The sequence below is a fragment of the Hippoglossus stenolepis genome, chromosome 2 (assembly GCF_022539355.2).
Source record: "Hippoglossus stenolepis isolate QCI-W04-F060 chromosome 2, HSTE1.2, whole genome shotgun sequence".
NCBI classification, from domain to species: Eukaryota; Metazoa; Chordata; class Actinopteri; order Pleuronectiformes; family Pleuronectidae; genus Hippoglossus; species Hippoglossus stenolepis.
In genome coordinates this window covers 17,180,134-17,248,107 of record NC_061484.1, presented here as the reverse complement: position 1 = coordinate 17,248,107, position 67,974 = coordinate 17,180,134, and the positions used below count along the sequence as shown (strand labels likewise).

The 67,974-nt window shown below is 41.6% G+C and overlaps 8 protein-coding genes across 13 annotated transcripts in view; 5 read left to right on the top strand and 3 right to left on the bottom strand.

The window, feature by feature from the left end:
- The window catches only part of n4bp2 (NEDD4 binding protein 2), a 12,618-nt gene extending 6,350 nt beyond the window's left edge, over positions 1-6,268 (bottom strand). Inside the window, exons 1-7 of the mRNA XM_035173915.2 lie at positions 5,774-6,268; positions 3,497-4,532; positions 2,970-3,097; positions 2,672-2,760; positions 2,296-2,372; positions 2,078-2,218; positions 1-1,816 (exon numbers count right to left, since the gene is read on the bottom strand). The exon at positions 1-1,816 is cut by the window's left edge and continues 808 nt beyond it. Of these exons, the coding sequence (XP_035029806.2) occupies positions 1-1,816; positions 2,078-2,218; positions 2,296-2,372; positions 2,672-2,760; positions 2,970-3,097; positions 3,497-4,532; positions 5,774-6,035 (3,549 nt within the window). The 5' untranslated portion in view covers positions 6,036-6,268. The remainder of the gene's footprint in view (positions 1,817-2,077; positions 2,219-2,295; positions 2,373-2,671; positions 2,761-2,969; positions 3,098-3,496; positions 4,533-5,773) is intronic.
- Positions 6,269-7,929: 1,661 nt separating this feature from the next.
- pds5a (PDS5 cohesin associated factor A) lies at positions 7,930-27,899 on the top strand. Of its 5 annotated transcripts, none has more exons than XM_035173928.1 (34): positions 7,930-8,069; positions 9,007-9,159; positions 14,655-14,858; positions 15,190-15,276; positions 15,674-15,771; positions 15,893-16,019; positions 16,770-16,850; positions 17,006-17,146; positions 17,462-17,577; positions 17,934-18,028; positions 18,182-18,327; positions 18,708-18,859; positions 19,305-19,418; positions 19,859-19,940; positions 20,033-20,081; positions 20,179-20,318; positions 20,933-21,048; positions 21,529-21,634; positions 21,840-22,000; positions 22,263-22,386; positions 22,521-22,679; positions 22,762-22,830; positions 23,025-23,161; positions 23,349-23,472; positions 23,613-23,817; positions 24,217-24,331; positions 24,490-24,622; positions 24,820-24,939; positions 25,351-25,413; positions 25,546-25,697; positions 25,786-25,867; positions 25,970-26,229; positions 26,397-26,694; positions 26,955-27,899. In XM_035173928.1, the coding sequence occupies exons 2-34, from the start codon at positions 9,046-9,048 to the stop codon at positions 26,991-26,993; spliced, it is 4,209 nt and encodes a 1,402-aa protein (XP_035029819.1). In that variant the 5' UTR covers positions 7,930-8,069; positions 9,007-9,045; the 3' UTR covers positions 26,994-27,899. The 5 variants fall into 5 exon arrangements, with proteins under 5 accessions (XP_035029819.1, XP_047198841.1, XP_035029828.1 ...); XM_035173937.2 differs by lacking the exon at positions 7,930-8,069 and adding an exon at positions 8,102-8,306; XM_035173945.2 differs by lacking the exon at positions 7,930-8,069 and adding an exon at positions 8,102-8,401.
- Positions 27,900-28,187: 288 nt separating this feature from the next.
- Positions 28,188-34,185, bottom strand: ube2kb (ubiquitin-conjugating enzyme E2Kb (UBC1 homolog, yeast)). 2 transcript variants are annotated; one of them, XM_035173980.2, is made up of 7 exons: positions 33,708-34,185; positions 32,796-32,889; positions 32,633-32,691; positions 31,382-31,464; positions 31,179-31,278; positions 30,798-30,926; positions 28,188-30,369 (listed from the first exon to the last, which is right to left on the bottom strand). In XM_035173980.2, exons 1-7 carry the CDS (start codon positions 33,768-33,770, stop codon positions 30,295-30,297), a joined length of 603 nt encoding a protein of 200 aa, XP_035029871.1. In that variant the 5' UTR covers positions 33,771-34,185; the 3' UTR covers positions 28,188-30,294. The 2 variants fall into 2 exon arrangements, with proteins under 2 accessions (XP_035029871.1, XP_035029878.1); XM_035173987.2 differs by lacking the exons at positions 32,633-32,691; positions 32,796-32,889; positions 33,708-34,185 and having other exon boundaries at positions 31,179-31,273.
- A 2,226-nt stretch (positions 34,186-36,411) lies between these two features.
- On the top strand, positions 36,412-42,683 carry smim14 (small integral membrane protein 14). Its single transcript, XM_035174001.2, has 5 exons — positions 36,412-36,755; positions 38,495-38,590; positions 39,405-39,453; positions 39,542-39,699; positions 39,895-42,683. The coding sequence occupies exons 2-5, from the start codon at positions 38,516-38,518 to the stop codon at positions 39,931-39,933; spliced, it is 321 nt and encodes a 106-aa protein (XP_035029892.1). The 5' UTR covers positions 36,412-36,755; positions 38,495-38,515; the 3' UTR covers positions 39,934-42,683.
- Positions 42,684-43,590: 907 nt separating this feature from the next.
- Positions 43,591-49,453, top strand: map9 (microtubule-associated protein 9). Its single transcript, XM_035172232.2, has 13 exons — positions 43,591-43,937; positions 44,052-44,148; positions 44,896-45,417; positions 45,495-45,688; positions 45,789-45,897; positions 46,000-46,067; positions 46,174-46,247; positions 46,352-46,514; positions 47,102-47,188; positions 47,299-47,460; positions 47,547-47,692; positions 48,397-48,532; positions 48,766-49,453. Exons 1-13 carry the CDS (start codon positions 43,866-43,868, stop codon positions 48,883-48,885), a joined length of 1,950 nt encoding a protein of 649 aa, XP_035028123.1. The 5' UTR covers positions 43,591-43,865; the 3' UTR covers positions 48,886-49,453.
- Positions 49,454-50,649: 1,196 nt separating this feature from the next.
- Positions 50,650-56,288, top strand: ugdh (UDP-glucose 6-dehydrogenase). The gene is made up of 12 exons (XM_035172244.2): positions 50,650-50,858; positions 52,229-52,390; positions 52,860-52,961; positions 53,060-53,260; positions 53,335-53,532; positions 53,963-54,110; positions 54,228-54,322; positions 54,404-54,534; positions 54,754-54,893; positions 55,278-55,369; positions 55,471-55,581; positions 55,695-56,288. Exons 2-12 carry the CDS (start codon positions 52,229-52,231, stop codon positions 55,803-55,805), a joined length of 1,491 nt encoding a protein of 496 aa, XP_035028135.1. The 5' UTR covers positions 50,650-50,858; the 3' UTR covers positions 55,806-56,288.
- A 718-nt stretch (positions 56,289-57,006) lies between these two features.
- Positions 57,007-63,304, bottom strand: lias (lipoic acid synthetase). The gene is made up of 12 exons (XM_035172256.2): positions 63,181-63,304; positions 62,505-62,697; positions 62,087-62,262; positions 61,232-61,325; positions 60,667-60,747; positions 60,213-60,369; positions 59,815-59,872; positions 59,603-59,731; positions 58,786-58,931; positions 58,628-58,698; positions 58,427-58,538; positions 57,007-57,807 (listed from the first exon to the last, which is right to left on the bottom strand). The coding sequence occupies exons 2-12, from the start codon at positions 62,586-62,588 to the stop codon at positions 57,746-57,748; spliced, it is 1,170 nt and encodes a 389-aa protein (XP_035028147.1). The 5' UTR covers positions 62,589-62,697; positions 63,181-63,304; the 3' UTR covers positions 57,007-57,745.
- A 447-nt stretch (positions 63,305-63,751) lies between these two features.
- Positions 63,752-67,471, top strand: rpl9 (ribosomal protein L9). Its single transcript, XM_035172269.1, has 7 exons — positions 63,752-63,912; positions 64,007-64,122; positions 64,788-64,883; positions 64,994-65,126; positions 65,445-65,525; positions 66,348-66,477; positions 67,313-67,471. Exons 1-6 carry the CDS (start codon positions 63,867-63,869, stop codon positions 66,452-66,454), a joined length of 579 nt encoding a protein of 192 aa, XP_035028160.1. The 5' UTR covers positions 63,752-63,866; the 3' UTR covers positions 66,455-66,477; positions 67,313-67,471.
- The last annotated feature ends 503 nt before the right edge of the window (positions 67,472-67,974 follow it).

Below are 67,974 nucleotides of genomic sequence, written 5' to 3'. Positions count from 1 at the left end.
TCCTCCGAGCTCCTTCTCCTCCACTTGTGTGCCTTTCTCGTGCGCCACACGGTAGAGTACCTCTTCCTGGCCGAAGGGGTGAGCTGCAATGGCTGCAGAAGCTGCAGGGGACTGCTCCGGCACAAAGCGAGAAGAGTCGCCATACAGGACTTTGAAGTCACTGGAGTGGCTGCATGCGGCGAGGATTGCATCGTCAGGGCTGTCTTGATGATTGAGACGCCACAGAACGGCAAAGTCCTGAGGTTCAGATTGAGTGAAGCAGCTCGTGTCTACCGGAGACACAGGGGGAGAAGGCGGCTGCGCGTGTGCCTCAGATTTGGACTCAGTGAAGGGGTCAACGTTTGGTTTAAGGTTAAGGCTTGAATCACAGTTGGGATTAAAGCTAGGTTTGACATCTGTGTTTATAATACTCGGACTACTGTGTATAATTTGAGCTGTGGTATTGGGGGACTCAGGAGAATTCAACGAAGATCCAGGACAGTTTTGAGTGAAGGTGAGGGCGAGCTTGCACTGCTTCCCCGATCTGCGACCCGGACGCTGCTTCCTCTCCTGACTGCCTCCGCTGAAAGTAGTGCCTTCTGCTTCCACAGAGCCCTCGCACATCAGACTCTGACACACCTCGCTAATATGGCTGCCATCAGCTTCAGTTCCAGTCTCTCTACCATCCCCTGTACTGCTGTTAGTGTCCATATCTCCAGGCTCTGTAACAACATCACCTTCAGTATTGTGGCTTCCTACTTCATCCTGGCATACACTCATCTCTGCAGTTTTGGGGATAACTAGTGAATCAGCAGTGACAGCTGAGGGAGGATGTGTACTGTCCGAACCTTGTTTACTCCCTCCTGCTGAACTACTTGCATCCTTTTCAGGTTCAAGTTCCTCCCTTTTATCAATGTTGGATTTCCTGACCCTAGAAGAGTCAGCTGCCTTCCAGGCTAACACACAGTCCGGCAGTTCACCTCTAGTGTTCATGTTTTCCTCCCTTTCTTCTCTGCCACCTGCCTCCGCTTCTTTCAGTAGTTCCTCTTCGGAGCTCAAAGAAAGGGAGGAAGAATGGGTAGAGCTGATCTGAATGGCCCCTACACCTGTCTGCAGAAGATCAAGAACCTTCTGAAACTCTGTTATATCAGGCCCAGGTTGAACTTTTATTTCATTTTCATCAACCTCTTGAGGCACACTTTCATCTTCTCTCCTATTTCTTTCTTTATGCCTCCTCATCTGTCGCTGGTCAAGGGATCCTTCAGAAGGCCAGTCGCCTACAAAATCCGGCATTTTAGGCATTCCCTTCTCTTCCTCATCCTTCACAATATCAACTCCTCCTGCCTCCTCTTCCTTTGCCTCACTCTCTGATTGGTTGGTATCTTTCACCAGATCTGCAGGCTCCAACCTGTCAAACTCAGACCTCCTGCTCGGCCTTTCTCGCCGCACCCTCTGTCCAATAGACGGAGAGAAAGCCACAGGTATTTCATCCCTTCTGTGATCTTCATTCATCACTGATTCCACAATACAGTCCGGGATTCTCTGATCTGCTATTGAATTATTTAGCAGTGACTGAGCATCCAGCTCAGAATCTAATTCCCCCAAATCCAAGTCATCGGCCATTTTGGGGTTTTCTGTAGGTCTTCCAGCAGGCTGGAAATTAAGGGACTCTGTAGATTGGTGGGTGCTATCTCCTAGTTTTCCCCCGTCGCTAGAACGACCAATAGATGACACATCGGGGAGAGAGGCACACAGCTGGGAGCGGGATTTCTTAAACCCCTCAGTTAATCCAGGTTCCCCGACCAGATTAGGACAAGGTGTTTCAGAGGAGACCGGCCTAGAGAAAAAAAAGAGGTAAGAATGGTACAACTGCAATAATCGATGAGGTGTGCAATATACTGGTCTGTGGTTGACAATCAACAGAAATAAATCACTGTATTGGAACAGATTCATATTATGCAGGATACATCATCACTTGATATTTTAGATGAGCATTGTTCATTATATATACACACAAGGTTTTTACATTAACACACTTGAATATAAATGAGTTAAAAATATATTTGTATCAATACAAACATTTATACATGAAACTCACTGTGAGCTTTTGTTCTCCAGACGGAGGCGCTCTTTCCACTCAGGCATGTGTGAGCCCATAATAGAGCGGACCGTAACGAAGCGCTCATATCCGTTGAGCATGCGGCGGATTGTTTCCACTGACACATTATGTGTAGTGCGTCTGGAGACAAAAAGTCTGGATTAAATCTTTGTCAACAAAAAAAACTTTAGTTGATGTTTTAGACCAAAAACTCTCACCTCTCCAGTTCTCTGGGCTTGCTCTTCCACCAAGTGTCCGGCTCTCGGAACAGCACTTTATATCCATGTTTCAGCGCCTAGGACAAATATGTGAAGATATGTGAACTGTGTCCAGAAACATTTCTCAAAAGAAAGGTTATCAAGATGTTCACATTGTAGACGTTATAAATATAACTTTCAAATTGTAAAGTACATTCAAATTAAAGAGGCTGTGTTTTTTCATTACAGGGTTGATGTCGGTCTGAGCAAATCCTAAACCATTTACAGTGTCATGCATTAGCTGGATTAGCTCTTCTCCAGAACTATTTATGCAACAGCAGAATGAATCACATGAGATTTGCTCCTGCGCTGGTGTGTTACTGACGAGCAAACTGACCTGAATCACGTAGGGTCGCATCTCCCAGCCCTGCATGTTGGTATTGTCGATGATGATGGGGTTAGTGCCCCTCTCAAACGCTTCCTTGGCTGTGGGATAACATTTCCATAAGAGACAACCCATGAGAAACAAAACATTTGTTGTGTTGGTAGAAGTGTGGTCAATCGGATTGCATTCATCGGGAAACAACAGCAATCAATTACAGAGATTTAAAAAATCTTTAGAGGTCACATAGGAGTGTTGACTTGCTACTGCTGCATAGCTTCTTATCAAATCTGTGTGTGTGTGTGTTATTTACCTCGTTTGTGATTCCACTCATGGGCCTCCCCAAGAGCAGTGGGGTCAAAGATATATTGACCTCCAAGGCGGGTGAAATAGTCATCAGTGCGGAATATAGCTCCACCAGGGTTATGCTCTAACAAGGCACTGCAAAGAGAATGAGATGTACACACACACCAAGAGTTTGAAACACAGGGTGTGATTGTTGCTTTACTATAAATCGATGACAACGATAATATGATTGTGTAAGGAAGCCATTCTTTTAGAAAAATGGAAAATGTTGACTCTTTTTGAAGATGCACTGATTAGTTTTCTCTAAGACTTTGCAGGAGTCTGTTGTAGGCAAATGAAAAAACAAAAGAAGTCACTGACAACATGTTGTCAAGCCAGGTGATTATATTTCAGTAAGGTGTTGTCTCTTGTCATGTGGGCAAGTCTCCACTCTGTGAGCTGTGGCTGTGATACCTCTGCAAACTGTCTTTTAAAAGAACTCACATTACTCGTGAGCACAGCGTAGTGTCATTAAGAGAATCCCAACATTCTAACCTTGCCAAAGTTGACTTGCCAGATCCTGGAGCACCACGAAGCATCACGAGCACCTTCCCTTCCAAACGAAGCCGACTGTGCTGGGCAGGGAGCGGTGGAGCACTAGGCAGGGCCCAGGACTTTGGAATAGTTGCTGAAGGTTTGAGAGGTGCTTGACTGACAGGAGCATGACTCAGCCACGGAGAGGCCTGCCTAGTTTGGCTGGGCCAGGTGGAGGAGGTTTGAGCCACAGGAGTAATGAAGGTTGGTCCCTGGTTTCTATGAATATGGGGAGAAAACACCGGTGCCCCCAGGTTCCAAGGTGACGACATGTAGCTGAGGGGCTCCCGATTCAACGTGTTCACCTTAGATCTTGCTCCTCCAACTATCAGATCAGAGGGAGGGATCCCTGCCCCCTCTGACGGACCGTGTGACGCCTCTTTTTTATACACCTGGAAAGCCGATGGACGTCCTGAAGCTGCCAGGTCTAAAGGAGGCTTCAGCTTGTCCGCAGGTGTTTCTGTCAACAGATGTTTGAAATCCACCACTGTTGCTGACTGCTGCCTCTGCATGGTCTCGTCATCCCAAGAGCTGAGCTCGTCGAGTGGCGAGGAAGCAGACATGTGCTCCTCCAATCCTCCCACTGCGCAGGGCTGCTCGGCAGAGGGTCCTCTGGATCTAGACTTCAGGCTGGACTGAAGCAGCTCAGGGAGGGGCTGCTGTGGGAACGGTGGCGGAGGGAACGAGGAAAGAGGTGCATAAGTGGATAAATACTGGCTGCTTTCATGCTCGTCAATAAAATCTTGCTTTGCAGTCAGTGTCTCTAGCTCCTGATCCACTAGTAAGTCCAGCTCCTCAGTCAGGAGGTTGTCTGAGGGAGGAGGGTAAGGCTGCTGTGATGGTTTGGAGAAGTCCGGGCCTGGTCGAGGTTCAGGAAAGGGTTGGGGTCTGAGCAGGGCTGCAGCAGTGCGCTCAAAGCCAGAGACAGGAGAAGGAATAGGGGCTGCACCTTCAGCAGCCACAGAGAGCTCCAAGAGGGAGTCCATCGCATGTTCAACTAGAACACAAACGTCCAGAAAAGAGAGTTTAAGAGTCAATTTTACTGTTATCATCCTTTACAACTTGTGATCCATGCTTGATTTTAATGCACTTGATAGGAATTTACATTGGTCCTCTCCTCCGACAGAACAAATGGTTAAAAATAAACTATATCAAACTAAGACTTTTGTGCAGTAGTATAACATCCCCTATACAGTGTGTAGGAGCTGCTACCATAAGGCAGGCCGTATAGGGGGCCATCCTCGCAGATCACTTGTCCCGACCAGCATTGCACTGCTGAATCCGCTTGGAAAGGAAGCCACCAGAAGCTCAGAGTGTGATAATGCACCTATTCCATAATGTATAGTTTTTTTAATGTTATGTGTACTGGTCTGTGATTGAGTACATTCTTTATGGTGGTGGATGGTGTTGTGTATCATTGTTGTCTTCTTATCTCCTGTTTGTCTGGCACATACAGAATTTCTGAAAGGCCTATTGACCTCTATCTATCTCTAAAGCAAACCACTGTGACGTCTTTAAGGACATTGAATGATGATATCACGCAGCTCTAACTAAGTGTCAGAGCTGCTTCACTATCACCTTTGCTCAATAACATGGTAATCTTTGAAGTAAAGCGGCCTGATGGTGTCATGCAGGCTCTTTAGAGTATTTTAGTCCTTCGTTTTGAGTAGTTCTTTAGCGCAGTTTTGTGAACTCCTGGTACTGTAGCTGTTCAGGAAGGTCTGCACCTTGTTTAAAGGTTTGCTGTTGTTGTGACCCCCCCCAAGCTCAGAGTAAACATCAGGTCAGTCCCCAGTGGAGACAGCTTAGGACTGGTATCCGGAAAAGGGCTTGAACTGATAATGATTTGATGAATACTGTTTGCAGTTTTTCCCTAACTTGAGACGTTTAAATTTAAAAATCCAACATGCACAAACGACAACACACTTATTGGAGCAGCATGGATTGTTGTTTACGTAGCTCCTCTACACAGACACAACAGGTGGAAGAGGGTACAGTTCAAAACGACTGTCAGTAATGTCAACAACACACACGGGACCTTTACTGTGCAGGAACCTCACGTGCTGAGACACGGCACACGGCTAACGGGCTAACAGGCTACCTAGCTAACTGCTTAGCCAAGTTAAACCCAACTAGCATTACCACATTTCAAACGGCAGGTCTGCACATCCTGGTTTGGCGTGTGTGCGTGTGTGCGTGTGTGCGTGTGTGTGTGTGTGTGTGTGTGTTTGCGGCTACCTTTGAAGTCACACTCGGACAGCACGATGTAGATCACTTCTGGGTCCAGGTACGAAAACATCTCCTGCATGTTTTTAACGATCTCCTCCTTGATGTCGGAGCCTGACAGCGAGTCGCCGGTCGAGAAGTTGTTCGCCATGGTGCCGTCGTATCCCAGAGGGAGTCGTGAATAACCCGCGTTGCTGTGGCCGAGGCTCCCCCCCTCCGACGGCCCTCCGGGGACTCTGGCCGGGCTCTGGCCGTTTTTCTTTCTCCGAGGCATTCCGGGCCCGAGCTGCCGCTGCCGGGTGCTGACATTAGAGGCTAACGCGGAGCTAACCAAGTAGCCGAGGAGCTACGAGTGAGTGGCCCGGAGCTGATAACGTGCTCCTGAAGAGTCGGTTGAGCGATCAGCTGAAGGACATGATTTGTAACAGCACTCCAAGTGGTGGCGACACGAGATGTCCCCCACACACACACACACAGCCGAACACCGGCGATCAACACAGAGCTTTCACAATAAAACAACACGGCCTTCCTGACCAGTGTCTGAGCTGCTGGTGAGCTCAACAAATGTGGTTTTCACTCAAACATGTGTTGTTGCTTTATTTGTCGAGTTGGACACTAGACGGTTGTTTATGAGCTCCATGTCCTGGTTGTACAAACATGAGAGAGTATCAGGGCAAGGCTTAATGAAATAGATTTAAGATCTAACTGAACTTCATGACACATGAAAAAAAAAGTAAAAGTGTTAAGAATTAATGACATTTTTAGATTAAAGTCAAACCTTTAAAAATGCTAGTAACCAACGTTGATGCATATGACTGCTTTCACAAATTGCGAATACTTCAGGATTCGTTTTCAGTTAGTTTATACAACACTGTGTGGTAATCAGGCTGCATTTCTGCTAACTGAAATAACTGGCAATGGACAAATGCAAGTTGATCAATGGTTGCACCATACGCTCCAAGTAAGTCGTGTTCTGGCAGCTCACATAGCTGTCAGTCACTCCTCCGACTTGATTTGATGGATCAGGGGATTTCAAATTTAGTCATGAAATGCAGACTGAAAATAAATCTTCCTCCTCTCAATTTCTTATTTTGTTGGGCCCTAATATTCGTCTGTGCAAACATAATTTTAAAAAAAATCGCTGTCTATCAGCCCAGAAGCAACAAATGTCCAGATCTGATGGACTGTTTCACAAAATAAATAAAAAAACACAACTGGGAAATGTCAAATAAACAACTGAACCACAAAAATGATCACTGCCAAGATATTTATAGTAGTATTACAGGTTATAATAATAAATTAGATAAGATAAGACTTTATCAATCCTGAAGGGAATTATTGTGCCAGATTGCTCCAAGATTGCAGGATCAAACAATTCTAAAAATATAGGTGAAGATACAAATTAAAATGATATTGTAAACGATATAAAAATATAAAGTGTGTACTGAGTAATGCAGAAGCAGTGCCTAATAGTGGATAATAATAGAAATGAGAATAAAATAAGCAAGTTGCATGAGACAGAGACAATAATACTAAACTAAAGGACTATGGAATATGGGATATTGCACATGTCGTTGAATATTGTACATGATCTTGAAATAATATGATGAAAAAACCGTAACATTACACATATTGCACATAATGTTGCACATGAATGGTGATATTGCACATGAAAAAGAACAACAGAATAGCATTGTCCTTCTATTGTATATGCTGTTGGTGTTATATGTGGACTGTATATGTATAGATGGACTGCACTTTAACTCTGGTTTAACTCTCTTAACTGTGTAATATTCACTCTGTCTGTGCAGTACAATGGTTCATGTGCAATCCTTTCACTGTACATATTCTCACACCGCACATATTTTTCTTGTTTTTACACACTAAACCTTTAAGTATGGCCTGTTACTTATTGTTACTTACTGATGCCTTTTCTTTTTTTTTACTCTTGCTGCTGTAATATTGCAATTATCCCCATTGTGGGACTAATAAAGGATGATATTTTTGTATCTTATCTTCTGTGCAAAATGTTCCTCTATGCACGGGCCGCAAAGTTGGCCACTATGGGAGATAATTTAAGAATAAATTCCTCGGTGAGCTGGAGAAACTAAACGATGAAGGGCAACAGTGAAGGGGCTGTTTGTTCCTCCCGCCATGAACGCGGTGGTGCAGTACTCCTAAGAGACCGAGGGGGGCGCCCTGCACCAGGTCTTCACTCAGACAGCACTGACTGAACGGACAGAGCTTTGTGCCGAAAACTAAAGCCAACCTGTGTCAGACTAATGAATTAACACGGCCCACTTCAGAGGTAAATACTGCCGACGGGACGCCGGGGGAACGTGTCGGGCGGGTTCGGCTGCACTTGTGTGTCTGGAAACCGACTAATTCCTGCATTTGCTGCGGTGTTGTAAAAAGCCTCCGTGGGGGCAAGTTGGTGGTGAGAGGAGGGTTCAGGGCGACGGTAGCAGCAGCAGCAGCCCTTCTCCGCCTGGGAACTAGCGGCGGCGCGGAGCGATGCGTCGAAGTTGAGAAAAGACCGTAACAAGTAAATAAGCGTCGTTTTGAAACTTTACAAAGTAGTTGCGTGGGTCGACCAGCTCGGGAGCTGACCACGAGCACAGCGGCGCGAGGCAGCGATCGGTAGATACTTCACTTCCTCTGTGATTGTGTGTAGCTGGAGATGTGATGGGTACCAGAGTAGTTTGAGGCCTAGGCTAAGCGGAGTGGGCTAGCACGGTTAGCTCGCACGGCTAACGTGCATTAGCCGCTCGCCGCTAACACGACTTCCTTCCCGCAAAATGTTAGCCGTTAGCCAACAATGTTTGCACTGCAACCAGCTAGCTTGTCTGATAACCCGTGTGACAGTAGACGCACAGCAGCGGGTTCAAAGTGGGTTTACAACAACTGAGCAGTTTAGAGGCACGGACGGTTAGCGAAATGACAGCGGAGCTCGTTCCTGGGGCCACACGGCGTTGGATTCGAGACATTTGCGGAAAATATGGAGCTGATGTTTAGCTGGGGGATTTTTAGCATATAAGCTAATAATATGTACAGTGTTGGTTTAATGGAGGCTTTCTGTTTGGGAAGTTTTCCGGATCAGGATGTCGTTGAATGTTGACTCGCGGTTTTGACCATTTTAGTGGGTAAACACTGGTGATTGGTAAATGACAATGGTGCTTAAAACGAGGTTTTTGGGTAAGTGCGGGTAGCATGGTTGTGTTGAACTTTTGTTTTCCGACCCATAGAGGCCAGTAGAAGACCGTGTGGATTGTAGATCAACAAGCATGGAGTTCCCGCAACAGCAGAAACCGGCGGGGGACGGAAAGATCACCTACCCTCCTGGAGTAAAAGAGATCACGGATAAAATCAGCAACGATGAGGTGGTCAAGCGATTGAAGGTATGTTGATGCGGTTTCCTGGTCTCACCACACGTCTACTCAAAGCCTGCAAGCCTGGTCTCAGTGTCCAGCCCCTGGCACTGTACCAAACCTCTCTAACTTTGTCAACTACAGGGTATTAAGTAATAAGAGGCCCCAGGCTTTTGGCAGCCTGTTTCCCCATTCCTCTGCTTTCTCTCTGTCTGTACAGCAGCACTCATGATCACCTTATCACTACCACAGTGTTCTGATGTCCTTAAACATGAGCTTGACATGATACAAAACAAGAGATAGTAGCCTCCAGAAGTCGAAGGCTCCAACTTTTCCAGCCCTTAGTCATATTCCCATAAGCCAGGAACAATTGGTCTATCCCAAAATGTGATTACAAATAAGCAAACATTGAACAGTTGAGCTTTTTTTACTCCATGATACAAAAAGGACAGATGGAAGAAAACATGTGCACTCTAGGAATTGATCATATTCGACATTCTGTTGAACTGAAGTAGTCAGAGGACTAAAATCGGTTTAACCGCATGTTCAATGTTAAATTCAAAATACAGATGCGTAACATACAGAATAATAATCACCCAATCCAATGGTCACGGGGGGCCACTGAATGATGTGAATCATATATATTATGACCTACGCAGTCACCAGATCTAAATCCAATTTGAACACCTATAGGAGAGTTTGTTTATTGAAAATTCACAAAAATGTCCCATGAAACTAACTCCAGGTCCAGCTCCCTGAATTCAATCTGCACCAAAGCCACTGTGTTCTTCCTTGGCTGACACACCCACCTAATTTCAATAAAATACACTCCGTACTGTTTGCGGCATCCCCTTGACAAACAAGTGAGTAGGCCAACTTCATCAGCTGATATTTGCTGATTTCAGGTATATTGTTTTTGGCATGTGTTGTTAGATATGCACTGTTAATGAACTCCATTGTTTACAATATTCTCAGCACTGTTTGCTGTACATTTAGCAGAATAACATGACAGCCGAGCAGGCAGAGTCTAGAGGTGTCCTCTCGTTAAGATGCTAACTGGTGTTATCCTTTGTCCTGAGTTTTCCGACCAAAAGTAGACAACTCTTAGTATAAGTGTGCATGAACCCGAGACAAATGGAGGACACATTTTAGATCAGATCTTTCAGACCACAGTGGTCTGTGACGCATGGGGAGACATTGTACACACCTGGTATTAACTTCCGTCCGGAGAGATTCGATCACAAGTGGCATTAAAATGCGCCCTGAATGTGTCTCCTCTGACCGCTTGTGATTAGATCTCACTTTCTCGGTGTGTGTGTGTGTGTGTGTGTGTGTGTGTGTGTGTGTGTGTGTGTGTGTGTGTGTGTGTGTGTGTGTGTGTGTGTGTGTGTGTGTGTGTGTGTGTGTGTGTGTGTGTGTGTGTGTGTGAGTGTGAGTGAGTGACGAGTCTGAATGAATCTCGTGCAGCTGTGAAGAAAGATTTTACCAATATAAGGAAAATATCGATCATTATGTGGTGATCAGTGCTGATATTGTGGTGGTGGTTACAAACAAATCAATGAGAAAAAAGAGAGGAAGTCAGCTGATTAGGAGGTCCTTCATATGTGGCCCCAGGACAGATTCCACAAGAATGTGGAGACATTTGGCCCAGACCACCTCTGAATGTGGTATTGCATGATCAGATCACTATCTGATCTGAGTGCCTTCACACCTGTACTTGAAGCGGTTCACTTGTGATCGGATCACTAAAACCACATGTTGATACAGGGGGTCCATTTAGTGCTGGCAAGACAGTGTGCGATGTGTTCACTGGAAATACTGACACCAAGAGAATGAAGTTCAGAGGGGAACTGTAGAATGAGGTGATAATTCTCTCCAGGTTAATTTCCCATACCTACTGTGCCTTTTAAGTAACATGTGAGGTTGGAATCATTTGACTTTTCAACTAGAAGGGTCCTCTGATAGAGCATTCCCCCTGCTAAGGCTAATGTCCCATCTCGCCATGTCAAAGCAGTCTTTCCAATTACTTATCTAGACAGTGGCGTCCCACCACACCCTCATTTTACCTGCCATAGTTTAATAATGAATACAATATCTCTAACTTTGTCTTTTTCTCCATTGCTGCATTGTATAGATCAGAACAGCGCTATTTGCTGCTTGCTCACTTGCACACTCTTGCTATCTTCCATAAAGTGGTTACTGTCCATGTAGAGCCAGTCAGACCTCATTATTTCAGCTGCGCTGTTACCCACGAGTGCCATGTAACGCAGTTCTCTCTCACACATGAGAACTTGTCTTTCACTCATAAGTCTGTGTACCTGTGTACTTGGAATCTGATGTGCGTGAGAGTGATGTTCATGCATGTCTCGTCCTGTCACTGCTATTGATTGAATTAATTTTGTGGGAAATGCTGCAAAGTAAGACAAAATTCCTGGATCTGCTCTGAAATTGAATGAAAAGGAAAGATCCGGTACCATACCACAGATCTGCCTGTAGTTTTTGCATAATCCTGCTAATTAACAGACTAACAAAACCGAAACTTTCTTGGCAGAGCTTTCAGCAACATTTGATGCTATTCACCCCTCATGACAACTGTAGGAACTTAGTCAACATAAGTCAAAACTTGCCATGTACCTGATAGCCAAATATACCACAGGGATGGGCGGCAGGGTACAATTCTCATAAAAATTGCAGCTTTTGTTCTCCGATAATAAATAATGATAAATCAATTTTTGTAGGTCATTGATAACATTGTCGGAGTGAAACAGGCTGAACCTGAGGGCTCAGTGCAGCACTCAGACAGTCTGCAGCATTCACTCAAGATATCTGGTCGTGTGGGAGGAAATGGTTGTTGGTTTTGAGTTTATCAGCTGATATCAGAGCTGCTTGCCTGAATTGCATCGTTAAATTGTGGTGAACATTTGACTGAACATCTTGCAGACAGTTGAAAACATGTCAGTTATATTTTCAAGCTGAGCTAAAACTGTGTCCAGATAAGTGTCTCCCCTAGGTTGACATCTTATTTGAGGGGGAAGGCAGTGGGTTCAGAGATGCATGCACACTCTGCAGCTCAGCAGGCGCACACACTCGGATCTGTAGTGTTCACTGTCTCCACCGGCTGTGTTGTGACTGTTTCTGTGAAGACCAGCAGAAGTGTGTTTTGTATATGTGTGTAGGAGTGAGTGTGGTGCTCTGCAGTTTGCTGGAGCTGTTGGCCCATCCCCCACCCCAGCTGGCTGCCTGGCTGTTGAGCCAGCTCCACTGCTGTGCTCCAATGTGCAATCTCTCACTCTGAAACACACACACTCTCACTTTTTCGCTCAGGCGTCTTCCACACTAATACGTGTTAGTTTAAAAACAGCATTTTAATACTAAAATAATCTCTGTCCAGCCAAGCGTTTTAGCTGCTAATCAAAAGTATTTACTTCTATATACCAACACCTGATGGATATCACATGTCCATTCTTGTACACTGGGCATGCTCGTGCCAGTGTAAACAGGAAGTAGATTGTTAATCTGCAATCAGTTCCTTAGTTGCAGAAAATACTACAAAGGAGGGACAGCAATGGTGAAAAGTAAGACCAGGGGGGATTTATTTTCTTGGACCCATGACCAGGGGGAACTACTGACAGTAAACATTAGCAATGTTTTACATTCACCGCTAGCAGCTGTGTCCTGAGTGGCCCCAATCAGGATTCAGGAAGTGAATGCGGGTGATTGCATCATCATGAGTCTCCTGGTTCTCATCTTTCTCTTGAAAGAACCAAATTCTGCTTTTCTTTACAGACAAGCTCTTAAGTCACAAGTGACTTATAACTGATGTGGTCTGATTATAATGTGCTCTTTCCTAAACTACAGTGAATATCAGTTTTTGCATCCAACTTCCTGTTTCTTACTGTTTCTTCCCTGTTTCTTCTTTGACCATAACATTCTAATCGCATCCCGATAAACAGTGGATGTAGTACGAAAACTGGACCCAGTGATCTAAGATGGCATCCCATCCATTCTAGAAAAAATTGCTCCCTGGGTACATATGAAAATGTTAGTTACTGCTCCTGTGTTTTTGAGGCCATAGTCTTTATGTCCTTCTTGTTCACTTACATGATTCAAAACAGCCAGGTGATGGACGGGTTTTGATAGGGATATTGATTTTTGGGGAGCATTATGAAAAGACAATATAAACAATACATTTTTCTTCTGTGTGACCAAGATATAAACACAGCAAGTTTTTGTTGTTGGCAATGATCCCTGTAGATCAACCAGGGCTCCAGATGAACTGGTGCACATGACTTTTCCATTTAGGTGCACTAGCACATAATTTAGGTGCACCCACAACTTTTCACTTTACCTTTTGGCATCACAATAATACACCTATTATACCTTTTCTTGACAGTTTAATTATTAATCGATGATGTTGACTCATGAATCTGGATCGTTCCAGTCACTTAAACACTGATGTCCTGGCAGTGCGCGTCTCGTGTTGTGTGTATGTTGGACTTATTTTTCAATGAGTTTAAATAACACATACTCTTAATAATATAAACTCTTAAGCTAAACAAACAAAAACAAAGTAAACTTCAGGACTGTTCAGATCCTAATAACTTGTGATTAATGTTGTTGTTTATTGTTTAAGTGTAAATTCAAAAAATACTCGTTCACGTTGCTGAACTCTCCTCTCTTATCTCTACTACACTGTCCGTTTGTCTGTGTGTGTGTGGGTGTGGGGGTGGGGGTGGCCCGTGGACTGTGTGTGTAAACTCTGCAGATTAGAGGAGAGAGAGAGGCGATTCGTCTTGATCAAATACAGAGACACCAGCTAAATGTTAGGCGCTCCGGTGCGACCAAGGAAAATGTTTAGTCGCACCTCACAGATTTTTGGTTGCATGTGCACTTTGGAGCCCTGTCAACAATATGTAAATATCAGCCAGGTCAATTCATCAGCCTATTGCTAGTTTAAAGTAATGTCATGGTAAAAATGTTTGAGCTTTTTATTTTATTTTTGGGGGGGATATAGTGTCTTAATTGTTATTTTACAAAGCAAATATGATGCTCACAAAACGTAATCATTTGTTTTTTCATTCATTTCTTTTAAAACGACTGGGGCACATGACATGCAATTCCAACTGGGGCCACAATACTACAATCTTCTCAAATGCACTCACTGTTCCTCGAGGTTGATTAAAACAACTACAGCAGCCCAAAAGAACGAGCCGTTGCAGTTCTCGTTATTCAGCCATTCAAGCAGATTCTCTCTGGGTTCAAAAAAATGTTGTTTGCCTCTTTTTGAAGTGGCATTTTCCAGCTCGATCACTACTTTGTAATTTCAGTATTCTATGACAGAGTAGAAGAGAGATGACCCTGTCCAAACCTTCTGCCACAACAGCTTTACGCTAATACTTCTGTGGCAAGCAATTGGCAAAACACTGAGGACACTGGACAACTTCATGTTGTCAAAACCTTTGATTCACTATTCTTATCAAAATGCTTCCCATCTCACCCTCCTTTCTGGTTGCTCTGGTTCGCAGATGGTGGTGAAGACCTACATGGACATGGATCAAGACTCTGAAGAGGAAAAGCAACAGTATCTCAACCTAGCACTCCATCTCGCTTCAGAGTTCTTCCTCAGGAACCCAAACAAAGATGTACGGCTACTGGTGGCCTGCTGTCTGGCTGACATCTTCAGGATCTATGCTCCTGAGGCCCCCTACACCTCCCACGACAAACTCAAGGTTAGAAACTGGGCAAATGTATAGATTCTCAATCAACTTACTCAGCACTAACCCCAAGGAAATACATTTCAAAACCAATCCAAGGTTCACACATGTGCTTATTTCAGCAGTTGAAATTACATTTCATTTAGCTGATGCTTTTTGAAATGTCAACTGTCTAAATATGAAAATAAAGTCCTTGCTGCTGTATTAATATAGGCCACTATGTGCAATATTTCTTTTACTTTATCAATATTAAATGTATTTCATGCTCATTGGTTTATTGAATGCAACTTAGACATATCAGTGATGTAACCTGGGGTCATCAAATTGTTTTCCGGTTTTTCTCCAGGACATCTTCCTTTTCATCACCAGACAACTGAAGGGGCTGGAAGACACCAAGAGCCCTCAGTTCAACAGATACTTCTACCTGCTGGAAGTAAGGCGCTTATTCTGTAGAAAACAGAATAGGGGCTCAAGAACGGATACTACTTTTGAAACAAATAATATGCAACTATTTTGACAATCAAATAATAAATCAAAAATATTTGTCCCCTTTTAAGCAAAAATAATGTAATGCTACATATTCTCAGATGCCAGTTTCTTAAACGGACGGATTTGCTGCTTCATTGTCTTTGTGCCTTATGGTTTGAGATTTTTGTGAAGTTGTCTTTGGCATTTTTGACATTTCATAGACAAAAAAATGTATCAAAATACAATCAGCACATTGGTAATGAAAATAGTACAAGTTGCTGTCCTACTTGTGTAATATGGATTGTGACAACATACTGTTGAATTGATGGCTGATGAAGGAATAACATTTTGTTTTTCTGTAGAACCTGGCATGGGTGAAGTCATACAACATATGTTTTGAACTGGAGGACTGCAATGAGATCTTCATCCAGCTTTTTAAATCACTCTTCACTGTCATCAAGTAAGGCCCTTATGTTCCACCCTAACCTTAACTGTTCGGTGTTTCAATGTTTTCTTAATGTCATCAGGTAACACCCGAGTGCAAAATGTCTGTCACAGTCTCTGTCCTTCTTTCTCCACAGTAACAGCCACAACCAGAAGGTTCAGATGCACATGATGGACCTGATGAGTTCTATCATCATGGAGGGAGACGGAGTCACACAGGAGCTGCTGGATACCATCCTTATTAACCTCATCCCTGCACACAAAGTGAGACACGTACACACACACACATCTTTTTATAACTTTATCATAATATTAATTATTTGTACTTATTTTTCATTGTTTGGTGTAATCGTGATGGTCATATTGGCGTTGTTTGTTTTTTTGCTGAAAAACATAAAATAGCTATTTGTAGTCTCTGATATACTGCAACTCTGGATTAAAGTCTATTAATAAAACTACAATTTTCAGCACTAAACCTCTGTTTATTATTTCTTAATTTACTTTGTGAGACTTGGGCTGAAAATCAACATGTTTGAGATTTCTTAGCATTCATTTTTTATTTTTGCTTTCCATCAATAAACCTCCTGAGCTCAGGACTCTTATGATGCTTAACTTGAATGAATGTCTTTTTTTTCTGTGCAGAAAAATTACAGTCGACATACGTCTGATACCTGTACCATTTTTTGTTAGGAATTAGCCATTTTAATCACAGTAACAACCTCCCCACACGCAAATGTTGCACCACAACAAGATTAGGTGCATCTGAAATGCCAGAAACATCAACACTGAATCTCAAGATGATTGTGATTGGTTTAGAGAAATTCAAACAAACAAGAATGATAATAGGTTCAGACGGATAATTTTCCAGCACTGACACAGGTGCCGTGTAGATTGTCTGGCTGTGCGAGACTATATTCATCACTGAACAAAACCTGGGAAGTTCTGTGAATCTGTTGTGAGTGTTTGGGTACAAGATTGAAGGAGCTAATCAGTGTTTAACTTTACTTGTAACAGAATTTGAACAAGCAAGCATACGACCTTGCCAAGACTCTTCTGAAGCGAACTGTCCAGACCATAGAGACGTGCATCGCAAATGTGAGTAGCATCCTGATGTCTATTTATTTTCCCTCATGTCTCAATTATTCATTCTCAGGTTTACCCTGTGTTGTTGTTTCTCTGAACTTGTCCTCAGACTATGTCAACATAGATTGCTTTCTTTCTAACAGTGTTTATATTTTTTTCTTCCATAGTTCTTCAATCAGGTTTTAGTGATGGGCAAGTCATCAGTCAGTGACCTATCAGAGCACGTCTTTGACCTCATCCAGGAGCTGTTTGCCATCGACCCAATGCTGCTTACCTCTGTCATGCCACAGCTGGAGTTCAAACTTAAGGTATACAACAAACACACAACCCTAAAAATGGTTGTCCGCACATCAGACCAGCAGTTTCCGTTGATGCTTCTTAGGCAATGCATCAACAGAAACGGTGGGTCTGCATTGAAAACCATTGTTTATTTGTTATTTTTTCCATTGTTGACTGATTTTGTTTTGTAATATGAATCGTTTTTAAACCTCCACACTAATGACAGCCGTAGCAGGAGGTAATATGTTTTAAGGTTAGCCATCCGTCCATCCCGTTCTTTTGAAAGCAATATCTAATCAGTTGTAAAATAATTGTGTAAAATAAAATGTGTTCTGTGTTTGCAGAGCAATGACGGCGAGGAGCGTCTGGCTGTTGTACGGTTGCTAGCTAAGTTGTTTGGGGCCAAAGACTCGGAGCTGGCTTCACAGAACAGACCACTGTGGCAGTGCTTCTTAGGACGGTGAGTTACATGTGTGCACACAAACATACACACTCAGATATTAGTTAAGCCGATTTATTTCAACCATGAGAAACATGAGCAACATATCTTGTGACTGAGAGTGAAAAGATATTATACTAAATTGTCATTTGAGGTAACTAGAAGGAACTCTCATAGTCAGCTGACTAACTTAATACTTGAAGTGATGTTGCATATTCAATAAGAGAGCACACAAATGAGGAGTGGCCTTTCTTGTAAAACATTTGCTTAAGTTCTTAAAGAAACTGAATTTGCATGTCATCCATCAGTCACTTCTGCCTTAACCTGCTTCCTCACGACTCAGCTGAATTGTATGTGTAACTGCTTTTTTACTCCAGGTTCAATGACATCCACGTTCCAGTGAGGCTAGAGTGTGTAAAGTTTGCCAGTCACTGCCTCATGAACCACCCAGACCTGGCCAGAGACCTAACAGGTGTGCTCTTACTTAGAGTTTGTGTTCCTGAATCAGTACAAATCACTGAGTGTCTTCTTCACTCTTCTTCTTCTCTGAAATTATGTCCTTACTTTCACATTATCCTCTAGACAATATTGTGGTTACATGTCTTTCTCTTCTTTACCCAATCAGAGTTCTTAAAGGTGCGTTCCCATGACCCAGAGGAAGCCATCCGTCATGATGTCATTGTGACAATCATCAATGCTGGAAAGAAAGACCTCAACTTGGTCAACGACCAGCTGTTGGGCTTTGTACGGGAAAGGACTTTGGACAAGAGGGTGAGACAAATGTGCACTCACTCGTGGTGCATCAGTGCTGCAGATATCATTTTTATTTTTAGAGCCATGTAGGAAATAAATGATTGCCATTTTGGATAGCCGTAGATCAGTTGACTCGAGTTTCTTCATTCTGCTGATCAGCAGTCATGGACCTTGGAGACATTTGAAATACAATGTCGGAGTCCCTAACCACATCTCTCCCACATTAACATGTAGATTCTCATACAGTTTCAATGTATGTGTTTGTCTGAGAGTACGATCAGTGCAGCAATTTCCCTCAACACCAGATTCCTTCCCCCATAAAACAAGAAAATAGATTTTCCTTATCTAAATGTATTCCTGTCCTGACTGATGTGTTTTTTTCCTCTCTTCCTCTACAGTGGCGCGTGCGTAAGGAGGCCATGATGGGCCTCGCTCAGCTTTATAAGAAATACTGTCTACACCACGAGGCCGGGAAGGAGTGTGCTCAGAAGATCAGCTGGATTAAAGACAAGCTGCTGCACATATATTATCAGAACAGCATAGATGACAAGTGAGAACATTCATACTCTACATTTAGACTGAAATAACTTTTAGAGAAGCAGGGACTTTGCATCTGATGTGTAATGCATTTTCTTCTATGAGCAGTCCGTAGGAAAGCTAAGTGTTGCAGTAATATTCGTGATGAAAACATCTTATTCAATCTCGGCCATAAAACTTGTTTTTGAAAGGTCAATTTTACAAATAAAGGGCAACGGTCACTGCGAAGATTTCACTTGAAGAATAAAGGCAGTGGAGTCTTATCAGAACTAAATATGTCTTTATTAATATTTTCTCTCTTGTGTTTTTGTCACAAATTTGGTCTTAAATTGAATTCCTAGTAGAAACAAAATGTCTTAAATTTTACTTGTTTATAGCTGTAGAAACACAAAATGCCAAGTTTATCATTTTGAAGTGATAATAATATTGATTCCTTCCCTTGATGAACATTTCTACAGGTTATTAGTTGAGAAGATCTTTGCCCAGTACATGGTCCCTCACAGCCTGGACACAGAGGAGAAGATGAAGTGTCTCTACTACCTGTACGCCTGCCTGGACACAAATGCTGTCAAGTGAGTAAACCTGCAAAAACACACTTCTTCACATTTTAGATTGCACATACACCTACTGGCCTGTTTATTTTAATGCATATTTGCTATTAACACAGTTTCTATCCCCCAGGCATATAATGATTATTATGTCCATCTGTCTGTAATAGTTTCATTTCTGAAGCACAATTTGGATATTTCTAACTTCACAATTATGTCGATCAGGTTCTGAAGTGGTGCCTTTAGATATTTTTGGTTCCATTAAAAGTTTATTTGAGTTTATTTAATTTAAATTTTTTAAAGTAGAACTCAAAATCCGAACTGGATTTAAATGCAAGCAAGCCCAACCCTGTTTCTACACACAACATGAAAGCAAATGTCACAATACAGAGATATTGATCACTGCTTTTGTTTTGCCACCTCTCACTTGCTTTCTGCTCTTTCTGTTTGTTCTGTTCTCTCAGGGCTCTGAATGAGATGTGGAAGTGTCAGAACATGCTCCGAGGCCTCGTCAAAGAGCTGCTGGACCTTCACAAGCTGCCATTGGTGAGCTCGCACACAAAGCTGTCCGTCTCCTTCATGTCTTTTAAGGCCAATGTATCATCAAACCAATGACTTGTCGCTCTTTCCCCTGACAGTCTGAGGCCAATAACAACGCCATGTTTGGGAAGTTGATGAGTATTGCCAGTAAGTTGGAAACACACCATGATAAACAGAATTTCAAATCATACTGAAAGAGTAATTGTGTGGGCGGCATCCTTATCATTCTGTTCGGTCTTTCCAGAGAACCTGCCGGATGCAGGAAAGGCTCAGGACTTCATGAAGAGGTTCAACCAGGTTCTCGGTGAGGACGAGAAGCTCAGAGTGCAGCTGGAGATGCTCATCAGCCCGACCTGCTCCTGCAAACAGGCTGAGATCTGTGTGGTGAGAAGACACTGAATACTCATCCATCCTAGACTGGCAGACAGACGGACAGTCTTTGTCTCTTTTTATCACAGTTAAAGTTTGATTTTGAGCCTCATTTCTTCCCTGCTACCTCACTACCCCTTTCCATACATACGCACTGAAAATAGTTCCATTTATCTGTATTTTCAAGGTGCAGTCACAGAAAATGGGTTTGTATGGTAGTTGTAGGAAATTAAATCATGATACAACAGGAAAAGTGTCTTTAAAGTACTGCATTTCTTCAAAAATAATTCATGCTTGATCTTGGTTTGCAATAAGAAAGCAAATCATGCAGCGTTTGTTTTTGTTTTTATTCTCATGTTAATCAGCTGTTACACCATTATAATGAACCTGGTGAGATCCCCTCTCATGTTGAAGTTTGTTGATCTTTAACTCGGTACAGCGCAAAGAAACAATAACTGATGTGTCATTCTTTCTGTTGTGTTTGAATTATAGTTGTCAGAATATGAAACCGTAATATGTGAAAGTTCTCAGATGTATTAATACAAACCTTGGTGTAAAAGGGTCTGCAGATATGAGCACAAATCCTTGAATGTTATTTTAAACGGTATTTCTGTTTGTACTGTGTGCAGAGGGAGATCACTCGTAAGCTGACGTTCCCCAAACAGCCCACCAACCCCTTCCTGGAGATGGTCAAGTTCCTGCTGGAGCGAATTGCTCCCGTCCACATCGACTCTGAGGCCATCAGGTCAGAAAACATGTCTTACTCCAGACGACAGTAATATTGATTAAATTTGAAAGGCCCCAAAATTCATAGTAAATCTTGTTCCATTATATACGAGTGTACTTTGGTGCAATACACGAAACAGAGGCAAACCAGCAGTGTTTCCCCATCTCAGTGATAGTGATCTTTATGAACATTGTGTCTGTGTCATTGTGTAACAGCACGAACAGGCTTTTCTCATTCATTGAGACACCTAGTGGGGTTGAGGTGTAACTGCAGGCCTCAGTCAGGGCATACAATTAACCCTTTCTGCTTTATGGAAAAACACCATGACAAAGGAAGAATTTGTACCAAATGACAAATGCTTAAATTGTACAGCATAACAATTTTTTTATTTTTTGTATTTCTTGCTACTATGTTTAGCACTTAGTTTTGTCTGTAAACTCAAAGGTTTTGATGAGTTTAATATAAAGATGGTAAAATATGAACTGTATTTTGTTTCAGTGCTCTGGTGAAGCTGCTGAACAAGTCCACTGAGGGCACAGCTGATGATGACGAGGAGGGTGTTACCCCTGACACAGCCATCCGCTCGGGCCTGGAGCTCCTCAAGGTACACGACACAGACCAAGCACAGAGGTTTCAAGTCTGGGAAAGTTCACCTTCATGTTGCAAATTATTGTGTATGGGAAAGAGCTTTAATGTAAGATAATCACTACTGTTATGGTTAAGGGCTGGATTATATATTTCCCTGATACGTAATCTGATGAATGAATGTGAGAAAGTAATCTATATCGACCTTATTTCATTCCGTCTAGGTCCTGTCATTTACCCACCCCACAGCGTTCCACTCAGCAGAGACCTACGAGTCTCTGCTACAGTGTTTGAAGATGGAGGATGACAAAGTGGCAGAGGCAGCGATACAGATTTTCAGAAACACTGGACAAAAGATCGAGGCGGAGTTACAACAGATAAAATCGTAAGAGAACTATGAAAAGAGAAATTGATATGAAGTGAACATGTGCAAATAATCAATTCAGACTATATGTTGTGCTTGTGTTTAACATTTTTCTCAGGCAGAAGTATATCTACATTAAAATCTCTACCTAGTCAGACTATAAAAGGTTTCTTTTAAACAATTTAAGAGTCCACCTGCGGCAGTACCAGTCCAGATGTTGACTGAATTAAATAAAGAGTCTGCTTTTATCCTTTATCCTTATGATATCTGTTATATCCATCAGGACGCTGATTCCCATCCTGCATCAGAAAGCAAAGCGTGGAACACCTCACCAGGCCAAGCAGGCTGTCCACTGTATCCATGCCATCTTTAACAACAAGGAAGTGCAGCTGGCACAGATTTTTGAGGTAGGAGACCATTTCCTAGCTGAACCTGCATGGGATCCGTCTTGTGTTCCAGACAGATGTTTTTTTGTTTTATCATGTCAGCTTGTATTGTCCTTGTTCAGATGTCCTGACCATGTGTTTTACCTCACCCCCAGCCTCTGTCACGTAGTCTGAACGCAGACGTCCCAGAACAGCTCATCACTCCCCTCGTGTCACTTGGCCACATCTCCATGCTGGCCCCAGATCAGTTTGCTTCACCAATGAAGTCCATTGTGGCTAACTTCATCGTGAAGGACCTGCTCATGAATGACAGAGTATGTGATGATCAACCTATTAACATGTATATTCATTGCACATTTATTGCACATCGTGACTGTCATGCCTTTGTATCTACAGTCGGTGGGAAACAAGAATGGTAAGCTGTGGACCACTGATGAGGAAGTCTCACCTGAAGTTCTAGCTAAGGTAAACAACAAACATCTTTTAATTATTTCATTTAAGTCAAATGTGTGTAATTTGTATACTTCATGATTGCACATCCATGATGTAGTGTTGTGTGGTGGTGATTGTATAAAAAAAAATTTAAAAAAGGAAGATTGATTGTAAAGACGAAGGAGGATCACTTTCTCTTATTATTTCCTTCCTTCCTCTTACCACAGGTGCAGGCCATCAAGCTGCTGGTGCGTTGGTTATTAGGAATGAAGAACAACCAATCCAAGTCGGCAAACTCCACCCTCCGTCTGCTGTCGGCCATGTTGGTCAGCGAGGGAGACCTCACAGAGCAGAAGAAGATCAGGTAGATCAGAGGTCAAAGATCACTGTGCTGAGTCAGAGTCATATGGAAGCTAACAGCTCCTTAGAAAAACAAATTCATTCATTTAAAAAAAACAAAAAAATACTTAGGGAACACCTTTGCAAGTTATAAATGTATTCTGTCTTTCTTTGTTATTCACTTTTGCTTTGTTCTTCCTTCATCTTCACAGTAAATCAGACATGTCTCGCCTGAGGCTGGCCGCAGGTGGAGCCATTATGAAGTTAGCCCAGGAGCTGTGTTACCATGACATCATCACACCTGAACAGTTTCAGCTCTGCGGCCTTGTAATCAATGTCAGTCTCACCTTCACATCCTTATTTCTAGTTTTAATGGGGAAAGAAACATTATCAATAGCCAGTAAACATTTTCTTTACTCTCTTATCCGAGTTGTGTCAATTGAGTTTCACTCCACTGTTTCTTGCTCTGTGTGCAGGATGAGTGCTACCAGGTTCGTCAGATCTTTGCTCAGAAGCTGCACCTGGCTCTTGTCAAACTGGTGCTTCCCCTCGAGTACTTGGCGGTGTTTGCCCTGTGTGCCAAGGACCCGGTGAAGGAGCGCCGCGCCCACGCCCGACAGTGCCTCCTCAAAAACATCTCCGTCCGCAGAGAGTTCATCAAACAAAACCCGATCGCTCAGGGTCAGTGTTCCTGAAACCTCACATGCTCCTTGATTACACATCCTGTCATTACAGAACACATAACATCTTCTTTATTGAACTGCATAGACTATAGTGGCCCCATGTGTCCAGTCAGGTGTCATTAAACTATTGTAGCAGTAGAATGCACAACACGATTGCATAAATACAATAGCACCATTCCAACCGCAAACAAAAACAATCTGTAAAATATGATTGAAGTGTGCCATTGAAGTTCATGGATGGTTTGTTCATTGGTGCTTTATTAGATACATTTAGGGCTGCGTGATCTCATACAGTACAAATACAGGCAGGAGATTTGAGCAATAAACAGAAACATGGAGGAGTGTGAATGTGATTCAGAAGTTCTGTTACATTAAAATGAGTTCTTCTCTCTTTCAGAAAAACTCATCTCCCTCCTTCCTGAGTATGTCGTTCCCTATATGATCCACCTTCTGGCTCATGACCCAGACTTCACAAAACCACAGGAGTATGATCAGCTCAAAGACATCAAAGAGTGAGTTGGTTTTCTGTCTTATACAGCTGTCGATTTGTCTTTTTTATTTAGTTTCACGTTTTCAACATTTATAATTTTAACTCTAAAAATGCTCAAATAATCACATGATCTCAGCAGTGATGTACAGCATGTTTATTGTGTGTTCTGATGCTGTTTAGATGCCTGTGGTTCATGCTGGAAGTGCTGATGACAAAGAACGAGAACAACAGTCACGCCTTTCTTAGGAAGATGGTGGAGAACATCAAACAGACCAAGGATGCACAGTGTCCTGAGGATGTAAAGGCCAATGAGGTACACACACACACATTGATAAATAAATGAAAGAAAGGGGATAACCTGCCACAATTAAGTTTAATAAAAGTTTGCATGATTTGAAACAAAATATTGTCCAAAGAGTTGTATGTTAATGGAGGGGGACCATTTTTTAACAAACAATGAATCACTGAGTTTGCATCCTAACAGTGTTTCTTGTGTTGCCATGGTTACAGAAGCTGTATATCGTCTGTGATGTCGCTCTCTTCGTCATCGCCAACAAGAGCACTGCATGTCACCTGGATTCTCCAAAAGACCCTGTCTTACCTCCCAAGTTCTTCATCCTACAAGACAAGGCAATAAACACACCAACCCACACACACACACACACACAGGGACGTAGCGGTTGTAAAATATAACTGATATCTTTTTGCATTAGCTATATCGTCATACAAGCTTTAATCTTTGAATGATCGCAAATTCATGAAACAACCTTTCATACAACTTTTCACTTGACGGTGGCTGTTATGGGCGGTTACAGTACCACCTATTGGACTTGTTCAGAATCTGCAGCTAGTGAAAGATACACAGCAGCAATAACCAACACGTTGTTTTATTTGCCAATTGACCAGCAAGACACCACAAGGTGTAATCGGCTGATACTGATGTTCTGCAGATAAATGGGTGCATCCCTACTTTGTGGTTGATATTTGTAGTGGAGCAGTTTATGCTAATCAAGTGTTCTGTTGTAATATATCTCTTCACAGGACTTCAAAAATGATAAAGAGTATCTGTTGACAGAGATGAGACAAATGCTGCTCAGTGGGAAGGTCAGTAAGAAACTTTCTGATTTCATAACCACTGCAAACTGTACTACTTCTGTCTAAGTGCTACATATAGAACATTGATGCAGACTGGAGTGGTATACTGAAGCCCACCCCTCCTTCCCTTTCTGTATTTAGCCTAAACCAGCTCCAGTGTTGGCGACTGTGAACAAACCTCTGACGGTACCAGGGAGGCGGATCTTCACTAAGGCCACCCCAGTCTCAGACACAGCCAGTAACACCAGCACCAACTCCTCTCCCCTGAGCTCCTCAACCATCAACAAGAACAGGTAATCACACATTCACTCACATATACACATAATCAGAAAACTGACTATTACAACAGTGATTATTTTCTAATGTGTCTTGTGGTAACAGCAACGCTGCCATCGAGTCATCAGAGAGCCGAGTACAGGAAAACAATGAGAACCCAACGATCAAGAACAACGAGGGGAAGAAGGTAAAAGCTTATAAGCAACCACCAGGTGTCAACTGAAACTACACACATTCTCCAGTTTACAGCGGCGTTTTCTTAACTGAGCTATTTGTCCCCGTCTTTCAGGAGGAGCCGAGTCAAAATGCAACCCCCGATGCTGGGACAGAAGCGTCGCCTGTGAAGAGACGTGGTCGTCCACCTAAAACAGCTGCCACTCCTGGAGCTGAAAAGAAGGAAGCAGGGGCACCGACAGTGGGTGGAGCTGGCAGAGGCAGGAAGAGAGCGGCGGACTCCAACCCGTCTGCAGAATCCGTCAATATCAAGATGTCAAAACAGCAGCAGCAGCAGAACGACGAAGGGACAAAGAGACAGATTGACTTACAGAGGTAAGAAGGAGCTGAGGACAGAGCGAAGGGACGACACAAAGGTGGAATTTACCTCAGTAGCTTCATCATAAGTTGATATTAATATTTGCTCAAAGTTTATCCCCAGTCTGTCTTTTTAAGCAATAGGTAAAGAACAGCATCCCTCAGATAGGAACCTTTTCTCTCAGTAGGTGGCCATTTGTGAGCAGTGAGAGTGAAAAAGTGAGAAAGAGGGAGCCAGGAAAGGACACAGGGAGAGCAGCTGTAGGGACAGTTGCCCACCTCCTGGGCAGCGAGGGGGACACAGAGATGGAGCCTGAGTCCAGCCCTGAGGGTGTAACCTGTGACAGGAAGAACATAGAGAGATGCCCCCTCACACAAGAACAGACCAGCGGTGCAGCCAGGTCCAACAAAGACAACCAGGGAGATGCCAGGTTCCCAAGCAGGGGAGAGCCCAACAGTGGAGAGAGGGCAGGCGGACTGGCAGTGAGTTGGTTTTGTCACAGAATATCTGACACAGAACCTTCTGTGATGTGACATCTGTGCTGGATCACATCATGTAGAATCAACTTTGAATTGGTGGTTTACACGGATGTAACCAGGATTTCATTGAGGTTCAAATTCCCTCAGCACAATACTACCACCAAAATGGATTTAACTATTCAAATGACAGGTTTTTCCATCCCTGTGACAGTAGCAGAGATGTTAAAATGATGCAGAGATCAAACTTCTTCTTTGTCTTGCAGGTAAAGAGAAAACCGGTGAAGGGGAAATCAAGACTGTAGAGAACGGGCCATACTCTTCCTCGTAACCTTCCCAGCCCTACGCACATGCTCCTCTGACTCTTAAAGCTTTCCTGGATACATTATGGACCTTTCGTAAAAAAACACACATTAAGTATACAAACACACACTTACACTCACACCACCACTGACATCCTAGAAGGTTTTAAACACCTTGTAGTCTTGATTTAAAGTGCACTGTATGTAGGTGTTACTCAAAAAACATGTTATTTTCTTCCCTTTGTGTTTGTTGCTCTTTGCTTCTTTTGTGGAGCCGTTTTTAAAAAAAATAAGAAAAAAACAAAACAGGATGGACATTTTACAAACGTTTTAATCTGATTATGATTGTTGCTTATTAAATTCCCTGGGAAAAATCCTACTCCATGTCTTCTGACCTCTTCCTCGTGTTTTCTGTTGCATTTTTTTCCCCAGCTCACCAGATTTACTTAACACAGTTGATTATTATCATTTCTTTTGTAAATACCTATGTGCAGCTTTCCAGTTTAAATTTTTTGAATATCCAGTTAAAAATTGCAGCAAATGGTTAAAATATGGGAACATTAATGTATAAACGGATGTACCGGCACCAAAATTTTATAAACTTTGGTATGTTTAGGTTTCTAACTTTGGTATGTTTAGGTGCTTTAGCTCGGTTATAGCGTTACGAGGCAAGGTAGGAACTCTGGTTTCTTACCCGCCACCTGTAATTCTATTGAAAGGCCTTTTGATTAATTTCCAGTGTGTTCTCAGACTAATTTGAATTTTCAGACATTTCTAGAGACTGTGTTCTATGCTGTTGCCTCCTCGTCCCCTGGTCCAGGGGTCATAAATCGAGCTGGTTTTGAATTACCTTTTTGTTTTTTAACTGCTCAAGTCTTTGGAATGCATAAAAGAAATATTACTATACAAGTTTGTGTTCAGGATTTTGTTCCATCTTTTACAATGAAATATATTTTGTACTTCTGTCAGTTTTCCGTTGGGTTAAAGCCTGATTTTAGGCTTAGAGTGAGTGGAAACCTCTGTAGGTTGTCGAGGACAACTTATTTTTTATGTAGTTTAAAGTATGCCTATTCTCTTGATCATATTTAATTTTTTTTTTTTCAGAAAATAAATGCTTTTAGATGTTACTGTGTAGTGCGTCTGTCTTCACCACTGTGTTGTTTTATGTGCAGCTTTTCAGACACGACACAAGCAAACTTGATTTTCCACTTTTTTTAATCAAAGAAACATGACACCGTCACAATAAATAACCATGCTTTTTTTTATACTGCTGATGCTTGCTTCCAAGGAAACAAAAAAGGAAAATAAGTCTCAATCCAAATGGAGAAACTGAGATGCAACAGCCCCTTTTTTTTTTATGCAGTCATCGTGCAATATTGTACATAGTGAGAACACCGGGGAGGTGGAGAGGGGGTCTCTTTTTGTCCTTTCTTTTTCGTACAAAATATAGATCCAGCCATCGATGGTGCGCTCGAGTGATAACGGGACGGCTCTTTATCAAGGATCTGACTATTTACAAGTAAAAGGAGATGGTGTGCATTCTACCCTTTGACCATGATGCATTTTTTTTGGTTTCTGGCCTGAAAACTCGTTGGACGTCGAATGAGATGATCGCACGATTAACTCAAAGTGTTGCTGTCGTATGCTGCTGTGTTGGTAGGGACTGAGCTGGAGGTCAAGCAAAAAGATGATTTTTATTTTTAAATAAAAAAAACGGTGTGAGGATGCACCAATGCCCCACTTTTCTATACTATGCTTTCATTTACAGTTCTTGTACCTCAAATCAAATGTGTGAAAATACTGTGCAGAACAGAGGAGTTCCAGCCTCTTGTACGACTCAGACATCAGTAAAAGACAACCCTCCATGATTATTTGATTTGACTGTTGTAAAGCATGTCAGGGAATATAGGGCGACACCTATATTGCCTCAATATATCGCCTAGATTTGTTTGAGTGATAAAGCTCCTCCCCTCACAGCTGAGAGGGTGAGCAAAACCCTTACTGTGTGCCTATGGTTGAAACTGACAGCACTGAAAAAACAAACTGCATCGCAAACTCAAATCGTTACTGACATTCGGACACATTTCTTCTTGTAGTGTGTCGGATGCATCGGTTCAGAGCAGGAGAGATTTTTATTCTAGCAACATACCCCAGAGGAGGCTTTGCTTCCCTACACGACACACGCCAAACCGGGTGTGCTTGAGCGGTGGTGTGCAGAGGTTCCAGGTGTCTCTTTCCGGAGATCAGAAAGAGTCTTGCCATTTCAACCCCAAAGTCCCATCACATCAAGTAGCCAAACTAAATACAAAGGCAGCATAGAACATGCTAGGACGATAAAAGATCAACAAAAAGGTTGGATTGTGGCGTAGCAGAGAAGGTGACACCTAACGACCTTTACTGCCGGAGCTGGCTGTTACCTCCCGTCCCGTTAGGGTCAGGATTTTTGGCTGTGCCACTTCAAAACAATCTTTAAAGAAACAAGACAGAGGGATTTCTCATGGGTCACAAAAGCATAAAAAGATGTCTCTTCCATATAACTGTAAACTAGGCATAGTTTATATTTAAAATAATTTGTTTTACAATGCCATGTAAGAAAAAAAAAAGTATATCCCCATTGTATTTTCAAATTTACACGCGTCTATTTACAGATAACTTTTTTTCTTCTGTGTATGTGTGAGGATGTCTGGGTGTGATCTCTCTTTACTTTTGCAGAAGAACAAAGTGGGAACATCCAAATCTCTGCAGATGATTGAAGCATCTCTGATACACTGCTCGTGCAGAACACTCCAGTCAAGTGACTTTACATCCAGCTAGACCTTTACAGTATTAAAAGTCCAAAAGAGAGAATAATCAAACACAAGGTGTGACTTCTGCCTAAGGACTAAAATGTTGATGTACTGTGAGAGCAGTATGCAGGATTTCCTTCAGTTTTTACCCCGAAAAAGAGGCAGTTACTCTTTGCAATATTATGGAAAACACATTTGTGTAAAAGAAATTTCAAGATGCTTCAGAGCTGATATGACTAAAGGGCATGGAAGACTAAACGTCTGTTGAAAATGTATCTGAACACATGGGATCAGACAGGCAACAGTGTGGTGAGCATATTGGCGATTGTGTTACTACCGGTGTTGAGTTTGTAAGTGAACAAACTTGCTGTAAAAGTAGGTTCAGAGTACTGCTGTGGCAAATAGGGTGCTGTCTGTGCAATCAAAAAAAAAAAAAAAGGCAATGGTGGAATGTGCCGGGGAGGAGCTGATGCTGTAAAGACAGGAGTTTGTTTGGGATCCTCACACCTGGCTGGATCTCAATTGCTGAGGAGGAGCTCTGTCGCCGTTTCCACGTCCCAGGATTTTGAGGACAAGGCCGCTATTACTGCATTCTGCATGACGGGAAGAAGAATAAAGACAAATGTGACCCGTGTCATTTGTGACAGATGCTGTCAAATGGGGTTTTCTCCCTCTACCAGTAATAATTTAGTTTATAAAATGTCAGAAAAGCTTTAAAAAAAGTGAATATGTTGAAAAGATCAGGAGCCGAAAGAAACATCTTCAAATGTTTTGTTATGTCTGAACAACGTTCCATAACCTTAAAATATTCAAGTTTACTAACAGAAGACTTAAACTAAACAAGATGATTACAACATTAAAAATTTAAACAAAACTATTTATCAGTTATCAAAACTCTTTCTGATCAATTTTGTGGCAATCAACTGATCATTTCATCTCGACTGCCAAACGAAATCCCTCCTATTCTCCACCATCATCAATATAAAGTATAACAGTGCAGGAAAAACATGTCGGTTCTGACCTTATCAAAGCCCATGGCACAGAGTTTGTCTATTTTACGGGTGTATTCAGGATTGGGGACGGGAGCACCAGCGTAGAAGTGAGACCACAGTCTCGCAGTCTGTTTGAACATTTCTGGGTTCTGCTTATACTGAGGAGAGAGAGAGGGAGACAGAGAGCGAGCTTGGTTAAATACAAGTCTGCAACATGTGACGATACAGAGGCACAGACCGCGTTTAAATGTCTGTGACTGTCCACAGAAAAACACTGACAAAAATGTTATTCTACAGAAAGCTCCCTTGTTGTACTCTTGTTCAACTTGTTTACTACAAATGTAATTTACCATCTGAAAAGAAGAAATAATGGGCAGTATGACCGCAGTAAAACACCAAACCTCTCTCACCTGATGGGCTACTACTGCATCCTGTGGGTCGTCTGGTTCCGCCGCAGCAAGTAGAGCCTGTAGAGACAACAGCACTGTTCGCAGCGTCATCGCAGCTGCCCTGGGTGACACAGGGTACAAGTTGAAGCAGATAAGTGGAGGGTGTCCTGTATTTTTACACCCAGCACCGTATAGGTCAGAGGGTTCAGGCACGTCTCACTCACCACTGGTCTTTTAAAATGTCCAGACATATAGCTCCCGTCACAGAACTGATATTCGGGTGCCAGATCCTACTGATGAAACGCACCTGAGAAAGACATGAGTGGTTATATAGATAAGAACAGTGAGGTCATGGAAAAAAAGGATTTACAAGCACAGTAATACTGACTGAGTCATTTTCTTGGTTTCGATCATATTTTAATCAAATATGATCGATATCATAGCTGGGCTGTATAATGGTTATATACATTTACTATTTTTATGTTACACCATCTTTACCGTGATAGTTGTTTTAAAATGTCACTTTTGGGTCATTGGACAATGGTACAAATCAGTCAGTATCAAAAATGTTTTACTCTCCAGTATTGGTATTGGCATCAGCCTCCAAAAATCAGTTTCAGCTCTTCTAAACTAACTTTATTATGTCTACAGATCAATGTAGCAGAGTAAAATACAGATACTGTGACAGCTCCCTGATTAGTCCACGTTTATTATCATCTATGTTAAAGTTTGTCTTTGAATCCTCAAGATCTCAGACACTATCTGTTCTGTACCTTTGGAGTTGCCTCAACATTTGAGGATAAAATCAGTTTATTTCTAGGGTGCCAGGGCTCTGTTGGATTTTAATTCTTCAATTCACTTAAACTGAAGAATCTATATTGTTTAAGATCCACACATTTGGTGTCATTTTAGCAGACTACAATATCTCTAAAAAAAACTACTGTATAAGTGGAGTAACAAATGGCATACAGAAATCTGAATCCTGCTTTCTACTAGCATTCTTCAGCCAACATGTTCAGGTTTTTCAAAATCAGTTCAACAGCATTTCATTGTTTACAAAACCAGAAAAAAACTCATTTCTAATCAGGATAACCATGTGCATGGACTGGGCGGCACACGTTGACACACTTTTTCCATTATGTTACAAACTGTTTCTTCTAATCATGTTCTCAGTTACACGCAGCTCCTATTGCACTTCTGTCCGTCCTGGAAGAGGGATCCCTCACATGGGGCTCTCTCTGAGGCTTCTACGTCCCCCCTCCCCCTGTTAAAAGGGTTTTTTGGTAGTTTTTCCTGACTCTTGTTTTAAGGACAGAGGATGTGAAACCTTGTTACCACTACGAGACAAATTGTGATTTGTGAATATGGGCTATACAAATAAAAACTGATTGCTTGATTGACAAGTGATATTGAGGCTAAGACATACAAATGCTTAATTGAGCAGAGGAGCAGATGGAGAATAATGGATCACTTACCTTTGGTGGATTAAAAGGATAAGTTTCTGGGATTTTTATTTCAAGCTGATATCTGCCACCTGGAAAAAAACGAAAGACATGACGTTTTAGCTTGAGAACTCAAACCATGGCCGTGTTGAAGTGTAGCAAACATCTGTCCTCGTGCAGATCTGTGTGTCAGTACCTTCGTACGGTGTGTCTGGAGGACCTGCGATCTCCCCCCGCAGCTCCGTGAAGTTCTCGTCCACCAGATCTACTTTGATCTGGTTTTTACTCGTCTGTGTGTTGGGACAGAGGAGAGGGACACAGTGAAAACACCCTGCTGCTGCTGTGTGTGTGGCTTGTTGGCTCATGGGTCTCAGCCCGTGTCAACCATGAAGTCACACACCGTGAAGCTGCAGACATGTTGGCTGCTGAACACACAACAACACTCATCGTCTCCTCAGAAACACGCCCGTTGGTTGGGGGGGATTCACAGAAAGCGTCAGGCTATTAGCGTTAGCCACGCAGATAGCTCAACCGAGGAGACGGTCTGTGGAAAGTTAACTACAAACCCCCACATTATCCAAACATGGCGGATTAAACAGTCCCTTTAAACGCCCCCCACCTCCTCATAAAGAAACTAACGGCTGATACGTGACCAACACGTTCGTAAAGTTGGTGAACGCTGTAGCAAAACAACACAAGCTAATGCTAACTGTGGATGAGATGTCAAAAATACCCTCAGCGAGCTAACGGCTGCTAACCCGAGCTGACACGGCTAATAAGATGACGGGTAGTCCGCACGAGCCAGGTTTATTTATAACAAGTGAGCGATGTTGTTTGTTGGACACGCCGGGCCTGTCGAGCCACATCCCCGGCGTCTCCTGAACGCACCCACCCGACAAAAACAGCAGAGCTCCGGCCACAACACCGAGAACAAGCTACAGGCTACAGGCTGAAGTTGCGCCGTTGAGGCCCTGACCCGCTGCCGCACCGGAGCGAAGGTAGCGGCGATCTCCCGACACTTCACGGTTTAATGGAGTTGGAACAACGACAAAGAAGGAGCCGCGCGGGGGTACAACACACCCGGGGAGAGACGGACACGTTACCGCACCTCCTCGCTCTTGAGAACTTCTTTAAACTCCCGCTTGATCCGCTGGACCGCGATGTTAGCCATGGCTGTGTCCGCTGAGCTGCCTCCTCCGCCGCCGCTGAGCTGCTGCTGCTGCCGCCGCTGCCTGGAAGCGATAGAGCCGGGGCCTCTCTCCCTGTGGTGTGTGTCGGTGAGCGCTGGGCACTGCGATGTGGTTATGGAGCCTTCGTTTCACTTTCCCCCCCGCTTCTTCTCTCCTCAGAGGCAGCTCACCGTCACCCGCCTGCCTTCCAGCGGACAGAGTCAGCGACTGTGTCCAGAACGTGCACAACACAGCTGCGGGTAAATGGAGACCAGCCTGGAACTTTTCAGCGGTGAGCTGCAGAGAACATGGGTTCATGGGTTTTTCGAACTTCACGATTTTTCCTCATCCTCACGCCTTGAAAAACAATTAGGTTGTTTTCTTTTCCTCCAGCTCTGGTTAGGGTCAGGATTTAAAATCTAACTGGATTTATTGTTTTTGTTATTCAGAATGAATGAGTGAGCAAAACATACACAATGACAGAAGACAGATGGTCACCACTCTCTAATAAGACGCCATTTATTAAGTATTTATGAGTTGTAAATCCTGAATTCAATTACTTTTAAAATCATCATAGATCAGATATAAACTACTACAATTAGTAGAATGACATTCAGTAGAGTGGATAAACCTCCACCAAGGCCCAACCTTCGCCTTATTACATTCGTCGCCACAATTAAATTCACTAGATCTGGATTTTTTGTTTTACCTGCACCAAATTGCAAACACTCATATATCATTCCCCTAAACATGATTTTTTTTTCTCAACAGGATCCATCAATTATTCTCTGAGAGACCCTATCTCACAATGTTAAAGAATGAAATCCAAAGTGTAATGGGTTCCTGCCTGACCCATACACGTACCACGTCTCTTCCACCTAAGATCACGTATGTTAACTCATCCCATAGTTTTTTCATGCAAACAAATGATCAGAAAGTGGTGGAAACACAACGTTCTGGCAGAGGTAATGAAACTATTTCTGGGTTGCCAAACGTCCTGTCATGCCTTTTTGACCCTTCTATTGGACTGTCTGACCATGGGACTCACCCTCTGGAAAACAGCTGCTGAACATCTGGACCTAAATCCATTTTCAAACTGCTTATTAACAACTACAATTATACCCTTGATGGATTGTAGATTTACCTATAATTTATAAACCTTAAGTTTTCCTTAATGATTATACCAACATTAATAACGGGATTATTGTTTAAGAAAAACACAGTCATGTTATGACCTAAACATATATTGACTTGCTGTTCAAACAGCAGACTAGAAACTTCTCGTGATGTGATGAAACTAGCTGTTACATCATCATTTACCGTAAACTTAATGAGAATTGTTGGGGAATTCATGGGGAAGTAAACTTGTTCTTATCAAGGGCTTACAACTGATCTATAAAGAAATGGTGAATTGTTTATTAACAGTAACACATTCATTAAATATATATATTATAAACTCTTTAGTACAGACAGGTTCAACGGATTTTCACTGCTTACACACTAAAGCTTTCACAAACCGTTCTTTCAGTTTGACAGGGCAGCTGCTTTCGTTTCTTTACCATCGACTGACATTGTAGTGACTTTTATCTTAAGTGGCTTTTTAAGAGGCTGAATAAAAGTAGCAAACAGAGACCTTCAGCTTCTCCCTTCACTGGCTGACAAGTATTTGGATTTAGAGGAACAACTATGTACTGTGGTGTTGTACATTTTGAAGTATGCATGGTGCAACTTTATTATTTGAATGATACAGTGAAACATTGTTCTTTGTAAGAGGTTGCAGCCAAAACATTCAAAACCACTTATTTCAAACATGCAAAAAAATTAATCTGAAAGGTTACTGTCAGATAAATGTAGTCGAGGGAACATATTGCTGTGCAAAAGAGAAACAGATCCAATATCCATCCACTGTTAAGGGTCAGGATTTAAAATCTAACTGTAATGTGTTGTGGACATTTGATTAATTTTATTGTAAATTAGAATTATTGAGCACAATAAATGTGCACAAAGTAAGATGACAGATTGGTGCCACTCTGATAAGGCCCCATTTATAAACAGTTTATAAGATTTACTTCTGTAATACTTATTCACCTTAATATAAAATGTCTCTTATATCATTTATAAACCAATAATAAAAAATATTTCTGGATTGCCAGATTGTGGAAATTCCTCCTCCAGTTTAACACTTTCCGTGTCATGTATAACGGTTTATTAACTTAAACATATACAACTGTGATGAGTTCACAACTTACAATTGTAAAAAATGTAGCGAGCACACAAGAGAAGAGAGCATATAAGGTAAGAGCTGCGTTTATTATAAGAATAAAGCAAAGTTTGGTGTTTGAATAAAGACGTTTGCATCAGCATGCCCTGTTTAAATAACATGTTTTTATAATAGAATGTCGGCCTGTTTCTGTTCAGTCATTATTCAGCTACAAATGTTGGTAAACAACAACATACTTTATAGAATGTTGCAGAACCCAAGTCTTTTACCACTGGCTCGTTACAAATGGAGACACCCCACATCCTTTATTCATGTCATTTTACAATTAAATCTACAAACCCAATGACTTGTAGCATTTAGTACCCAAGCAAAGTACAAGTACCTCTAGTTGCTCAGTTTAAACAGCTGTCCAGATGTTGGGAGTCTCCATCTGCCCCTGTGTGTGACGTCAGGCGGCTGGATTGTTTGTTTACTAGGCAGACGATACAATCGTGCCTCGCTGCGATTGGCTGAAGGCCCGCTCGTCAAACGCGTGGCCCAATAGGACACATCCAACCCGCCCCTTTTCACAGGAATGTCCCGGATGTCCGTCGTGAAGAATAGCTGGGCTGCTTCACGTGTATGAAACAAAACACACACACACACACACACGGTCAGTTGACATGTCTGCGGTGTAACGGAGACAGCGAAGCACCAGCTGCTCCTCCTCTTCATCACCGGCTCCGACAAACACGGGCAACGTCTCCGGGACATTCGCGAACATCCAGTAAGTGATCTGCGTTCCGGTGCCGCTCGCTGTCGCGTCTGTCTCCGGTCATATGTCCATCACAAAGAAGACATGGCTGTGATTTCCTCTGGCTGCACGGGCTAGGTTAGCACGAAGCTAGTCTGAGCTCGGCTGGTTTCTGTCCACATCAGTACAGATGTGGATGTGACACACGTTGTACGGCTGCACGGGTTTGATTCCTGCAGGGACGCGTTCGTGTGGGTTTGTTCGTCACTGTGGAAATATGCAGGCGGGTCACTCATGGAAAATATAACGTGCATGTTTTCATATACACGACTGTAACTGTATTACTGAGGCAGAATGTGTGTAAAATGAACGTTTTCTGCACTGAATGGGTTTAGTTTGCACACATTAGTTATATAATTTAATCAATATAATATGGGATTTTCTTTCAAAAGGAAACCTGTTGTTTATTTTAATAGACATGACTTTTTGTCCCCTTTTTAGTATATTTACTATAGCTATGAAGACAATGTCCACATTATATGGCAAGCAGAGTGATCAGTATTTAATTGTGCAAACACCAACCGTAAAAATATACATAAGAAACTAGAATAGCATTCAGAAAAGCGCCTCCACCCTGGCCAAAGTCACCTTAAATTCAATCAAACTGCATCAAATTGGACACATCAGTCCCCTAAATGTGTTTTTTTCATCTAGATCCCTTCCTTATTTCCTGCAAAATTTGTGTAATCGTCAGAAAACGCTCTGTCTCGCCCCATTTTACTGGGCAAGAAAGTGAAAAAAATAATCTCTGGTTCTGCCGTCTGATCCAGATCTGCACCAAAATGTAATGGTCTCTTTCCTGACCCATACCACGTCCATACACCAAGTTCTGTGGTAATCTGTCCAGTAGGCTGTGCTTAATCCTGCTGACTAACAGACAAGCCGGCAACAAAAACAAACTCCTTGGCGGAGGTTGTAAATAGCTGCGAGAGATTGTGTCTGGAATGTTGAGGACGAGCAGAGTGATCATATCTGTACGGCCACTAACCTCAGAGATATACAGTAGCAATTTGCAGCCTTTATATGTTGATTAAAAATGTCAAATGTATGCTTAATTTTCTTATAGTCAAGCTAGACAGAAATATGACCAGAGCAGATTGATATATTAGGTGATACTGGTCTAGATCGGTGTGCTCATTGGTACATGTCACTGTGACATCTCTCCATCATCAGAGTCACTGATGATGGTACTAGTGTCATACAGCAAATGAAAAATCAACCAGGGGGTCGTTTATATTAAGGGGAGCTGCTTATCCAGAACACGACACTGCACTTCCTGGGGTCCTCAGAAAGACACCCACCATGTTGGAAGTTAATCAGTTGAGAGGATGTCAAGAAAATTGAAGGACAGAAAGAAGGTATCTGGATGTATTAACCAGGACAAACCTAAACAAGTTATTTATGTATTTATTCCATTTGATTGTGAAAAACTGAGACAACATGTAGTGTTGACTGGCACGGTTAGACTTATGGTTCAGCTCAACATGCCCTGCAACAGCTGGAAAAAAATCAATGTCGTGTTCAAATAAAACAAACAGGATTACACACAGAAATACACAGGGGTACAGTCACAGAGTCTGCAGCCTGTCATAACTGAGCAGTCTCCTCCCCCTCATCTGTGAGACGACAACAGAGCACAGCACAGCGTCAGCGTTAGCTTTCTCTCAATTGTTCACGTTCGTCCTAGTTTAATACAGCACCTTTGTTCCAAGGTGGACGCCGTCTGGTGAGACATGGCAGAGGGCGACTTTGACCCATGTGAGTGCATCTGCACACAGGAGTACGCTATGAGACGTCTCATCAATCTGGTAAGTAATGGAAGATATGCAGATACTTTCACTGCAAATCTAAGTGACTCTTGTAACAGAGTTGAGGTGCACAGACATGTCAACGTATTTCAAATATGCAGGGTGCAGTGAAAATAAGTCCTGCTGAAGTCAAGAGAGGGGAGAACAGAGATTAACAGTGAGGAAGTAAAGCAGAAGACTGTAGAGAAGCAGGGGAGAGGGAAGTGAAAACCTGCCGAGTGACACTGAGCCGGCATATCCTGGTTCCTGCTCAGTGTTTGTCTTGAGAACCTATCAGCTCTTTCGCTCTGTTGCACTTGTCTTTGTTTGGCTTGAATTGTTCTCTGGATCCTTTTAATAGAAGGTGTGTTGTAAAAGATGTTAATCTAAAAAACGAGATTCTAGGTGTATTGAAGATTACAGCTTGCAGTCATGTTGTGTCAGTTTCCAGGTGACCTCATTGGCTCTTTGTGGACAGGTGTAACTTGCAAAGGGTGTTGTCCAAATAATTAACCAAATAACTTTGCACCACAGCTCCCAGTATTTTGTAGGTACGTGGCAGACCTGGTTTTGCACCATCCACATGTGAACGAGTGCTGTAAAAGTAAGCTCTGAGTGGATCACGTGAGTCTCATGTAATAAACTCTTTAGGTTTATGTCACAAAGTTTTATTAGCTGTGTGTTTACGATCAGGCCATCTGTGAGATATCTCTCCAGATGAGGGCAGTGCAAACCAGAGTAAATAGTGCAGCCACTAAAGTCATATAGTTTAAAAGTTAATGTTCTTTTTCCGGCTGATCTGCTGTCATATACTTTGTTCCTTCTGTAATTTCAGCTGAGGCAATCTCAGTCGTACTGCACAGACACTGAATGTCCTCAGGAATGTACGTATGACCACCTCCTCATGTAGTGCACGCTAGAAATATTAGTGTAGGTGACATGTGTGACATATGAAGGTGTGTTTGTGTTCAGTGCCAAGTCCCAGTGGGCCGCTCGGAGGAGGAGGAGGTGACCTGATCCTCCCCATGGTCCTGATGGGATGGGTGGTCGTGGCTCTGGTCCTGTTCCTGCTGCGTCCATCTAGTCTTAGGGGACCACGTTCCACAGGCAAACCCACTGGACCCCACAATGTCAGTACTGATCACACTCTTTTTATATCATCTATGTGTATACTTGTATTGTTGATATGTTTAGAAGTTGCGTCCAGTATTTGATCAATGTCTCAGACTCTGCATATATATATTTAAAATAATTTGATTCATACCATCAAAGCTGCTCACTTGTTTTTATTAGACACAATTAACATCTGTTTGACTTTGGTACAGAGAGATGGAAGGGAGCCCCCAGCACCTCCCATTGACTAGCAGTGGAGCCAGACAACCATGACTCCTCCACCTGCTCTGACTGGAAGTGCACAGTTATCTACTAACTGTGACCAAGACAGCGCCATCTCCCTGTCCCTTCATACAGATATCTTTAGCCTTTTTTTCTAACTGCTCAGCGTTGTTGGGTAAATCTGTCTTTGATTCTTGTTAGTAGATCCCGACTGATACTGGGTTGATAAAGCATTTGATGATATAATGATCAATATTCAATTCTTACTCAATAACACAATATGAACGATTGTGACAGTTATGTTTCAGCTTTGGTCTTTTTTTTAAAACGTCATAGAAACTTTCATAATAACCAAAAATATATAATCTCATTAAAAAAAACTTAAATTGAAAGAAAGTTAGTTTTGCATATCTTCTGACATATGTCAATATAACGTACCTGTTATTAGCCAGATTAAACTGATAATATTGGTCAACAATATCAGCATGTTTATGAATCAGTTGGGTTCTACATTGTACCTCAATATATCTTTAATCAGGAGGTGTGGTGGACTTCTGTGTCAATCCCTGATCTCAGACTGATCCTCAAAAAACTGAGATGTGAGATGGAGGAATGTGTCCCACGGGTTGGGGTTGAAGAGGGAGGTAGCAGTGTATTTTTGGTGGTCGGTTAAATTGATGTTTAGCTGAGTTATGAAGGGTCACGGGTCCTTTACATTCTCTGAAACATTCCTCTAATTCCACTTGAAAGTCTCTGCACAGTGCCAGTAATGATGTCATATCACATTTCACAGCACATTCAAACCAGCACAACAAGTAACTCTTGGTCAGGATGTAGTTTTAAAATAACATTACATATTGATTTTAATGCAACACGTTCTTTTGTGTTTACATCCAGTTTACAAGATCACCTGTGCCAGCAAATAGTCAGATTGCTTACATACTATTAACTATTTCCAATAGAGTCTGTCCCATAAACTGATGTTAAACAATCAGTGTCATCACCTATTAATGTTATGTCTTTACAAATCCAGCAGAGCAACACTGAATTTCATTTTAAGTCATGTTTGCTACAAATTCCAATATCCACTCTTCTTTAAGCTCTGATTTTGGTCTCTACCACCTCTTGGGGGAAATATCTTTCTCTTCAGCTGGTAAATGATCCTCTGTGTTCACCACCTATCCTCCATCTGTGTCAGTCTGCCATTATGTGCCGAGCAGGTAGTGCAGGGTGGGATTTATGTGCTTTTTCTCTGAAAATAGCAGACTGCTGCAGGTGAAAACGCTATGAGAGCGATCAGAGTGAACCAAAACAGTAAAGTTTTCAACCAAACAGCTAAAAAGTTAAACTCTTTAAATTCAAAGGGAGCTGTAGATTCGGGGGATAATTCTGTGTATATTCGTCACTACAACAAACCCCTCATAGTCTTCACGTTTCCATTTGATACATTTTTATCATAGAAACACTACAGCCACTTTAAGTACGCACTTCCCTTTCACACTCATTTTCAGGCAAACAGGGTTTAATAGGTCTGGTAATTGTAACACAAAAATCAGCACAAGCAAAATCAGTTTTAATCATGAAGATGATCTGTGTACTAGAATAATTTTGTTGATAAATGAAGAAAATGATTATTGTATACTGACGTATTAGTATTAGCCGTCAAGAATCACTTTTATTAGCACTTTTGCTGCGGTATCTTGATTTTGAAGGTGTATTGAAAGATGAGGTTGTCTAAACAAACATGTTGTCCGTGTTGGGACGAGGGCCTGTTCTTCTTCTTAGCAGTGAGTGATTACTGGGAGCAATCTGTAGTTTATACTTCACAGCTTCTGTATCATAAATATATGTCAAACCAGTGAAAAGGTGCAATATCAAACTGTGCCAATGTCATGTCGTGCTCATCTTAGAGAACAGCTTTTTGTGACAGGACAATAATATTTTAGGTCAGATTTATTTTAGATTTATGTCGGGGACAATGAAATCATCTGCAGTTAGATTTTCTGTGACCTTTTCTGGTTTTTAGCATGGTTTATGTTACAGGGCTATTTTTCTTACATCTGTAAATCTTGTTCTAAAGCTGCTCTGCTAAATTAGTTATTGATTTTACATCTAAATTACTTTAATGGAGGTGTTTCAGTCAAAGGTGAAGTGAACAGAATAATAGAAACCCCTTAATGCACCAACACACTCATACATGTGTATGTAAATGTGGGTGGATGTGTATAACAGTGCAACAGCAACACAAACTGAAGCCTCAAAGTTTGGGGCTTTGAAACAATCTTAAAACAGATTTTCAGTTTTTTTTCTCACTGCCTGTATTATGTGAAGGTCTGTTATGCCCCAGTCACGGGAACATTGTTGATATTGTGTATCTCGGTCTTACTCTCCATCATATGATATCAGAAATTAGTCTCTTTTGAATCTGGCCATGAACTGGAACAACTGTGGGATCCCAACTTTCTTCAGTGGCTGGCTACTTTTCATTTTCAAATCAATTTCTTTTGTTTTTTGATACATATTTCTAGACTTTTGGGCTTTCTTTCTAGACTCAGATATGACAGGGAGGAGATAGAGGGAACATCTTGGACAAACCACAAGTAGTCATAAATACAGAAAGGGGAAGCCCATGGGGAAGTAAATGGTTGAGATGAACACCTGGACGATCTGGTATCAGAGGAGATCTTGATTTACACTGTTAACCTTGAAGAGTAAAAGGGCTTCAACTATGCACTTTTCCTATAACAAAACAAAAAAATAAAATGAAAAATCAGTCTGACTTTCTGTGTTTTTGTTTTTGGATCCCTGAGTCCATTAAAGCAGATATACACAATGTTAGTGAAAAATATTATTCTCTGCAATTGTTTTATTAAAGCATTACACCATAGAGTGAAGAGTACGAGAAGTGGTGAAATGTAACTAAGAATAGTTACTCTTGTTAGTCTACTTAAGTACATTTGAACATTTTAAGCTTTGACACATAAAACCTGTTGCACATTTAACCACCTATTACTCAGCCACAAAAAGGAGCATAATGCCTAATGCATTAGTAATAGCAATCCACTAATGTAGTGCATCATGTTAAACTTTTGATTTTGCTCATCACAGCTGATAGGTCCATACTTTTAGTAAAGTTTCTATTGCAGAATAGAACAAAGAATTAGAACAAAAAAATCCTGATGTTTTTTAAGTAGAGGACCTGAAAACATGAGTATAATACTGGTGTGTAAATGTACAATTGTGATGGTATTTTTACTCAGTTCACTCTCTTACATTACACTCTCACTTATCTTGGGCTGTCATGTAAAATAACCAAGTAGGCTATAATTTATCAAATACTCAGTTTGAGTAAAATGTTCACTTCTACTTCTTATTCTAGAGGTAGGCTATATATTGTACTTTTTGCACAACTGCATTTATTAAATAACTCAAGTTCCTGTTTAAATATGAAATAAAATCAACAAAATAGAATCAACAGACCGATGATGATGATAAAATGAGGAAGATAAGAATGTGTTGCTCCAAAGAGGAAGATTCAGAGGCTTGTAATCAGTGTATGAAATAAACGGATGTAATATATAAATAATTTTACTTTTGATACTTTGAATGTATTTTTATGCTAATCATTTTATATGTACATATATATTTTAAATACCTGACTTTAATTTGCGCATGCGCAGAGCTAGAGCGGGTTTCCCTGGGTTACCATCAACAAGTCCGTTAACTTGCTAGGCTAGGTCAACGTGTCTTTGGGTAATACCGCTTCTAAAGCTGGATTTTGCGTCGTGGACCCCACAACAATCAGATGTGACGGTCGGTGAAAGACATAGTTGGACATGACGGCAGCAGGAGACGCTTATAGTTACTATCTACTTGTTACCATGGAATTGGCGAACGGCAGCTAATGCTAACGCTAACGCTAAAGTGAGTAAACAAGAGGAGAGTGGGTGAAGTTTCCAGGATGACAAACCAAGAGGTCAGGACACTGGCTTACTCGAAAAGCCCGAAAACGTCGAGAAGAACAACATTTCAGGTAAAACGAACAAACCCCGTTGTCTGTACTCAAACAGAGAACATCCGGAGAGACAGGACCAGCTACAGCCATGTGGAGGTTTCTCATATCTGCCTGAAATGATTTCGTTTAAAGGATGAACTTCAGGCTGCTGTCTCTGCCAGAGCCAACAAAACAACAACAGGTCACTTCTCCTACCCCGATGACTTCGATGAGGATGAGGATGAAGATGGTAAGATGACACAGCATCAATATATTTATGAATGGAGCTCTTTTTAGTGCCTTTGTTTACATTCTGTTTGAGTATGACTAATGAAACTGAGGGTGTTTCATTAGTCATTCATCTTTCTTTGTTCTTACCCTCGGGGGTTTATATGATACTGTGGAAAAGTTAATCAATCACATTTTATTTGTATAGCCAACATTCACAAATCACAATTTGTCTCATACGGCTTAACAAGGTGCAACATTCTCTGCCCTTGACCCTCAACCGGTGTGAGGAAAAACTATTTAAAAAACATAGAAACCTCGGAGTGAGCCGCACATCAACAAATAACAATATTTACAACATTCATGAGAAAAAACAGTGTCTCACATGAATGGAGAGGTGTATCATTGTTTAAAGTCTTTATACAAAATAAAAGGTCTGACAGAGATGAAGGGAGCAGCAGTAATGACAATTCTAATGATTGAGGTATTGCCAATAATGGTAGTATACTGTATGTGGGCAGGCGTATGCAATCTAGTTGTAAACAATTAGATGCCACCACAATCCACTACCTATGATCCATGAGCCAAGTTTAGTTACTAACGTGCATAACAACGAAAGCATCAAATCCGCACATTTGAGAAGCTGTAAGAGAAGAGAAAATAGAAAGAGAAGCCAATCAATTTTGTTGATCAGCTCACCAATGAATTGACTCTCAGTTGCAGCTCTGTTCATCTGTTCTGCAATGCACTAAATTTCTATTTTTCACAGATTTTTTTAATCAACTCCTCAAATCAAGAAAAAAGAAGGCGGATGCATTTAAGGCCGGGAAATCTAAAGCGAACACACACAACACCTTTGACCTTTCCGACGATAAAGACAAACATGGGAAAACGAAGAGAGTTTCATTCCTGAAGAGCAAGAGAATCAGCTTTTCCTCGGAGGACGCGTCAGAGTCACGTGAAAACGAGCAACCGGACTCCTCTGTCGTTGGACATTACAATCACAATAACTCGATTTCCTCACAACACTCCACAAGTGGCAGCAAATATGACACACAGAGTAAAAACAGTGTTGTGGAGCCTGTCGATCCCCAAACCCCAAGAGGGAGCTTGAGTAGATCTCTCTCATACCAAACCTCAGATGATCTTCTGGACATGCCTCTGCCTTTACCACCCGACGGCAGTGTGACGGAAACTCCAGGTCCTGAGGAGAAGAGCAACACTTTTCTGGAAGAAACATCCCAGACTCCAGATTTGTCAGGACCTGACATTAAACACGTGCCTTCAGCAGGTCTGTTTACACCGTTTTACAAGCCATGCATGTAACCATCAGTGCAGATTTTAAACGTATATTTCCCCATTATTCAGATATTCCTACCGAGAGGGAGCCACCCAAACCCAAACCAAGACAACGGACCCTGGGGTTACTCTCTCACGCTGTAGAGAAGACGCCGGAGGAAAGTGAATCTCAGGATCTGAGCAGGCCCCAGACGTCCTCTGCATCCATCCCCCTCTCCTCTGGCGCGTCCAGCAACACTGCAGTGAGGAGCTGTAGTCCACATGTGGGTCTCATTGCCTGATTTTTTAAAAAGCATCTTAGGTTTCAGGGTAAAAATGATGGTTCTCTCATAGAAGCTTGTTTGTTGTCTTGTGTCATCGTAGTGGACAGAAGATGATCGCACATTTTCACATAGCCTCAGCAAATCGTCTTCGAGTAAGAGTGAGCAGTCACAGCTCCTTACCAAGTCCACTACTGATTCTGAATCCAGAGGTATGGATGAACAGAGCATGTTCAACACAATAACCTTATTATTCCATTATTGTTTTGTTTTTTAACTCATTGATTCTCTTTGATATTTAATATCTGTTTCAGGTGATTTTATTTCTGACGACAGCAAGGATCGGGATGGAAAGTGCTCCACATCTTTCGAAGAATTTCATGTAAGACGTTCTACATGGTGCCCTTTGCGTTAGCATCATATCAGACATACACTGCCTCTTATTTTTATTATTTTTAGTTTCGTTACATCTGTGTGTTTTGTTTCAGGAGGATTTGGGAGATCACTCCAATCATTCTGTAGCTCAACTCTCTCACACTCAGGAAAAGTTATTTGACACCAGGTAGCTCATTCTCTCCAAGCTATAACAATCAAGACACACATCTTCATGGATAAAACAGGATAATAACATAACCAACACTTTTTTCCTTTTTTAATTTAAACTAGGACGTCAAGTTCAAACTCAAAGATCACTCAGAGGTGTCAGAGTGCCTGCTCCAGAAAAGTGGAATCAAAGTATTTGGGATCTCTCAAAGTTCTGGACCGCAAAGTGTCGCTACACGAGTCTCCTCCAGAAACAGCAGATTCACTCAGAGCAGCCGTTTACCAGGTCAGTGTCATAATGAACTCATTAGTATTACTAGTAATATGTTGGATTTAAGGTTTTATTATATTATTCTTAAGTATGTGGTACAGAGGAATGTTTTCTGAAAAATAAACATGGCTTCAAAATAATGCACTTTTCCCTTTGTATAAAAACTAGAAGATTGAAAAGTGAACATTTTAAAGTGTTGCAAGTCCAGGAAAGCAGAAATCAGCCATCACTTGTATGGCAGCTCTTTTCATCTTATCATCGATATTTGTATTCTTCCAGTTTTGTGTCTGTTGCGGTTCAGAAACGTCATCAACTCGCCCACTTGCTGTGAATTTTCCAGAATTTTTCCTGCTGTATTCTCATATGGGCTCACTCTGACATTTTACCAGGGAGCTGGCAGGCAAAGATCTAGAAAATGTATGCAGCAACTGGTTTGGCCATATGCGTTGTCACATACAGCCCTTTTGGAACATTTCAGGAAAATGTCTGGACTTCAGTGCGTGTCTGAAAGCAGCTACAGTTGTGTTGATGTGTGTTTTATACACTGGTTATTTATGTCAATAGAGGACATCGAAGGTAAAATCCCTCTCCACTCTTACCAGGAATGGCTTAAAAAGAAAAAGGAAAAGTCACTAGGGAACGCGCAACTAAAGAAGAAAGAGCAACTCCTCCAAGAACAAAAGAAAAAGGTGAACCATCACAGTGCAACATACCATCTCTAAAGATTAAAAGAAGTACATGCTTGTTAATAAACACTAATAAATGCATACTCCTCATCATCTTTCTTAAAAATAAATAGGAAGAAGAAGCAAAAAAGGGCGATGCTGTTGCATCATATGAGGCTTGGAAGGAAGGGAAAGCAGAGAGTCTTAAAGCAAAAGCCAAAGAAAAGCAAGATAAGATGAGAAAAGAGCAGAGAGCGGGTGAAGAGACAGAAGAAAAGAAGCAGTCTGCTAAGCAGGTATGTCACTGATATGTTGTGTGTATTTTTCTGAAAGATATAAAAAACATTGGGAATATTAATTGTTTATCTAATAATCACTGCAGGTGTTTGAAAAATGGAAACAGGAGCAAGATCATCTGCTTGACAAGAAGTACAGAAAACAGAAAGAAGCTGAAGATAAACTTCAGCTAAAAAAGCAAACAAAGGAGGAGGAAAGAAAGAGAGAGAGTACTTCTGCTTTTTCTAGGTGGTGAGTGTGAATTGTTGACCCGTCATTTGTTATTTATTTATTTTTCTTTTTTATGAAGTGATGAAATAGTCGTTTTATAATCAGATTATTAGGGCCACTTAAAGGGGAAAAAATGGGATATTTCAAGAATAAAGTCGTAATAATATGAAAATAAAGTCATAGTTTAAGGACGGGAACTCTATCGAGCACAGGTTCTCCTTGCTGCTTATTTCCTAAAAAAAGTAATAGTATGACTTTTTTCTCATTAAATTAGGACTTAAGTCGTGTAATATTATGACATTTTTCTCCATCACGACATTATTCTTGTGACATGATATAAATAAAAAACATATAAATCGGCCCTAATACTTGACCTCTATTGATAGAAAGTGTTGTGTCTTTTGTCTAGTGTGTTGTTCAATCTTATTTAAAACCAAATCCATTACTTCACTTAATTATTCTTGATTTGAATCATTTTAATTGGGCTCTGTAAGTAAATATTGTCACATTCCCAAAATAGAGGTTGTGTCAAAAAGCTTCATACACAGAACAACCCTTTGTCCATTTTAATCTATGTGGATGTGGAAATCATTTACCACTAGGTGGCAGCCAAAGCTCGATGTTTAGCCGTGTGTTATCCATCAATATGTAATGAAAACATGAACACTGAAATAAGCTTCCTCTTGAACTGTTGTTATTGTTAAATTTTTCTTGAAATGATGAAGGTCTGATAAGAAGAAAGATGTTATTCACGAAAAAGTCTCCATGGAGCGAAAAGAAGTTAAAGACAAAGCAGAGGAGGAACGATACATGAAAGAAGAGAGGGATAAAATGGCTCTGGAGATGTATGAAAGCTGGCTGGTGAGTAGAAATACCTGGGATACCTGGGATTAACGGCATCCAACGTACTGCTGCTTCTTTGTTTTTGAGACAGTTGATATCACTAAACAATGACCTCCATGTTGCAGTGTGAGGTCTTCAGGCTTCATTTCTTTTTTGTTTTCTTTGATCTGCTAGTATTCAACGAGCTGCTTGTGGTGGTGGAGTGTGGGGAAATCTTTATATTTATTTTTACTGATTTTCTTTCCCAACAGGTAAGAAAAGAACGAGAACAGAAGAGACAGAGAGAAGAAAGACGAATAAAAGCAATTCTCCGAGACAGTCCTCCTCCACCGTGGAGCCCTCCTAATAAAACTATAGGATTTCGAAAATAACAATTAAAATGTAACATGACACTCCGGAGGAATATCTGTGGATGTTGTGTTGCATTTTTAGTTTAGTTTTGTACTTTATTTTTTAACAAAAGTATGTTTTTAAACAGAGCTGATGGCAGCTGTTGAATTTTATAGGATTTGCAGGTGTTGCAGGGCTCAGGTGCATTAGTCAGCAGCTCTAGTGAAAGTTTATTTTTCATTCTATTTCATGTAATAATGTTAAAGCACATACAAGGTCATTAAGAAAAGCGAATGTGATTTTGTTTTCATTAACAAAACCCTTTTCACAAATGTCTTACGTGTGTGATTGTTGCAGTTGTGTTGGTCTGTTATCACCATATTGTTCATCCACTGCTTGACCTGCTAATGCCCTTTGTTGAACTGCCATTGATGTCCAGGTAAAGTTTGTTTATGTTTTAGAGTTACAAGAAGCTCCAAACCATCACACCACATTTGAAACCGATCTGTTCAACACCCACTGCTTATTTCATGGGTGGATGTATTTGTGGTCATCTTTATGTGTCACTGAAATAGCAAGACATTTTTTGAATAAAAATGTGCACTTAGAGATTTGTTTCCAAAACGTTTTAGTCACTGTAGAAATATTGTGTATGCGTAATGTGTAGACATTTAAAAAATAGAGTCTGAGAGATTAACATGAATTTATTGTCTGTGACTCGGAATTTTCAAGCTTAGAGTTACAAGCTTGAGTTTTGACCTTGCATTTACAGACCATCTAATCAGACAAAGGATTGCACAAAATATCCAGGACATATTTCTGCAGCTCCAAAACAATTTTATGCACGAGAATTATGTGAGGAGGAGTAAAGGGGAGCATTGGGTAAACCTTGAAATACCTGGGATTCCTAAAACCAAAAACTTAAGGAATTGAGATCTGTCCTCCAAGGACTTACTCAAATAATTAGCGGCTCCTCCAGAATTCCAGGAGCGGGAGAAAAGCAACAGCTTGCACCCAAAGAATGAAACAAGGAGGGGATATAGCAGAGCTCGTTCTGCCATCCAGACAATTTAATTAGGTGTCACCTCAGGACAGAGCAGTTCAATTGGTTCCAAGTCTCCTTGAAAGAGCAAAGCAGGAGTATTTGTTATATGTCTGAGGTTCCTGCAGGAGTGTAAAGGTTGTTGGGGGTTATTTTGGAAACTCCCTGGAACTTTTAGGCTCCTGCAGCAACAAACTGGGATGGTCAGATATTCCTGCAGGGGCCTAAAGGTAATCAAGGTTTCTTCTGGGAACTTCATAGAAGCTTTAGGCCCCTGCATTAACCCACTGTGATGGTCTGAGGTTCCTGCAGGGGTGTAAAGGTTGTTGAGGGTTCTCCCAGGTACTTCATCTTATGAAATACTTACCTTTAATGTAATTTTAAGCTATTTGAGTACCAAACGGATACTTGTGTAACCTCATCACATGTCTTGAAGCACCTCAAATAAACTTGAAGTTCCTTGATGAGCATATTGGATATATGAGGCGCTTTCGATTTGTGTGGTGTAGAAGTGCTTAGAATATAGGAAAGGTCGATCTACATTTCTGAAATGTGCAGATGTTTGATGGTCAAAATCTCTAGGACAACCAGCTGAGGACTTTGAGGTGAGATTTGTTGTCTTGATCCAGACTGTGTGCCCTGCTGTATTGGCTTATAATTATAAGTATCATACAATTATCTGACTCTCTCATGTAGGTGTCCTGTGTGCTTTTACTTTGAAAACCCAGCCCCCCAGCGGAAGCAGTGGCGGTGGCTGACAGAGATTCCTCAGCTCAGAGAATAAAAGTGTCGTCAGGAGAAGTTGTGAGAGCAGAGTTGATGTCCGTCCAGCGCAGCTTTACTCCCCAGTGAAGACGTTCCACCGCCAGAGAACAGCAGCTCCGGACACGTCTGTCTCGACGAGGAACCAAAGCAGCGAACACACAAACTGCGCTTTATTCCCTGGAGCTTGTGACGGTCGAGCTGGCAGAGGTAAGCCCACCTAACGGAAGCTAGCTGCGAGTGCTAGCTGCTGCTGCTGCTGCTGCTGCTGCTGCACACAGACCATTCATTAGTCTGGGTTTGTTCGCCCCGCACAGGTAGAGGGAGGCGGGCTAGCTTAGACGCGTTCGTGTTCACGCGTAGAAGCAGTAGAGACTGTGTAGCAGCTGAGCTAACGGGAGCTAGCTGGGAGGTGAGTGGGGCAGAAGGACGTGGCTGAGCTGCACTGAAAGGCTCTCTCTGTTCTACCAGGCTGGGACGGTGCGACTGGTGACTGGTGTCAAGGTGTCAACGTGAGACCAAGGAGAAACTGTAGAGGACGAGCCAATCCTACCTTTTCTCAGGAAGATTTACTTACTGTACTTGAGTCAACCGTATGGAGCTCACACTCACAATCTATTAGCTTAGTTAAATACACTGATTTGTTAGTTTAGCAGTTATGTTCTCCATTCATTGGGGGTTGCTTTGGGGTGATTCATCTTTATTTTTGTCATTTCACAGTTTGTGTTGCTGTTGAATTAGTTCCCCACAAACCGCAGCTGTTACACACACTTAAAAGAGTCAAGGCAGAAATCAGTCATCGTGAAGGGATGAGTTATCACAGGGGTGTAGGCTGCATCAGTTTGTACTAGATGTACCCAGTGACCTGCCAACTGCATGCATGTGGTCAGACGAATAGAAATGTCCTGTGCAGTGGAGCACACGGCTGTAACCAACTTGTGTTTCTAATGGGCTGATATTTCACAACACTGAAAAACCTAATGGTATAACTGTCTTCCTGTGTCTTATTTGAGCGCTAATCTCAAATAAGACACAGGAAGACAGTTCATTTTTGTTACTTAGCAGCTTGAACTAGTAAATGTAAGAAATGAACAAAGGTGATAGGTTGAATATCTTTTAACTTATCTGATGTCACCTGACACTTTAGATCTACTCACAGTGTTAATATGTGATTGATTGATTCAACAGGAAATCTATTTTGAGAAAGGATTCATTGTCATGTTTAAAGCAAAAATGTCATCGAGTGGTTTCAGATTCTCAAATGTGAGAATATGCTGCTTTTCTCTGATTTTATATCATGTTTGATTGCTCATCACTAAAAGTAAGCTTTAAGTAGTAATTCTTACTATTCTCATATCTAATTGATGAAAAAATCATCAAATGATTGAAAAAATTATTTGAAGATTAATTTGTAATGAAAACAATCATAGTTGTAGCTCTTGTAAAATGAAAGTCTTCATGGGGTGGGGGAGAGTTTATAGAGTTTCTGTGTTGAGCAGTATGTTCAGAAGAAAAAAAATCTGTTTGTCTTTTTTTCTAATGCTTCATATATTTATTTATATTGATGTTATATTTTCCAGATGTTTCAGATAAAAAGGATCTGCTGCATTGGTGCTGGGTACGTAGGAGGCCCGACATGCAGTGTGATCGCCCACATGTGTCCAGAGATCACAGTGACTGTCGTGGATATCAACGAGTCCCGCATCAAAGCCTGGAACTCAGACACTCTGCCCATATATGAGGTTCGGCAAATGTTATTTTCCAAAAAGACTAAAGCTTTTATATCAGGGTGGTTTCTGGTAAAACAAGCAGTGGGTCATATTTTCTTAGGAACACTGATTCACTGTGTGTTGTTTCTACTACATTCTTATCCCAACCTGGTGATCCATGAATCTCGAAAGAGTTTGAATTTGTTTCAGTAGTTCTATCGGTGTGTTACTAAGTAGACGTTGCTGGGCAGAGGCAACTTTTATACAATATGATTCATTCATGGGCTAAAATGAACATAAATGAATCCCAGACTGTTTTGTAACTGCTCTACGTCAACCAAGCCCACAGGGTATTGCATCATCATGAGTGAGTTGCACAAAGAGCAGTTCATGTCCAGTCACTTTGAACATTTGTAACCAATTGTGGTATGTTTTTTTTTTTTCCCTCTTATACATTCTCTGACACACTTTCTGTTTAATTTCCCACCTCCTCCCATTCCAGCCGGGTCTGAAAGACGTGGTTGAATCATCTCGAGGGAGAAACTTGTTTTTCTCTACAGACATAGACTCAGCCATCAAGGATGCTGACCTTGTCTTTATCTCGGTGAGTTCATCGGTCCCCACCCGAAAACAAAACACCCACACTGTTTCTGCTGTTTCTAGAAACAAATCGGACATTTCTAACATATCCTTCCTCCACAGGTTAACACCCCGACAAAGACCTACGGGATGGGAAAGGGTCGCGCTGCTGACCTCAAGTTCATCGAGGCCTGTGCTCGGCGAATCGTGGAGGTGTCTGATGGCTACAAGATTGTCACAGAGAAGAGCACCGTCCCAGTCCGAGCTGCCGAGAGCATTCGACGGATATTTGATGCCAACACCAAGCCCAGCCTTAACCTACAAGTGTGTATTACGACAAATACATAACGCTGTCAGGTCTGTTGTCACATGTTGCTGAAGTCGTGTTGCTGCTTCAGGTGCTGTCCAACCCCGAGTTCCTCGCAGAGGGAACTGCAGTGCGGGATCTGAAGGAGCCCGACCGTGTCCTGATTGGTGGAGATGAAACGGCTGAGGGTCAAAGAGCCATCAGAGCTCTGTGTGCGGTCTATGAACAATGGGTTCCCAAAGCAAAGATCATCACCACCAACACATGGTCGTCCGAGCTGTCCAAACTGGTGAGTGTAGACCTGCAGCTAATGATCATTTTTATCAGTAGTTCATTTGCTTAATTTTTCATAATCAATCAATATTTTTGTCATTAAAGTCAGTTTTATTTTCTCATACGCCAAGACGATGACTTTGAATTGCTTGTTTTATCAATCGAACAATACAATTTCAATTTCCTACAATGTAAAATCAAGAATAGCAAAAGATTTTTGCACCTAGAAACCATAAAGTTACAACTGCCAAAGTAATTGGCAATGAATCTCTATTTTAAGCTCTATGTACGACAAGAAAATTGTCAAATTCGAAATATTTTTGCTTGTTCGTCTGCATAGTTGCCTTTTCACTTATTACTAGCCTAATCGTTGCCCTAATGCAGTGTTATTTTGCAGTGTTATTTTGTTGTAGAAATAAAAAAATAAAATAAAACTGTGCGTGTAGGCAGCCAATGCATTCCTTGCACAGCGAATCAGCAGCATCAACAGTATCAGTGCGCTGTGTGAAGCCACCGGAGCCGACGTGGAAGAGGTTGCCAAGGCGATTGGGATGGACCAGAGAATAGGCAGCAAGTTTCTCAAAGCCAGCATAGGTAAGTGACATGGCTGTGAGATGTTTACAGTGAGCGTCTGTGTCAAAACATTTGTAGCTGTAAGATGTACAGTGAGCTTCTGTCTCCGTCTCACTGCCTCTGTCGCCCTCTGGCCAGGTTTTGGTGGAAGCTGTTTCCAGAAGGACGTCCTGAACCTGGTTTATCTATGCGAGGCCCTCAATCTGCCCGAGGTCGCCTCCTATTGGCAGCAGGTGAGAAATAACCCGCTTTGCACCTAATTTTGGACACTTCTTTAGGCGTCTATATTAACGTGTGTTAATGCTTTTCCTCAGGTGATAGACATGAATGAATACCAGAGGCGGCGGTTTGCTTGCAGGATCATTGACTGCCTCTTCAACACTGTTACTGGTAAAAAGATTGCTCTGCTTGGCTTCTCCTTCAAAAAAGACACTGGTGACACAAGGTGAGTCTCTTTTCACATGTTTGTAACCCTCCAGTTATTTCCTTTTCTTTCTCTGTCAGTTGAATAACGAACTTATCGCTGTTTACATAAATCCCCTCTAGAGCCCTGACAACCCTTGTGTGTAGCCTTTGTACAGACTCAACTGTGGTGAACTATGGCCCTGGTCATTCAGGTGGACCTTTCGTTTAGTAGTGTGTTTGTTTAATGTCGCAACTCCAGGGAGTCTTCCAGTATCTACATCTCAAAGTATCTGATGGATGAGGGAGCCAAGCTCTTCATATACGACCCCAAAGTTCTCAAAGAACAAATCATTCATGATCTGTCCCAGCCCAACATCTCCGAGGACAACCCAGGAAGAGGTGTGTGTGTGTGAATGTGGAGCTTTCTAAACCACATTGTAAGAATGTTCCACCTTTTTATTATGTAAGCTACAGCGAGAGAAATCAAGTTGACATGCAACACACCTTGTGCAGCATGCACCTCTTATACACAAAAAATAGCCACTGTCTAAATAAAGAAGTGGAAGAAGAAATTAGGGTGTTCACCCAGGTGTCATGTTTCCATTACTGCTGGATTGTATATACGATACAATTATTTCTTGTAAGGATAAACATTGCTATAGTTATAGATCGTACAATAAATTGAGAGAAAATTCAACAAGTGTTCAGTAATAAATGTAACAGAAACTACATGGTTTGATGTTCACAAAGACTTCATTTAATGTTTTATTTACATTTTCTCAGTGTCCGAGCTGGTGACTGTGAGCTCAGACCCGTATGAGGCTTGTCAAAGTGCACACGCACTGGTCATCTGTACTGAATGGGACATGTTTAAGGTCAGAATAACAAATTTCTTTTTTACCCTATAAAACAGCTTCATCTTGAATCAATCTGTAAATATGAATTTTAAACTCACTCCAATTGAATTCCAACATAGGAACTGGACTATGAGAAGATCTACAAGAAGATGCTGAAGCCAGCTTTTATATTTGACGGTCGCAGAGTGCTGGACCACCTCCACCATCACCTCCAGAACATCGGCTTCCAGGTGCGCAGAAGGAAAACACACACACACACTTTTCATACAACATTGAAATGAACCAGTGAGAAAGTCGGTCCCGAATGAAGCTGCTATTATTTTTCTGCTTTTTCTCTCTGCAGATCGAGACCATCGGTAAGAAGGTGACAGCGACGAGAATTCCCTACAGCGCTGTAGCTGTTTGTCCTCGCATCGGTGCCACTGAGCCTCCCCCAAAGAAAGCCAAAGTCTAAAACTCACCCCACCCCCTCACCACACACTCTCTCCACATTCTATCTCAACCTTTTTATTGCTGGTGAAACGACGTTCACCTCTCCCTCAGTACACGCCTCCTCCTCCTTTAGTCGCGAAACAGCGCGACTAAAGTCTCCCCTGCAGTGTTTTGAACGAGAGCCTTGTTGAACCAGTGACGAATCATTCCAACCACAAAGACTTCATTTTATGCATATCATGTTAAACTGCATTAATCAAGCAAACATTTCAGTGCAGTTATACATGCACGGTCATCACTTTCAAATGAACACTATCAGTGTGTTTACTTTCCTACAGTATTTACTGTATAATCAAGTAGTGTTGATAAATCACAAACTTTTATACTATTTTTAAAAAATATTTTTATAAATCATCTTACTGTTTGTTAATCAGTATATGTCGTCTGTCAGTGACTGTTTTTAACTAAAAGGGCCATTGCAATAAAACGTGAAGTGTGTTCTTAATTTGTGCCTCGTTTTTATTAAACAGAAAAAGGTTGATTCAGAGCTGCAGGATCCAGATCGGACACTACTCAACAATTATGATTAACTGCTGCTGCTTTCATTTATTATATCATTAAATCTACAATTTTAACATCTACTCTGACAGAGCTTAAATACAACTGTTGCCATCTCTCTCTTCTCTCACCCCTTCTCTCTCTCTTCTCTCCTCCCTTTCCCATTTTTCTCTGCTCATCCCAACTGGTCGAGACAAATGGCCGACCACATTGAGCCCGGTTCTTTTAGAGCTTTCTCCAAGTTAACGAGGGAGCTTTTCCTCGACAGTGGCCAAAGTGCTGCTCAGTGTGGGAGCTGTTAAGTTTCTCTACAATTTTGTACGGTTTGGACCTAACTATGTAAAGTGCCTTGAGATACTGCATGTGATTTAGCGCGTCACAAATATAATTGAATTGGATTGAATCTAGTGGGTCAGAGGACGTCAGCTGAGTTGAAGGCTCCTTCATATGAGACCCAGCAGGGATTTGCGTGCTCAGTGAAAATAATGTGTCCTAATGTGACACAGAGCACCTCCAGAAGTGGTTTGAGTGATTGTGCATTCAGACGTTCAGACCTGTGCTCAACGCCGACCACTTGTGATTTGATCACTTAGGACAGATGTTAGTACAAGACGTGAACAGGGTCAGTGACAAAAAAGCAAAAAAACTGCAAATGAAGACATAAGTTATAATAATTCATTTATTTTATTTAAACAACCAGTGGGTGAAATAAAAATCTTTCTTGTCTCGGTGTGAAATTGAACTTTTATCACATTAGAAAAAGCGGCTTAAGACCAAATTAATACAAGAATTCCTTGTTGGCAGAGATTTGTTTGAGTAGCAAATGTAATTTCACTTGATGTGAGTAACCTCGGATCAAAAACCTTGTTGCTTAATTAAATTAAATGAAATTCCTGAAACCAGGTTAACATCAAAGTGCTCGTAAACTGAGCTCGCTGTCAAAGGTCAGTGGCTCTCTACCTGGAGTCCAGGGCCCGAGGGGGGGGGAAGCTGAGGCTGGATGTGATTTACGGGCCCCTGACATGCAGAACATGGCAAATTACAGCTGCTGATCACAGCAGGTTGTATTTTCTCCTGTCGGGCTGACGTGGGCAGAGTCTGCGCCCTGGTTATCTACATGTCTGCAGGCCTCCTACTGCTCCTTATACACTTTGATCTCCTCCTACATTGAACTGTGGGTCGTCACAGAGGAGCAGTAAAGGACAGTGAAGCGTATTGAAAAGTAACAGAATGTTAACATCCCTTCTGTTTCCTTATTCAACTTGTTACAAGTCATTAAGACTAACTATGACTAACAACAATGCATTGTGGTCCTGCTAGTAAAGCATATTCTGTAATTGTGGGTGATTAAAGGTAAAGACGAGGTTTGAGTAATATGCAGAACAGTCTGTAGTTCTGTGCTTTTCATTCTGCTACAGTCATCTCTGCTTTTCTCTTCTCCAGTAGATTCTTCAGGAAGAACTCGCCTGTGCAAAGAATGAAAATTAAAAACATCCGTCTCTCCTTCTCCACTTACATTCTACCCTTTTTTTACATGATGCTTGTTTGCTTGAATTTGTATTGAAAGAAACCCTGAAGACTTCAACAAGTATTAAGTGTCAGTTTGATCAAACATTTGGCCCCTAAACTATTATTCATTGTGATAAATTCTCCCCAAGGAAATCACATAAAATCCCTGTGTCTGTGTTGCTTAACCCCAGTCCCTCCCCACATCCCTGCATCCCCCTTCAAAATAAAATACAGATAAATTAAAAATTACTCCAGTGCAGACTCCTGATGTCTCTTTCTCTTATCCCATCTAAATTCTAATAATTTCTCTTACAAAATTCCAATCTATCACCTTTCTGTTAAAGTGTTTATACCACTCTTTCACATGCATTGTATTTTGGTGAGAAATTCCCTCAAATTAAACCACAGGGTTGTTAAGAAATATATATATATATATATATATATATATATATATATATATATATATATATATATATATATATATACAGTATGTTGCCAGTTTGGGTGTACTGTAATTTGAGAATAAAAAATATTAATTAAATAAAGTTATTTTATTTGTAGATGAACGTTTCTCACCTGCTTTGTATGAGGATCGCACCAGGGGTCCGCTGGCTGTGTACATAAAGCCCATCTCAGTCCCAACTTTCTCCCAGTGGGCAAACCTCTCTGGAGTGACGTATTCTTCCACCTAAACACACACACAGTCAGTTTACCAAATGTGCTGCTCTCTGCTGCTGTGGTAAATCAGGAGCCCCACACAGAGTTTAATGTGCTCACCTTTAGGTGGCGTTTTGTGGGCTGCATGTACTGGCCGAGTGTTAGACAGTCCACCTCTGCCTCTCGCAGCTCTGCAACATCAGAACAACAGGAAATCGTTGTAGTTTACATCAGATTGTTTTGAGTGTGTATGTGTGACTAGTGAGTGTTCACCACACCGGTCAACGTGTCCTGTATCTGTTTGTCTGTCTCCCCCAGTCCCAGCATGATGGAGGTCTTGGTGAGCACAGTGCGTTTGACCTTCTTGGCATGTTTCAGAACGCTCAGGGATTGGTCAAAGTTCGCTCTGGGGTCACGCACGTGTCTGAAAACAAGATGGAACAGAGAGAAATCCTGAGTCACATAACATCAGAGAGTGAAATATATTTTATACCCACACGGAGAAAATATGTCAAACAAGATCTCTGCAGTGTGTTTGCTGCAGAACATGGAGCATTTTTACCAACAGCAGGGAAATGGCTCTTCTGCATCATCTGCTGGTCAAAGTGTGTATTACCGTCTTCCTTCTCTGTGACTGACCGCCCTCTTGTGGCAGTAAACATTTATAACACAAAGTATAAAAACTACACAGAACACTCTTAATTTTTTTTTGAGCATTTATGAATTTAAATTACTGGAAATTGCAATAAGAAAAATAGTATATATAATATAATTTTCAGAATTTTAACTAGTTACCTCGACAGGAAAAAAAAATATTTGCCACAAATTGCTATTAGTACTTTTTCCACTAGTATTTAAACATCTCAAGAAATCTTTAAATACAAAATAAAGACAGAAAACGTTTTAACTAGTATCACATATTACATTTTACAGTGCTTTCAAACCAAATTCTTTACTCAGTATCATTAGACTTGTTTGCCACTCAAATCACATTGAAGAGCTCATGGATTCAACTGAAAATAGATTCTTAATTTATTATCTTATAACAACACAGGAACTACATAGACACAGAAGCGACATGTCTTGTCTAATTACCTTTGCAGCTCACGCACGGTCTCCACATTGTGAGCGTACACGTCTAAACCTGACAGGGCGATCTTCTCCACTGCTGCGAGGTCGCCGCGGAAATCAGGGGTCAGACATTCAACCAGGATCCGAGAATTTCTGGATGAAGAGGAAAAAAGATGTCCGTTTATAAATTTTTCACAGAAAGGCACAATTAATCCAAATGTGAGGGGAGATGTTACCTTTCCTTCAGGTTAGAAACTGTCCTAGCAAAGTGCTCTGCTCCACCATCAGCGATATCTGCACACAAAGGAAAAAGTGTTATTAGAATGCACTATTGTAACCAGAAGTTATAGAGTTAAGAAAATATTATCTTAATGCTTTGAATGAGTTGTATTTTTATACTGATTTAGAAGCTGACAACCGCCATCTAAAGCAATCATCAAACTTCGCTCTGATCTTCTGCACGAATCGACTCCAGAAAGATTCATTTTGCAAAGTAAATTCATAATAATCCGACATTAGTTGATCTTCCAGCATTGAGAGTGGTTCCTTTTTTTCCCTTGTAAAACTTTATTCCTTCATATGATGTATCACCAACAGCAGAGAGTAAGAAACACTGGGGATCAGAGGCCGTTACCATCTCTGTCCACTGAGGTGAGAACCACGTAGTCCAGCCCCCAGGCGGCGATGGCCTTGGCCGTATTGTAGGGCTCGTCTTGGTCCAGAGGCGGAGGGCGCCGGGCCGTCTTTACCGAGCAGAACCTGCAGCCGCGGGTGCATGTGTCTCCCATCAGCTACATGAGACAGAGAGAAATGCATCATGAGAGCTTCTCTTGAAATATGCTACTGATACACAGGGCCAGATTTATACAACATGTGTATTTTGAATTTTACATCTTTCTATGAAAAAGCAAGAGCTTATAAAGCCAAAAAACGGTGTATTTAGACTTTTGAGAATGTTGGCTTGTGCAGACGAGCTGGATACGTGTACTAGACCTAAAGAGAAGGATTTCAAAGTGTTTTTTTGCTTTAGAAAATCTGGTTGCTTTTCTATAACTGTCAGCTGCACGTGAAGAGTCCCAGTGACTGACCATGATGGTGGCTGTGGCGGTGGCGTACTCTCCTCCTCCCCAGCATTCCCCAATGTTTGGACACCTGGCCTCCTCACACACCTGAGGAAACAGACACATGGTTTTTCACGCAGGTTTTTTGCAGATTCACCAAGTTAGATCTTTTTTATACAACAGAGGAAATCATTCAGTCATACCAGTCAAATGATGATGGAAAACAAACAATAAAATCTATAATTACTATATAAGTACATTAATATCATATTTTTGTCAGACCTTGCCTGCTCTATATAAGTGGCCAGGGGCCTTAGTCTCATGTGTGAAGTGACTGTTCATATTTCTTGTTTGAAAGTCGTAGAAGTCAGTTTAAGAATACACAGACAAAACTATCTGAACAAGACAGAGACGACCACAAAGAGAAACAAAACAAATACAACGCCCACGTTTGATGCTCCCGACCTCGATTATTCCAAGATCACTTTAGAGACGTCTCAATATATCTTTCCCCACATTGGTTGTATATGTATTTGGAGGTGAACTGAAAGCAGCAGCGTCACTTGACAACACTAACATACGTGACACTTACTGTGTGCAGGTTGAGGTCTCTCAGCGTGTTCTTCAGCTTGTTGAAGTTCTTTCCAATGGGGATCTCTGTCTTGAGCCACGGGGGAAGACGTAACCTGACGTGACAACAACAACAGAGACACTCAGTAAATGTGTAAGAGCGGTATTGTCTCCGTAATGGTTTGAACGATAATGATCTGCTATCACAACATATCCCACTGTGCACTGTGAAAAAATACCTAAAGATAAAATAACCAGATCATAAAATGCCACCTGTCTCTTTGACACTGATTGTAAAGTCTCGTCAATCCATACAAGCATTAAGTCGTCCTACTGAATAATTACCATAATAAATAGAATAGCACTCACACCTACCTTAACTCCAAGTACGATTTAAAGGTTCAGTGTGTAAGATTTAGGTGAAAGGGATCTATTGGCAGAAAATGAATATTAAATAATCCTAGTGATGTTTTCACTAGTTTGTTTCATCTAAATTGTATGTATTGTTGTTTTCTTGACCCTAGAATGGGCCCTTTGTATTTAAATACTTAATATTTACATCAGGAGTGGGCCCTCTCTACAGAGGCCACCATGTTTTTTACAGTAGCCCAGACTGGACAAACTAAACACCGTTTGAGTTTTTATGACAGCTGAAGGTTTCCACAGGTTCTCTTTCATGTCCGGAAGGGGAGGGTGATTTGAGGGGTATTCAGCTGCAACATGCAACTTCAACACTAGATGTCACTAAATTCCACACACTGAACCTTTAATCTTGTTTTGATTAAGCTGAACACAATCTGCATGATAAAGTCTGACCTGGTCTTTGGACTTTTCTGATAACAGACTCAGTGACCGGGCCGAGCAGCACAGTTCTCACCTCTCTCCCTTCTGTCTCTTCAGGTTGCCTCTGTACTCCTCCCACTTGTCTTTATCCGACAGGTCTCCTGAGATGAAGTCCTGCAGATCCGGCCCATCGTCACTGAGAGGCTCCTTCTTCGTGTCGGTCCTGGCTGGAGAGGATCTGGCCACAGTGGTCACACTGCTGGTGTACACCTACACAGGCAGGACCAGGGGTTAGCTCAGCTACATCGGATTCACTCGGTCTCTTCATACACATCACACACTATCACCAACACGGACTCACAGCCGCCACAGCTGAGTTACAAAACATCCAGTGCAGGTTGTACTTTCAGGCCCGCGACACAGGCTTCCTCTCCACCGAGGGTTCCCACGGACAGATCGCACACACACTGTCCGTGGTGTTGACAGGAGAATGTCCGGGTGGAGATACTCACATGTGGGAAACATCTGGGACTCAGCCACCGCTGGTTTGAGGAGAAACGACCAGCGACGCAGCAACTTTGTTTGAGCAGCGCCATGACTTCAGTCCGCAGGAGAATGTCATTGGAAACAAAACCCGACGAGCGGCTGATCGAGTCTGGTGCCGTGTTCACGTGACGGGGCAGAGTCAGTAAAAAGGAGAACGTCCTGCAAAAACACCAGCAACAGATTAAATCAACTAAACTGAAGGATAACAATATTAAAGACTAATGACAGAAGCAAACAGTAGATATAGAAATATAAAAAACATTTTTTATTAAGCTACATTGGTTGTATCAGAGTTTCTCTCCCCACCAGATAAAAATAATCTTAAACCTTAAACATGTCCCTTAAACCACTAGGTTATATCGATAATAATATTGAATTTGATTAAAATGTAACCATCACTAATGTTGTTGTTAGATCCAATTCCCCAACCAATTATCTACACCCTGTAGTTTATTTCACAGAGTAAAATAAAGCTGAGTTACTATTTCCCCACTGTGCTTGCAGATCTTGAACGCGGCAAAACCAAACGACAAATATAAATATAAATAAACATGATCTCTTATTTTGTTAAACATATAAATGTAAATAATCCAGTTTACAGCTCAATATTGTTTCTTCACCTTCGTTATTATCGATCCTTACTTGAGTATTTGTGCTTTATCGACGACATCTTATCCTTGCGTGGCTCGTCTACTAATGCCTGATGACGTTACGTGCGTGCTCTACAACAGCGTGGTGACGTCCTTCCGTCCTCCTTTCCTCTGCTACCGGCGAGGTGAGGATACCCGAGAATCTCTACCCGGAGTATTAATCCAACTCCATCTCTTTAAATTAAACCCGTTTGTGTTGTTAAATTCAACCATCACACACGTAGAACGTTGTAGTTCACACCGCAGGCTGTATTTTAACTCTATACGGTCCTAACGAGTAGATATATTAGTTTGTGTTTGATCGCTGTCTGTTTCCAGGCCTGACGCTGCGGAGGGCCGCGGCAACCTTTTTCATTATTATTTGTAAAAGTACATTATCGTGTGTTTCCGGTTTTCACTCACAGTCGCAATCCTGCTGGACACGTGTGATTTATCCAGTAAAAGTTAAACAACAGTCTAGCTAATGTGGCTACATGTTAGCATTAGCCTCAGTGTTAGCAGATGTATTGCAATGTGGCTGTTGACACCACTCGAGCACCAACAAGTCACTTAAAACGCAGAGTTGTTATTACCTCAGCAACCGGACATTACAACATGGATTCAACAGAGTAACACAACTGTCATAACGTGTGCGCCCAGGCCCCACAGCCTCTGACACGCTGTGTTTGTCTCCACAGAATGAAGACCATTCTCAGCAGTCAGACTGTCGACATCCCCGACAAAGGTGAGAGTCTGTCAGATTGATCTTGTGCATTTGTCCATCTTGCGCCTGAAGTGTCTCCTCACACCGTCCTCTCTGTTTTGTTGCGGTGGTGCAGTCGAGGTGAGGTTGAAGGGCCGGACAGTGACTGTCAAGGGGCCCCGTGGAAAACTCACAAGACAGTTCAACCACATCAACCTGGAGCTCAGCCTGCTGGGCAAGAAACAGAAGAAGGTAAGAGGCCACCAGGAAGCAGCTCGCTGATCGGTCCCAATGCACTAAACTCTGTGATTTCAATCAGTGTGGATGAAATGACGTTAATGTTGGAGATTCCCTTGTAGCGATGGAGGATAGAAAGTCATTCCCTGCTCCGTTTACCATTTAGAGGTGGAACAGTTCACACCCTGTTGCTTTCTCAACCAGTGTGCAGGCATATTTACACACTAAGTCTTTAACAATACATTATCTGCTCATCATTAATCTGCTGACCAGTGGCTGGAGGGTGAACTCAGTGGAGCCGGTAACAGCCACAGAGCCAAATGCTCCTGAAATTGGGAGACTTTCTATTTTCCAGTTGAACTCAACTTAATATTAAGCATTTAACTTAACTGCTGGAGAAATTAATTTGTATCAACATAGAAGGTGAGAATGTGTCAGTGTTGTGTTTGCAGCTTATTTCTGCTACTAAGTGTTACCACAGGATTTAGTACTAAACGACTCAGTCTCATGAGACTCAGAGTTTATGAAAACATAAATATTGAGCTTAAAAGAGGCTGGAATCAGAAAATGTATTTTTATCTTTAGAAAATGATGAAATGAAATTTGTTTTATTAATTGACCACATTGCATCAGCATCAGTCCACTTCAGAGAAAATAACGCGAGTCCCTGTTCTCCTCAGCTTCGTGTGGATAAATGGTGGGGAAACAGGAAGGAGCTGGCCACAGTCCGCACCATCTGCAGCCATGTCCAGAACATGATCAAGGGTGTCACTTTGGTGAGACTTCAGTTATTGACTGTGACCAGAGTTGAGCCACAGGCCGACTGTTGTTGAATCATTTGTCTTCATGGTTTGACCCAGTGACTCACTCTCCTGTCTGACTGCAGGGTTTCCGGTATAAAATGCGTTCTGTGTACGCCCATTTCCCCATCAACGTCGTTATCCAGGAGGGTGGCACCATGGTGGAGATCAGAAACTTCCTGGGAGAGAAGTACATTCGCCGTGTCGGAATGAGGGCTGGTGAGTCTGCAGAATAATAGCATGTAGCATCTGTAAGGTCAAGTGTTTAAGTATTTAATATTTTGGACAAGCTAACACACAAGCTAATGTGCTGTTGCTGTGTATTTTGGGGGGTATTATGTCCTGATCTAGTAGACTTCAAAATATTTTGCAGCCTTATGGATTTTCTCTTATAAATATAACCTGCTGTAATAAACACTATAGACTGAGACCAGGATTAATCGACAGTGTAATGAAGCAGCTCGGCCACTTCCTGTCCATTGAACTGCTTGTTCTACTTGTACTGGACATGTGATGATGATTTCTTCTGTCCCTCAGGTGTTGTCTGTTCAGTCTCAGCGGCCCAGAAGGACGAGCTGATCCTGGAAGGCAATGACATTGAGCTGGTGTCAAACTCGTGTATGTTACCTCTTTTCTTTTAGACAGAAATTTCTCTGCATATTATCACACAAACTTGTAGAACTATGTCCTAAATGTATCCTTGATATGAGCCTACATGGTCACCTCAATAAAATGCTGCAACTTTTCATCAGTGTTCCCAGCAGGAATCCTGATATAATTCTTTCCCTTCAGGCAGCTTCATGTTAATTATTAGGTTCATCAAACTAACGATGAACTTGTGCAGTTAAAGGATGCACAGACGATATCACAGAAATCTGTTGATGGCATGTGATTGACAGGCGGCTGGTACCTCTCCTAAAACTGTAGATGTTTCTGCAACACCTGTCTGTGTTTCTAGTTCCACATCAGTCCTGTGGTGTAGTGATGAATCTTGTTTTCATGAGAAGTCCCCCCCTCCTCCATCTACTGCTTTACCAAATGATCATTATTCCCCAGAACATCAGTGGTGTTTACACCGTTCTGTCAACATAAAGCAGGAGAATATTACGTCTCCTGTCAAAGTGATGTAATATTCTTCCTCATTACACTGGGGTGAACTGATGAATATCTCGAATCCCTGAATGAGAACTACAGACTCGGTCACGAGTGACGTCAATGTTCAACACCTTTATTCCTCTTCAGGTCATTTTTTGTCTAAGATTGTTAGAATCCACCAACTTCCCTCTGACTACTGATGGTAGATTTTGAAGTTGAGCGTCACCTTGTACCTCCTGACCACACTGCTTCTCCATCTCTCCCTTCCATCCTCCTCTGTATTTACTGTGATCCGTGTGTGTGTGACGTGACATGTTGCTTATCTCCCCGACCTCTCTGTTCCAGCTGCTCTGATCCAGCAGGCCACCACAGTCAAAAATAAGGATATCAGAAAGTTCTTGGACGGTATTTACGTCTCTGAGAAGGGAACAGTATCGCAGCCGGAAAATTAAAATTTTCGTCTGAAGTCGTAGAGGTTAGCCAACGCCGCCGAAGCCTCCTCTGTGGCCTACAGGGGAAAACCTCTTCTGTTTTATTTTTCTCTAAATGTTCCTTAACTATGTCTCTTTGTAAAAGCATGTTTCTGTTTTTCTCTGTTTCCAGTGTCAACAATTTAAAGTTTTTATGCAATACGTTTGTATGTTAAGTGTGAGGACTGGTCAATATGATGACAACAAATCCTTGTTTTTGCCTTATCTGGCATAACTATTTTACAAAATAATTACCCAGAGCCAAAGATGTTAGAATTTCTTCTTCTGATCGGCCAAACAATCAAAAAGATATCGATTTTCGACTTTTATTTAGTGCTCATTGGAGAATCTAGAACCAACAAATGACTGAAACCATTGATCAAAAGTTTTCTGGTTTTATTTCTGTTAATGGATTTTGTGTCATAAAATTTAGCTATAATATTTTTGGCATCTGCAAATTACTGTTCTCACCGCAACAGGTTGCGGTTGTATTCTTCAGTTTTGGGAGGCATGCACTTCTTACTGTTGACATCTGGCTCTTGTGTCAGAGAAACTTGAATCTAAACCATAGATTTCAACAATTTCTCAATATTTCTGCTTTAAATGATAAACTCTTGCTCACTCCTATGCAGTGTTTGCATTACGTGCCTCACTGTGTTTTTCATGAGTTAAATGGCATGCATCAAAAATCTGAGTTGTTAAAACTAGTTGATCTTTCCTGATTTTAAATGTATACTTCTCATGTCATATAGGCTGTCAGGCCTTGTTAGATTTGTGTTAAACTACTGACATGTTGCATGTGACCTTATTTTCCTCTCTCACACTTGTCTCATGTTTCAGCGGCCTTGATCCAACAGGCCACCACGGTCCGAAAGAAGGACATCAGGAAGTTCCTGGACGGCATCTACATCAGCGAGAGGACCACTGTGGTGGAGACCAATGCTGAATAAATGTTCTTCTTCTCTTACGACCAATAAAATTACCATCTTTTCCAATTAATCCCTATGGTTGTTTGTTGCCTTTATTGGACTCTGCTGCAGCTCAATGTACCTGTGACACTAGTTTTAAAATGGAATAGAAATGAAAGGTGATCAGAAACTGAACATCTCTAAACAGTTTATACAAATTGTTAAAATTTTAAGGAAATGGATTCTGCAACTGAAAAATCTCAATTTAGCTTCATGTAATTTTAAGACATGAAATTGTTTATCTTGTTGATAAAATGCAAACAAAGACTGAAACCCAACGTGTATTTTTTTCTATTTGCTTTTATTCTTTAATAATGAGGCATCAACCACTTAAAGTTGGTGCTGTGGCTGTCTGTTTATTCCTGATTATTTAAAACATGTCTAGGGTTTAAACTGACTTTAAACCATTTGGTGTGAGGGGAGTGAAAACCAGAGCTCTGCTGCACAACTATAAACCTGATTCATGTCAAATTCAGTCATTTAATCTGACCTCTTTACTCCCACTGTGTTTCTGCTTGTGCCATTTCAGCCGAA

Bases quoted from the DNA above. Each gene is read 5' to 3' on its own strand.
- ube2kb (XM_035173980.2), bottom strand. From the start codon at position 33,770: ATGGCTAACATCGCGGTCCAGCGGATCAAGCGGGAGTTTAAAGAAGTT. The intron at 31,465-32,632 runs GTAAGTGATCCA...TGTCTTTCTCAG, and splicing joins ATCCTTTTAATCCACCAAAG to GTGCGTTTCATCAGTAGGAT. The intron at 30,370-30,797 runs GTCAGAACCGAC...CCCGTCATGCAG, and splicing joins GTGCCATGGGCTTTGATAAG to AATGCAGTAATAGCGGCCTT.
- map9 (XM_035172232.2), top strand. From the start codon at position 43,866: ATGACAAACCAAGAGGTCAGGACACTGGCTTACTCGAAAAGCCCGAAA. The intron at 43,938-44,051 runs GTAAAACGAACA...TTTCGTTTAAAG, and splicing joins CGAGAAGAACAACATTTCAG to GATGAACTTCAGGCTGCTGT. The intron at 44,149-44,895 runs GTAAGATGACAC...TATTTTTCACAG, and splicing joins TGAGGATGAGGATGAAGATG to ATTTTTTTAATCAACTCCTC.
- pds5a (XM_035173928.1), top strand. From the start codon at position 9,046: ATGGAGTTCCCGCAACAGCAGAAACCGGCGGGGGACGGAAAGATCACC. The intron at 14,859-15,189 runs GTTAGAAACTGG...GTTTTTCTCCAG, and splicing joins CCTCCCACGACAAACTCAAG to GACATCTTCCTTTTCATCAC. The intron at 23,818-24,216 runs GTCAGTGTTCCT...TCTCTCTTTCAG, and splicing joins ACAAAACCCGATCGCTCAGG to AAAAACTCATCTCCCTCCTT.
- ugdh (XM_035172244.2), top strand. From the start codon at position 52,229: ATGTTTCAGATAAAAAGGATCTGCTGCATTGGTGCTGGGTACGTAGGA. The intron at 52,391-52,859 runs GTTCGGCAAATG...CTCCCATTCCAG, and splicing joins ACACTCTGCCCATATATGAG to CCGGGTCTGAAAGACGTGGT. The intron at 53,533-53,962 runs GTGAGTGTAGAC...CTGTGCGTGTAG, and splicing joins CGTCCGAGCTGTCCAAACTG to GCAGCCAATGCATTCCTTGC.
- lias (XM_035172256.2), bottom strand. From the start codon at position 62,588: ATGGCGCTGCTCAAACAAAGTTGCTGCGTCGCTGGTCGTTTCTCCTCA. The intron at 60,370-60,666 runs GTCAGTCACTGG...TGTCTCATGTAG, and splicing joins CCGCCACAGCCACCATCATG to CTGATGGGAGACACATGCAC. The intron at 58,699-58,785 runs GTGTGGTGAACA...CTGATGTTGCAG, and splicing joins GATACAGGACACGTTGACCG to AGCTGCGAGAGGCAGAGGTG.
- smim14 (XM_035174001.2), top strand. From the start codon at position 38,516: ATGGCAGAGGGCGACTTTGACCCATGTGAGTGCATCTGCACACAGGAG. The intron at 38,591-39,404 runs GTAAGTAATGGA...CTGTAATTTCAG, and splicing joins TGAGACGTCTCATCAATCTG to CTGAGGCAATCTCAGTCGTA. The intron at 39,454-39,541 runs GTACGTATGACC...GTTTGTGTTCAG, and splicing joins CACTGAATGTCCTCAGGAAT to TGCCAAGTCCCAGTGGGCCG.
- rpl9 (XM_035172269.1), top strand. From the start codon at position 63,867: ATGAAGACCATTCTCAGCAGTCAGACTGTCGACATCCCCGACAAAG. The intron at 64,123-64,787 runs GTAAGAGGCCAC...TGTTCTCCTCAG, and splicing joins TGGGCAAGAAACAGAAGAAG to CTTCGTGTGGATAAATGGTG. The intron at 65,127-65,444 runs GTGAGTCTGCAG...TCTGTCCCTCAG, and splicing joins CCGTGTCGGAATGAGGGCTG to GTGTTGTCTGTTCAGTCTCA.